Source organism: Atractosteus spatula, chromosome 3 (assembly GCF_055471065.1).
Source record: "Atractosteus spatula isolate fAtrSpa1 chromosome 3, fAtrSpa1.hap1, whole genome shotgun sequence".
Taxonomy (NCBI): Eukaryota; Metazoa; Chordata; class Actinopteri; order Semionotiformes; family Lepisosteidae; genus Atractosteus; species Atractosteus spatula.
In genome coordinates, this window is record NC_142708.1 from 76,087,130 (window position 1) to 76,143,123 (window position 55,994).

The following is a 55,994-nucleotide window of genomic DNA, read 5'->3' on the forward strand; positions in this document are numbered from 1 at the left end:
TGCTGAGGACATGTCAGGGTTTCTTAATTCCACAAAAGCAGTTTTTGTGCTGCCAGCCCCATTCTGTTGAACACAAAAATGGGTGTTGCTTTTACAGTTCAACAAAACTGGAAAAAAAATCTATATTTACAATGAGAGAAATATGAAGGAGTGGAAAAACCATCATTTTTGTTTGTTTTGTTTGTTTTTCTCTTTCCGAGAACTGTCTTGTCCCAATGGCGCGAGAAACAAAACAACAAAAAATAAATCCAATCCAAAACTCAACTAATAAAAAAAAACAAAATTGCACAGTCTCAAAGAAGCTTGGAGATGGAATGGAGATTTTTAAATCCAAACAGGGTTGATGAACACAGAAGGGAGGAAGAAGGTCAAAGTTCATGAGGGGGTGAAAAGTTCAAAGTTCAGAAGACAGTTGAAAAAGATGGCTGCCCAGCTGGCGTTCTAAACTCCTCACACCTTTTTAATTTTTTTTTAATGTCTGAATATGAGATTTCCCATCGAGATAAAATGGAGAGACTCTGAGTGGAGAGTGACAGGTGCCCCCAAAACACTCTAGCACACAATCAGTGATGTCCAGGAAGGTTGAAGAGATGAGAGAGAGAGCTAGGAAAAGCAGTCTGAGAGAGGTAGCCAGCCTTTACCGTGTTAATCCAAGTCTGCTTTTGTTTCTGATAATGTCAAGGCGTCATGATTAAACATCATGTTATGGAGGAACATGCTGGCCTCACGTGTGCATCCGATGAATGTCCAACAGACAAGAAAACTCAAAAAAGTCTGGAATGGTACTGCTGTTGCTTTTTTGTTTGGCACTCAGGAAAAACAGGAAGGAGGTGGCAGGAAGTGGTTGATAGTGGGGGCAGTGGAAGAGGAAGAGTAAACAGGGTACATATGAATGGCATTTTGTTACACTGGTCTAGGTTAGAAAGAGTCGTAACAAAAACAACAAAATAAATAGTGACATGACAGATGCAGTCTAACGTTGCTGGTGCTTTTAATGGACGCAAGCTGTTGCATGAGCCTCGACTCCGAGGGCGTGAGGCGGACGGTGGGGTGGGGGTGAACAGAGCGCTTGGATGGAGGACACAGCCGCCGCCCAGACGGTGACCTTACCGGCGCCGAGCTGCCCCCCCTTCCCTCTGGGCTACGGAGACGTCCCCCTCCCCAACCTCACCTCCTGCTGTCCGAAACTGACCACACAACCAATACAACACAAGCCCGTTTCCGAACCGGCCCGTGTGTGGGGGTCGCTGTGGGCTCGTGTCCACCCCCCAGCGAGCCCGCGGGCGCAGGTGCGAGACAGAGGCGGCGGCTGGCTCGCACTCGCCCCGTGTTTTGGCACTTGTTTCCCTTTATTGCTTGAAAAAGAAACTGGTCTATCACTGCGGTTGCACAGTTTCACAAAAGGAACACCCTACTCAGCAAATGAGCTCCTAGCTAACTACAAACTGCAGTTCTACCCTCCGCTCTGTGCTCTTTGCTGGGTAGCATGTCCGTGCAGGGGCAGCACAGCCCACTTCCTGTCATGCGATGAACTCCAAACCCTTCTCCCTGCTGACTGGCCATAGTCAGCTTCTTACAGGAAAACCCCTTTCTCGCTCGTCAGGGTCTGTTCAGGAATGTGTGCAAACCCCCACAACACAGGAGTATGGTTTGATTCCAGTCCTGGGTCGGGAGTGGGTGTTTTGAACCTTTGCAGTGATTGCAATCTAGCAAACAGTGGCTGATGGCGCGAGCTCCGGGTCAGCGCAGGCCAGGCGCACGTGCTGGGGCTGGGTCGCTGCTCCAGCTCCTTCAAGGGGCCCACGCGTGTCAATGCGTGTAAACCAGCGAACAGCCGAGGGATGAAAAGACGTCTAAGGAAAGCGGTTCAACGCAATTTGCACCCATCCGTTTGAGACATTCCTGAAAGACCCTGAGAGACAACCGTGGCGAAGAGCGAAGTGTAGAAACCACGTCAAACCGTGAAGACAAAGGCTTTCCGCCCCGGCCATCGCAGTTGACTCATCTGTAAAGCGCGTCTGTTCCTGAAGAAAGGGTGGAGTTTGTTTGCAATGCCCCTATGATGATAAAACAGACCTGTGTCTCAGTGTCACAAGACCCGACTAAACCTACGCGATGCGAGCTGTTGGAAGAGAACACTTAACACTCCACCTCTGAAATGATGTTAAACAGACAAAGACAGACGGCGGTTTTAAGATGTGGGGTTTAAAACGTTTCCCTGCAAGCGTGCGCTACAGCGAGTACATTTACGCGCCTTTGCTGGCCCCCACGCCCCGCTCGTTAAGGCCCTTCTCTAACCTGCTCGTGTTTGGCGTCGTTCAGTGATGGCGGACACCTCACATGGATTGCAACCGGAGTCTAACAAGCAGCTAACGTCCTTCTCAAAACGCCAACCCCAAGGGGTTCCGATAACTCGTTCAGAAATGATCTAGAACGACCTCCAACATCGCTTAAAAACCCCAGACCGCGTTAACTGGTCGCAGCTGATCCGAGAGAGAACGAAAGTGGACTTTTCTGGGGATTTTCTTTACGTGTTTGTTCGGTCAGGCTTAAAGGATGGGCAGCGGCCCCAGCAAGTTAGGTCTGAAAGAAAACAACATCACAGATATAGGAAACTTAAAAAAAAAGTCAAATTAAAAACATTTGTGAAAGGTGCTCTACTGAGTCATGCAAAGATATGTCTTCAAAAATAACGATACACCAAATTCCTCGTTTTTTGTTGTTTTTTGTTTTCTTTTGTCCACACTTTCACTTCGATATCATGCAACATTGACGTGCAAATAAGAGAAGTTCTAAGCTCCACAAAATACGTTTTCTCAACTATAAAAGGCTGCCTTAAGAATGCTAATGACTTGTTCAACTCTAAACATGCTACCCTACCTAACAAGAGGTTTGGAATAAGAGTGATCCGCTAACCCGGCACAGGACACGCTCTGGAGAGCCCCTCGGTTGTTAGTGATTTCTCCCAGCTGCGCTCCGATTCGTCAGTACAGGGCGGTAGACGACTGTTTGCAAAGCTTTGCGTTTTTTGTCATCGTTTTTTTTTTAACCAAAGGTGTCTCTAGGACAATCTACTTAAATAATAAATGTGTGTTTGGCACTTTTTCACATTTTTCCATTTGTCATTTTTTAAAAAATATTCGTTTCTTAATTCCTTCCGATGCATTTACCGTTTCTCTATTTTGGCACAGGTTTATTTAGTAATTTTATTATTACTGTCATTATTATCTTTTTCAGTATTTATAATATATCTTACACCTCATTTGCTTTCTTGAAACTAGAGCATCTTGCTAGTAAGCAAGTCCGATATGTTTCTTTATAGATCGCTTAGTACATAGCAGCATTTTTATAACTTAGAAAATAGTTAAGTATGTAAACCTATTCAATATCTGTCTAAATCTACACGTTCTTAAAACAGGTAGAATTAAAGGACGAGACAGTACTACATGCTTACTATATTGCTTCCTCAATGTTTCACATTTTCCCCCTAAATTCCAAAAGAAACTCAAAATTGAAATGGAGATCCTATTGCATTTTGTATTACAATATATATATATTCCAGTTGCAATGGAAGAATAATAATAAAAAGGTATTTTCTCTGGTTGGCGTTGTACGGCACCTTGTCATCTCTCCCTGTTCAGATTACTGCTCTCACAGCACTAACTTGGACTCCGTTGGCCTTCCTGCTGAAGAACAGCCTCGAATCCAGCTGTCTGTCCTCGCGCAGCTGAGACTCCTGCGGCATTGTGTCACGCGCTTCTTAGTTGAATTTGTATTACGAAGGGAGCTGTAGCAGAATTTTGAGGTAAATGTACAGGTGAATTTCTCATGAAGGGGCAATGCTACTGATGCCCTTTCCTAATCCCAGCTGGAATTCAGCAGGTTTTTTGGCCAGGTCAAAGGGTACAGAACATGGTGTCATTTTCCTATACTCACTCACAAGTGCTGCAGTCTGTTAGTTGTTCCATTTTTAGAGTCTTTTCTCCACCGTAAAGCCTTAATTCTCACAGTGCACTATTTTTATAAAATGTCGGGATATTCTTAAAGTGCAGCCTAAAACGTTCTTGCGCTGCTCAGCTCTTCTGCAAGCTGCGTGGATGGACACTGACGTGGTCAGGAAGCACTTTTCCAGGGAGAGGCAGGATTGTGGGAACCTGTGGGGACAGGAGGCGTTATGAAACAGATCTCCTCCCACCATCGGAAACACGCAGGTTTCTACAAAGTGGCTAAAATGCGATCGAGGACACCTGTATCTCGATACTCTGATGGCCTAGAATCTCCTGGAGCACTTGTGTGCCGGGCTGTGTGGGAGGATGGCCGAGTGTGTCTGGTACAGTAAGAGACATTGGCTAAGCCACAGTTTTATCTGGAGCTGCTGAATTAGCAAGCTGTAGCGCAACGCCAAGGTGGGGTTCAGACTTCTTTATATATATACAGTATGTGTCAGTGTCAGGGATGGCTAAATCCCTGGTTTCTCCACATTCCCCCCAGACTATCTTCCCTGTCAGCCCATGCGCACCGGTGACGGGGACAGGAAGGAGACACAGGCTGGGGTTTGACGTGTGTTAAGGATGAGGTGGCAGTGGGGTTGAGCGGGGGTGGGGGGGGTGGATGAGTTTGAATGCAGATAAAGAAGTCTCCTTACCATACTGTGAATACCAGCAATTCGCTGGCGCTGAGACAGTGCGGAGACTGTTTTGAACAGCTTAGTCCAGTCTTCACTACTAGGTTCCCTTAAATATTCTGCTGTTTCCCCCTTTTCAATTTCTAGTTTCAACTCTGCTGCTGGAGATGGTCTGTGGCCTAGCGGCTCATCTCTCTCTACAGCTCTACAGCAAACCACTCATGGGCAATCATTCTGAACTGAAGTGAATTGGGTCACTGTCCTTCTTCATGGGTAACGGCCAAGTGGAATTTCATCCTGAGGTTTTTAAAAAATGTATAAGCACGTTTCTGATACACTCTCCCACAATATCCAAAAAGCAGAGGGCAGAACTCCACGACTACCTACTCAAGACCTGCTTATTTCACAGGATAGAAGATATGTCTTGCATTCTATGTCCAATGGCAATTAGGCATTCTTGCCTGAGGGTTGTTACCTGTGTTACAGGTTCAACAACCGGAACCAGAGCTGCTGTAGGAAATAACAAGTGTCCATCTCAGTGTGCCCAAAAGAGTGATGTTGTGGCTCCCAGGGGCTGGGGCTGTCGGTAGAATAAGAGATCATCATTAGGTTTCTACAGCTGGAATTCTGCATAAAAGTGCAAAGAAAATGAGCACACTTTTCTCCCACTCTCGCCCCAGATGGAACATTTTCTGTGAGTGTGCTTTCTCCGATGCTAATCCCTCTTGTGTGGGAGCTGATTAGAAACGGATATGGGGTACACAGGAGGAGTCTCTAAAGACAACCTGCAGTTTGCAAGGGTGAAGTAATCACACAGCTGCTCTCGCACATGTTCGGAAACCTATCAGCATCGCTGGCGTCTTCACTTAAGTATTACAGCCTTTCAGCAAGACCCATCCTGGAGGGGCTCTCTGCCCAACCTGTCTGTTTAAATCAAGCGCCAGGAGGAGTAGCTGTAGCCTCTGGCTCCGTGTTCCTCACTGCGGCAGCTCTTAAGAGCCGCACTGCTCTTCTGGGACAGGCAAACGGCGGGGACGGGGGGGTTGGCCGATCCGCAGAAGTCCAGAAACACGGACACGCTTGGCGCGCACGAAGTGCGGAGAGAGCTTCCCGAAGAGGAGACCGCGGATTTTCGGCAGTGTGAGTTTGCTCAGTGTCTCCTCTGTCACGTGAAGTGGTGCTGGGCTCACGTGACTCTGCAATTTCATACCTTCTGTCCTCTTTCTCCATCTTTCCCCCTGGTTTTTGTCTAAACATCCAGCTTCCTGCTGCTTTGAGCACCGATGCGGCCGAGGGAGCGCTGAAGGCCAGAGGCAGCCCCACTGTGGGGAGACGCCAGTGTGGAATCCCACCCTGAGACAGAGCACCTTCTACTGCATCGATTACCCCCTCTCTTGCACCGGAAAATCCGACGGCCCGTGTTATAAAACCCTCAAGAAATCTTGAACCAGCTAGGTCTCTGACACTAGTGACACCTCCAAGCTTTCACGCGTGTGCAAAAACAATTCAGCTTCCATGAAGCAGCCCAGATCGCCAGTGGCTTCCATAGACTAAGGATTCAAAAGCGCCAAGCCGGGAGAACTCCAGGAAGGACAGGCTGCGTTTTCGGGTGGTGAGAGCGCTAGAAGAAAGGCAATGAGGAAGTGGAACTGGCTCAAATTTCCAGCACTGGCTTAAGAAACCATCTGGCCTAAGAGGTCAGTCTGAGACGTCTCCTTCAACCCCAAGAGGCAACGTCATTAATCTGCACCGTCGGATTCGGTGACAAACGCAGTCAAGAGAACTTGTCTGTTGCATCGCTCTCGATTCTAATTTGGATCGAGGTTTGTATTGTTGGGAGGGGTGGGGTACAGGGATAGAATGACACTCCCTAGAACGACAATCCCTAAAATGATGGAGTAACGGCAAGAATTCGTATGGATTGACTGGCATTCTGGGGGCAGAAAAGAAAATGGCAGTGTCAAGGAATTCTTGTCACCTGCACTCCTGGTCTCTAGCTGTTGTCTATTGCCTCCAGTCAAAAGCGACGTTTTTTTCTCCCCAAGTATTACAAGAGTCCCTTTTCGTAAAACTGCCGAATCGGAGTGACTTCAAACGCGCAGGAAAATCAATTGCCTAAACCCAGCCCCTCGCCCCCACCATGCTGGAGGAGCTCCTCCTCCACCTGAAATCCAAGAAACGTCTTGTCTTGTTTGCTGCTCAGTCTGGTATGAGTGGAGAGCTGGAGCTGGGAGGGAGGGACAGGGAGAGAGACCTTTGCTGTGCGCTATGCCTCTGTATCACAATGAGAAATGCCAGGTATATCTTTATAGCACCAAACATAAGACCTAGCAACATGTTCAACGCTTCCTGCGTGCCACAGACACACACACACACGCCTGTATGTCCGCGTCTCATCGTAAAGAATCTGACACTGCGATTTCCCCTCATGTCTGAACTCAAACCCGACACTTTAGTGACGCCTTCTAAACCGTACGCTCAGTGCCAGCAACTAAGTGCAGTTCTTATGGGGTTTAAATTACACATATATTACGCTGTGTGACTTATGATTTAATTCATTTGTATATATAGATATAAAAAGCAAAATTAAATTAAAAAATATAGTATTTTTACATTCATGTCAACCTGAATTCACAGATTTCGAAAAACCCTAAAATACTTCTTAGTCTTTTTATGAGTGAAAATCATATTAATAAATAATGATGATGGAAATGATAAGAATAATTATAATGGTAGTAATAACCATAACAATAATACCTTAGTGCGAACCCTGCAGAGAGAATGCCACAAACTCTGTGCTCGTCTTCCCAGTCCAGGAGTCTGAGCCAACAAGAAACTTCACTGTGTGACTTACTTTCCAGTACCGGACTCAAAAGGTCACCTTTGAGACCAAAACGCATTCGCGAGCATAATTTTGATAGATATACGTGCATCACTGACCCTGTTTGAGTCAGCTCCCAGAATTAGATACCAGAAGAACTGCATTACCCAGCCTCCACTGCTGGCCTCGTTACCCAGGGGGCAGAGCAAAGAGGGGGCGTGGCCTCTCCTCACGTCTCAAGGGCAAGCACTGGTTTGCTGTCTCGACGGACCCGCTAGAGGGCAGGGGGACGGGGGGAGAGGGGGGGTTGGGACATCGGGACCATGGGCACTATTTGACTACACCCCCCCCCCCAAAAAAATCCGCAAGCTACAGAGAAATGGAGGAGGGGATCGACGACCCCGGAGTCTCCGCCCCCGGCCGCCTGCCAGGATTTAAAATGCCGCTCACGACAGTCCGAAAAATGAAAAAAAAAACAATAAAAAAACGAAAAATCCCCAAAACATCAGGATTTTAAGTAATAAAACCCTATTTACATATTACACATTTTCCTGGTTTCTTTGTGATACTTTTCCTTCGTTAGTGACTTTTTTTTGTTGCCGTCGCTTTGCCTTCCTTTTCCCTTAAATACTGAAATGCAACCAAGCTTTTTGGATGATTTTGTTTTGCCTTTCTTCCTTTTCTTTTTTTTTTCGTTCCGCGTTCTTCCCCAGCCCCCCTTTTTTCCTATTCGTCTCCTCCCGCTCTCCTTCCTAGCCCACTTTCTGGGGGTTGGTGGCGCGCACCCCCTGCTCGTACGTGATCCTCTGGCTGATGAGATACTGCGCCGCCTGCGTGGCGGCTGGGGATCCTGTTATGGTTACTTTACGGTTCCTGGTGCCCGGGATGAACTCTCCCTTTTTGGAGATCTGAATGCGGGCTCCCGTCAGCTCCTGGTATTCCACTAGCGTCTTCCCGCCTTTTCCCAGGATGGCACCCACCAGATTCTCGGGCACGGCGATTTCCACCACGTCCTTCGCCCCTTCTGCCAGCTTCTCGGTGGCCAAGAGGGAGCTGGCGACCAGGGGGGAGGTGGCGCTCAGGTACCCATTGGTGGCACCCGTGGCGGCGGCCAGCGAGCCCAGCGTGAAGCTGCCCAGGGTGCCGGCAGGGTGCCCGGCGCTGGTCGAAGCGTCGCTGGCGTAGGATGCCAGCAGGTTGGCCGCGGCCGCGGCTGCCGGGTTGGCACTAGCGGCCACGGCTGCCAGAACGCCGGAGGCGGCCGCCGGGTTGAGCCCCAAGCCCAGAGAGTTGGTGTTGTATCCGTAGCTGGCCAGGGTGTTGAGGGCAGACGTGATGGCCAGGAGGTCGTTCCCTGAGAAGCTGGACATGGTGGTGGGGAAGGCGCCCACGCCAGCCAGGCTGGCCTGGCCCAGCAGGCTGGAGGCGGTGGCGGCGGCGGCGGCGGCGGCCGCCGGCAGGACCTCCGCAGAGTTGGCGTAGGGCGAGCCGGTGGGGTTGGAGTTGGCCACCGGGCCGGAGATGTTGGAGTAGCTGATGTTGAGGCAGCTGCTGCTCTGTGGGTCCTCCTGGATCTTCTGCACGATGATCTCCACGGCCTTGCGGTTCTGCTCCGGCTCCCCGCTGATGGTGACCACGCGCTCCTGCAGGTTGATGCCCTCGGGTTTCTGCGACAGCTGCACCCAGGCCCCCGACTGCTCCATGATGGCCTTGACCGTGGCTCCTCCCTTCCCGATGATCAGCCCCGCGGTGCTGTTGGGGACTATCAGCTTAGCCTGAGGAAAAAACAAGCGAAGGAGAGAAAACAGAAATGTGTTACAGCACTGACCTCTCCGAAGCTCACAGATATCTCAGGGGTCTGGAGATACCCGGTGAGCTGCTTTCAGACGGCCCGGGGAATGCTGGGAAAGGTTTCATTCCATTCCTGGGGCAGAAGGCTTTCTTGTAATCTCCACATCTGCATGAGTGCAGGAGGCCCTCAGTCAGATGGCCGAGAGAAAACCCCTCAGGCCCTATGAAGGTAATGGGTGTTGTTTGACAAAGTGGTCATTAAAACATGCCAACAGGGTGGACCAGTCATTCTTTGAGCGCACAAACCCTGCTCATCCACAGGCCCTGAGCCACGTCATGCTGGTGTTGTGTGACTAGATCTACGTGCTTCACTTCAGCCTGTTTGTCACTCATGTCCTCACCGGTCTTGTGTTGCAATTTACTTTTTAAAGCCCTATGGCAAAAAGACAACCTTTCTAATACTTTTAAGATAAAATTGCTCAGCTGCCTGCGGCTACACGCTCGAGTAACAGCCCAGGAAACCACCCTGCCATGAAATGCAGCTTTAATCCAAACCATTCAGACAAAAGGGAGGCCATTTTCCGAGAGGAAAGATGGCGAGATGGCAGGCCGGCGAGAGAGAGAGGCCAAGAGAAGAACACATTCACTGTGGCAAAGCAGGTGCAGTCGAACCTTTCAGAGAAGAGAAACAAAGAAAAAGAGGATTTTTCCCCTTCTTTTTTAAATCCAAGCTGTGAATCACTGGATACAAAAGGGCTCTCAGTGAAAAGCATCAATTCCCAGGGGTCAGCGTTGCCGTGGAAACGCCGCTCCTGCATTCATGAGGGACTGAAAGAGACTTGGGAGCGATGCGTAGCAACAACCCCCCCGAGCACCCCCACCACCAGCCCAGCTCTCACACACACCAGCCTTCTCCCTTCTGCCTCGGAGGCACGAGACAGAGCGCAGCAGAGAGAGGCTGGGGGAGGCAGAGATTGAGGAAGGTGGAAAAAAACACAACTCAGGACTGAACTGAGACGCACAGGGGCAGGTCTCTCCGTACCCGGGTTTTACTCAGTCGTGATTTTCAGGGATGCCATGAGGCCCAGGCTCCATTCAAGTGTTTGGAGTGCATTCGGCAGACCTGGGGTGGCTTTCTACTTCAAGAAAGAGGAAAGGAAGGAGCAGCCACCACAGTCAGAGGCGTGTGAGGCTGGGGGAGGAGTGCCACAGGAGAGGATGGACGTGAGAAGAAAGAGAGATGAAGGATAAGGAGCAGCTTGACTGAATAGCTGAGAGAATGAGGGAGGCATCTGCACCCTGGCCTCCATTTAACTGCGAGAACAAGCTCGCCTCCTGGTTTGTCAGGGTTCGCAGCAAGAAAGACCCAGGCATTCCTCTTGCCGCCCGGTCAGCAGGCGCTCTTGGGGTGCTGCTCTCGCTGTGCAGTTGACTATGCTGTGCAGTCCCCACTTCCAGCTTCCTGCACGGTGATTTAAAGTCAGCACGAGGAGGGACTCGGTGTTAAGAAAGTGGCAGGAGCTGTTTGCCTGAGAGGGCCTGTCCGAATCTTGATCTGAGAGTGTGTCCGGCCTACGGGCACTGAGGTTTGAAGCTGAATGCCAGCAGTGCTGTTGTCCTTCTCGTGGGCGCGCAGATAAGGGGGTACGCAGACCTTAATAATCCTTCGGTTTTCCCTCATGGCCCGGCTCCCTCTTTTCCTTTCTGCCGATCTACCCATCCTCTCTCCCTCTCCGGGTTTACCCGTCCCTTCTCTAAGCGAACGATGCCTGGTCTCCATGTTTCCCAGCCTGGGAGAGGGGCGAGGCAGTTGGGAATGCGAGCGAAGGGGGTGGCGAACGGGAGGAGGTGAGGAAGAGAGAGGAAGAGGGGTCCGTCTTTCTCAGCACAGCCTGGCTCCCCGACGCTGTGGCAGCTCGCTCCCCTGTATCCACCTCCCTGTTCCCGCGGAACCGCCCCCTGGGATAACAGCTCGGCAGGAGAACGGGGCACTGCTGTTTCCGGCTGTCTGGCTACAGGAAACACGCACCTGGCAGAACAGTCAGCTCATGTGGACTGAAGCAGCACCAAGCACCAGAGACCTTGTCATGCGTTTCTTTTACCAAGACTCCCCCGTGGCCCAAGCCTGCCTGTTACAGTCGTGTCTGCAGCACGTTCCTCCTGACGCACTAGCAATAGAACGGACAGATCTTCCTCCCTCTCCAGCGGAAACGTCTATCACAGGGAGGTAAGAGGATGCTTAGAAACGTTTCTGCAGCAGCTGCAGGTTCATTAAGTGATCACCCCCAGTCCCTCACTAACTGAAGGCGGTGGAATAGCGCATCCTCTCCGCAAAAGGTCTGTCTGATCAGCGGGCAAGGCCTTGGGAGCATGGGAAATATTTTGGTTTGAAATGCTGCAGACTGGAGGCCAGGAGGAAGTTCTTTGCATTAACAGGTGCACTCTGCACTGCAAAACCCAGCCTCACCTTAACTCAAAGCCTAACTCGAACCCGAACCCAAGCCAAAGCCCAAACCCTAGCTCCGGCCTTAACCTGTCCTGAGCCTTTTACCTGAACCTCAGCTCCATCTGTAAGCCTCACCTTAAGCACCTGTTGGCAGGTGACCATAAAGCCCTCCACATGGAAATACTTCTAGTGGTTCCCTTATCTTCAATTATTAAGTTATAAGGGCACAGACATTTGATTCTGTTTGCATAATTTCCAAAGGGAAGTACAATTTTAATGATTACGTTGATGATAGCTGTGGTAATAAATGCATGTATTCATTTTTTTTTTGTCTACAGGGTAAGATTTTCAATCTTCTACGTCTTTCCAATCAGCAGCTGAAAGGGAGACTAGAGCTGTGTCGACAGATAGGGCTGTATTTCTGCTGAATTCCTGCTGCTGACACCAGAGAAAGGGAGAGGGAAAATCCTGCAGTGTCATCAGCTCTGCGGGGCAGGACAGGCAGCCCTTGAGGGAGTGTGGGACAGAATGAGCTTGAACACTCGGCCAGCGTTCATTTTATCATCAACAGAGCTCGTCTATTTTATATGCTGAGAGACAGAAGGTGAGAAATGCAACAGAGGAGTCCTGGAACCATCAGTATTTCTTATGTTTAAATGCCTCTGTGAAGGCAAGGAGCAGTAGATTCACTGGACACTGGACATGGTGACATGGTACAGTACGTGTACATGTATTTTGCTCTGTTACAGAGCAGCAGCTCCTCGTGCACAGCACTTTAACTGGAGCTGTTGTCCACAGCGGTTTGTTTATGAGCGTGCCCTCAGCTGTCCACCGCGCGGAGGACTAGTGAGTGATTTCATCATTTGTAATTTTGATTAAAAATGTCTCGAGCAGTGGATGGTAACCCCTGGAAACCAGTCTGTGACTCCAAAAGTGGTTGTTTTCTGTCTGACGAAGACGATGGCTGGCAATGGGAATGTTTCATCCCTGGTGTGTTTGATGAGATGGGCGACGTGTCTTCACACAAGAGGCTGTGATTCAGGACAATAACGGTCACAGATGCGTTCCCTACTTGTGCAACTGCTGACCAGCTTAGACCTGAAATTGGACTTGGACTTAGAGCACAAACATTTGCGCTTTGATGTCTTAAGCACCAGACTTTAGTTTAATCACTGGCCTGCCAATCCCCTGGCTTAGCCCGCTATCTCACGGATCTCTGTGGGGGTTATTTCAGATGCTGGGAAACGGGGGTTAAAAATAACCTGATGTGCTCTGGCAGCACTGTCGTCTTTGAGGACAGTAAACGAGCAAGAGTTAGATTTGAGCTTATGTCCTCTGTTTCGTCAGTGGAGCGATGCAGGAGTAACTCACAGCTGCTGGAATACAGAAGGTTCTTAGAGACTCTGTACATTCTTACTTAACTTACTTTTACTTTACATAACTGATTCTGTTCTGTACCCCTCTGCCCCTACTGTATTCAGTATCCCCAGCTACTGTCTCCTCTCATTGTGTATGTATTGTGTTTTTTTATTATTGTTGTCGTTCTGTAAAGTGCCTTGAGGAGCCACCTTTAAAGCCACTATATAAAACAATCATCATAATAATAATAATAAAAAAAAATTATTATTATTATTATTATTATTAATATTACTCCATTCTGGCAGCTGTCTGCCTTCTTCCTGTGAGGAGAAGACCCGCTTGACATCCCACTCAGTGTAGAGCCATTTGTATTTCAGCAAACCGTTCTCTGTAAGAGCGTAGGCCCGAGGTTACTACTCTGACACCAGCACTCATGGAATCGCCTTGCTCCACTAAGAGAAAGACATCCTAAGTACTATTTTGTCTGCTGGATGTCTTTTTATCCTGCCCTGGAAAAATGAAACAAAAACAGGTCACTTAACATGAACACAAACAGTAATTTTTGTCTTTGAACTGTTCTGAACCAACAGATACTTGAGTTTTGTTGATGTTTCTTTAGTCTCTGGGACAGAAAAAAAAACGTCTGTGTGTTGTGGATGTTTTTCGTGGGATTGTCTCAGTTTTCAGTCATGCGTTTAATGCAGCCTGCCTTCTAACTCAAACTATTCATTTGTAACATCTTACTTTTACATCTTAAATTTGAATTTTGTTGTGTTTTGTCAGGCATGTCCATGTTTGTCCTCAAAAATAGTTTCACACAAGGATTCACGCCGAGATCCAGCACACACATTTTCTTTGTGTAACTGTGTGCGCACAGATAAACGCACGCTTTAAAAACACTGGCTGCTGGAATATTGGCAGTTTCCAGAGTGAAACCTTTGCTTGAGGCTTAACCAATGAGAGAAGCCCCATTTTGATGGCTGCTGTTTAATCTTTTAAAAACAAAATCACGAACTACTTAGCTGTAACAACATCTGTTGGCTCTCGTTCCAATCCCTTATCTCCTTTGAGAAAATGCTACATAAACAATGAATTTGTTCACCCTCTCCTCCTATAGGACAGAATTAATCTCTGTCACAGGCCGGCCTTATCACCTCACATACAGCACTGGTCCTGGCTATGTTTGGCACTGAGCTGGCTCTTTTCCCAAATCTAGGCCCTGGCTCCTAAGTGACCCCATGAGGTCTACAAGGCATCACTGGAGAAACTAAATATATCCTGTCCTTCAGCAGAGGCGGGGCTGTTTCTAAATGAAGTAGCTGTGTTTGTTCTTGTTGACAAACTGGACAACACGTTCTCCTGCCCAGTGATAAAGATGTGATTTGAAGATGTAAACTTAGGTATTTACAATTCTAAAAATGATATCTTTGCTACTTCCTGGCTCAGGCTACCTTAGTTTCCCAAGCAGTGACTGGTCCCGCTGGAAGACAGCGCAGGTGTGTAGTGAGGACAGTAACAGACAAGCCATCGACAGCCTCTGACCCCTATTCCAGCTCCACCAGTCACAGGAGAATACTCTAGGATTCCGTTCAGATATTGAATTCACAGTTTATTTAATATTAGAGCTCCACACACTTAAAGAGAACAGGTTTCTAATAACTTATTTGGAGGGCAGGGCATGCAGGTGTGTTAGACAGTACAGAGTTAACGTTAATGTCAATAAATGGCTCAGAGGTCTATATACCCTCACACTGCTGCAGAATTGTCTCGGATAACAGGAGCATCGGATTTTAAAGCCCACGAATGAGAAATTCTCAAGGACATTCAGAAAAATGACACCCTTGCACGAGAAACCTGGGGAAGTCCACACAGACACTTCCTAAACTAGGTATTGGTTACCTCTTTACTCTGACTACCCTGCAAAAACTAATGAATATTATAGCTTTCCTGTCTCCTTCACAGGTGTGGATATTAAGTCAGATGAATACCGATACACAGAAAGGATAATCGGATACTGCATGGATATTTTTAAGTCAGCATTCCAAGAGCTGTATAAAACATTGATTTTCTCGGTTTCACAGAGGAAACGCACATCCACTTGCTGTTTATCTGTATACTTTTTGGTCTTCCACTGAATGGGAGGGCTTACCTTTTCTAGCACACCTCTGTTTTGTTAAGATATCACAGAACAGCACAGAACAAACAAGCAAATATCGCCCTACTGGCTAGTGAGAATTCCGCAATCCGGGAGCTGTCCCGAGCAGTGCGTTCCCAAGATCCCTAGCGAGCCAGTTGGAGCACACACACCCCTGTCTCTCCCTCAGAGGCCCTCAGACTCTGTCGGAGGGGATGCATTAATGTCGGACCATAAATATTTCGTATTGCTTCTCTCCAGCTTTTCTTTGGATTGAATCAATACTTGGCAGAGAGGGCAAGGTGACCTTTTCAAGGCAAGTGATGGAAAAGGAATGTTAAAAAACAGCATAAAATATCCAGGCTGGCCATTAATCCCCATGGGATGGACGGCAGAGAGGGGAGGGGGGGGGGAGTTAGCTGAGTGCCTGTTTTCAATTTCAGACGTTAGAGCAATTCCCCTGATGTCACTTTTAATTTAAGATGCCCACGCTCCAGTTTTCTGCATGGCTGTATAGATTAGTTTGCGTTTCAAGCGCACCGTTTCAGTGGGACCTGTTATTAGATTCAGGACGCGAGATAATTAAATCTCGCGGCCTCGCCGGCGTCGCAGACAGAAAAAATAAGGGAAACCTGAAAGAAACGGGGTGTGAAATGGGCTTGAAAACAAAGCCCTTCCTGCGCCCAGCGCCACCAGTCACCCAGCCGGAGTCTGAAAGAGCTGTAACCCATACCCTTGTGGGCCTGGTGCTGAAGGGCTAACAGCCCCCAAACCCCTGTACATGCTGGGGCTCAGCTGCTCTGATTGTCTGCAATACAAAAGATGCTTCAGCACCAGCAGAGTTAAACGAGTTCAGGCTCTGGCGCGTTTCATAGGTTCTGCAGACAGCAGAGCAGCAAGACAGGCCCTGAAGTTGGTCTGAATCGCCGTGGCAGCACTTCTGTTAAATTATTCCTCATTTGACCTTTTCTCTGCAATCGGTTTCCGCCCTTTCTTTCTGTTTCTGAACCACGTGTCCACACGCGTTCTGCAGTCCTCCCCACCTCAGTCTGATTTCGAACTGCTGTGGTCAATTAACCTCTCAGTCCTGGAAAAATACCCTTCACGAGGAAGGACAACATCCCCAAATTGATGGCACTGGAGATGTTTATGGCGTGCTGAGTCACGGTGAGATCTGGCTTATTCTGTCTGGCTGAGGGCCAGCCCCCGGCCAGAGGACCCCTGTGGAGAGAGGGGTGAACCAGGGGCAGCAGGAGAGGCTTACTTGCGGTACTTCTGGACTGATTACGATTTAGGACAGCTCCACCTGCCTGAACGTCTGCTGCAAACTCCATTTAAAAACAGTTTTCTTCTTTTGCTTTTAACTAATGTCCTTGTGACAAAGCTAAAAACCATATTGGTAAACACAGAAAATACAGAGCTCAAGCATCTTTCAGGTGAAAAGACAGAGCTTTACTGAAATTGTACACCATACTTGTTTTATCACAAGCACACTGCTGTTCATACCTGAATACTACTTCCTGTGGTGTTACCTGGAAATAGCTCAATGCCCAAACTGCATTTTCCACAAAAGGACTATAGCAGGATATTTTTTACTCCAGGAATTATTACTAATATAAGAATCTAATATAGTCTACTTTATGTTGTTTGAGATTTTTAGCAGTAAAAGTGGCGATGAGTATTTTTACAAGAGATTTCCCAAGTACTTTAAAACACATCTCCTCGGGTCAGCAAGAAGAAGCTTTCTTTATAAAGAATACAGTCACAGAGGGAAGGGAGGGAATTAATCTGGCTGGGTTTTGCCCAGACTATGTTTTAAAGTTCCTTCATTGTCTCTGAATGTGAGTCACCATCAGCGAGGTGCAGTGACAAACAGTAGACTGCTGGACTCTCAGGCGAATAATGGAAGGATTTTATCAATAACGCAGCAGCGAGGTGGAGGAGAGGTTCGGACTCTGGGCTCAGAACTGGAAAGTTACGAGTCCAAAGCCAGTGGCGATGCAACTGTGGCTGTGTTCTTGGGCAGGTAAAATAGCCAGCGGTATTAATGCAAGTCGTTTCGGATAAAAGCCGAATAATATAATCAAGCACCAGTGCGATGGAAAGGATTGACTGGTAAGCAAGGGGAAAGCCTCCTGACACTTTCAGGTTCCCTTTATCGGCTCGGCTCCCCCTTCCAGCACTGCCTCACATCCCAGTTTGATCTGGCGCAGCTCAGACTCCCGATTTCCTTTGCCTGTATGGAGCACTTCCTGCAGGAGCAAGGGAAAAACAGGATGTGGGAAGCAGGTGTTCCGCAGCTGGGGTTAAAGGGCAAGGGAAACTTTCGAAAGGGGAAGCCGCTGAGAGAGGGGAGAGTAACACACACACGGACCGCGGCCGGCCGCAGACGGGCGCTGTGCTTTACAGTGGCACAGTCCGCCGGGACTTAGCCGATGCCAGCAGCTGCTGTTTGTCGCGGCTCCACTTCGGATGGCACATCTTTCGGGCCCCCGCTCCCCGGAAAGCAGGCTGATGAGCGACATGACACCAGAGGCGGGGGAACACAACCGCATAACATCAGAGGGAGAAAACATTCACCCCTGTGCGGCGCACAATCAGGGCGAATCTTTCAAAACATATCTTCCCGTGCGCCACAGCGCCGCAACAGCACACAACTCCGGCATCTTCCTGCCACACTCCAGCAGCTCAGAGACAGCCTCCCAGCAGGCATGCTCGTTAATGGGGCCCAATTAAACAATTAGTTAGGTGGTTATCCTTTGAGTTTAAATGGAAAAACAGCCATGTGGCAATCGAAGACCAGAGCTGAGCCTCTCCTACACCACAAGCGGTCATGTACCTCCGAGAGACTCCAGGCCCTATAAGTGCAGCAATTATTAGCTTTATTCGTTATAAATTAATAGTAATTATATTAATAGTCCTTTATCACTGCATGGCCTTGGTTTTTCTCACTTCTGCTTAAGCTCTCTTTCCCAGTTGATGCATTCCAGGATGTGTTCAGAACAAACTGTATTTCCACATAAAGCACTCTGGGGTTCAGAGAGAAGTGAGGAATTTACCCACTTCCTCAAACTCTTAGATACTCCACACTTCAATTATGATGTCCAGGTGACACTGCGCTCCTCTGGTAGTGGAGTCTGAACCCTTTACTAAAGGGTTAATTACTCTGGGCTAATAAGGATGAGGGCTGCAGCTGTTAGAGATTTCATTTTTCATTCGAAAAAAAAACAAAGAAGGGTCTCGAATTCGAAAGAGCAATGCTTTTCTGGGATGGAGGTTATACATTTAAAAATAAACGATCAAGTGTCAAGTTCCTACCACATTGCCAATACTGGAAAATAAACATCAATCACTGGTGCAGCCGCTCAGATCGGGACCGTGCCGATCAATGGAGATACAATGGAGTGTAACCACTCAGTGGCCAGCAGTGATAATCTCTTAAAGAGATTGGGAACAGAATCAATTCATTGTCTAATTGAGCTACACTGCTGCCCCCAGGAAATTAAATGGAACAACTGAACCCAGGGTGGCTTTTGAGATGGGAAACCTATTATCCCTGTGTCTCAGGTAGCCCTGCACTGTGCCACATGACACCCTATAGCTATTGGAACAGCCCCTCAACGAAAATCTTTCCCAGCATGCAGCAAGTCAGATGTTTTTAGAATCCGCTTTTCTTAAAGACATCGCAGTGACGATGACGATGGGAATAATCAAAAGAAGAACCTTGAACAGATTTCGATAGTTCAGGTCCTGCAACCACAGCCTGGCATTTCCCTCTGGGGGCTGACGTATTTACTAAGCTGGCGTTCTGGGGGCTGCTGTCCCTCTGGGGGCCGTGCTTGCACATGCGGCTGTGTGAGATAGCACATGACAGAGGATGTGCGGCGAGCCGTGCCTGATTGGGTGTGTGGGATCAGGGCTTTCCTCGATGCGGTGACATCGCCCTGGCTTCTTGCTTTGTCTAAATGAGTTAAATCAGCCCGAAAGGACGCGTCTCATTGTATTTAAAATGCAGCTCGGTAGGTTGCCCTTCTTAATCGATTTATCCTGCATTTCCGATTTTTGCTCTGTGTCGTTTCTGATGTGCTCCAGTGGTGATCCTGAAACACTCACCAGTGTCAGGATGTAGAGAACTGCTTTATATTTTTATAAAAGCATTTATAAAAGTGTTTATAAAAGCTTTATAATGAAGCACACTTTTCTTTGGATTCATTGTCTGATTGCCGTTTGGGTAGATAGCCAAATTTCAGTTTGGATGTGAAAGTTACGACCAGTTTTAACAACAAAGGCAGGCTCTGTTGGGTGTTTCTTTCCTCTTTGTCGTCTGATAGTCATTTACTGCTAAAACTATTAATAATCTTGGCAAGGCCATTAGGAGCACAGTCCGCAGTGCAGTCCTAGCAGACACGCTCCTCCAACAATCACCTGCGCTCATGATGAATTCAGGAAAGATGGGTCTGGCCCTGCAAGGATGTTACTGCAAGGGAAGCTAACATTAAGGGAAGGGTAAAATTAAATTCAAGCCTGAGAGCACTGGGAACAGGCTGGAGAGTCTTGCAAATACAAATACCAACTGCTCCTCTCAGTAGAAAGATTATCACAGCCTTCTGCTGTCAAGACAATCTTACCAGGTGCAAAGAGAAACTGAAAGACAGGGCGCGCTGTCGGACGAGCGCGGGTCGCTCCTGTGGGGTGTCGGGGCGGCGCTCACCTGCTTGACGCGGTCAGGGTTCACGGTGGTCTGGGGCTGCAGGATGCTGACTGGTTCGGTTTTCTGGGCGCTCTGCGGCATCTCGCGCACCTTGTCGGCGATGAAGTTGTGGACCCCGTTCAGGGCCTCCACGGTGCCCTGGATGAGACACACGCGCTCCGTCGTTCCTGGGGCAGGGAGAGGGACAGAGGGCGGTCAGCCTTTTCACTTCAACCTTCGGATTTTCACTGCTGCCTTTGTGGCGTGAGGGCTGTGCAGTGAGCCTCACTCCTGTAAATGATGGATGAGCTGCCCCCTATGTGCAGTATGTTCATATTCTATTTAGTAGAACACTAGAGGATTGAATATAATGGCAGAAAGTACAATTGTATCATTCTCACTTGGTGCAGAATTGCACTGTTCTCATTCAAATTAAGTGAGGATGCAGCTTTTCCATCAAGGAACCTGTAAGTGCCTGAAGATTGTGTGGCATCACAAAATATTAAGATACATGTTTTACAGGAATGCCTTTCATAACCCTCTCTCATGGATGGGAAACTACATTCCTGCAGGTCTGATAGGTCTCCTTAAGACGCCAACAGCTAAAGACATTGGAAAAGCATTAAACCGGTCCATTTAAACTAACAAGCAGTCAGTGGTGTAGTTGAGAGCTGAAATGAAACAACACTGTTGAGAGACTGCAGGCATTGGAGAGCTGGAGCTGTGTGACTGGAGCTGTCCTGTCAGGATATTCTCTTGCCCATCTGGGAAAAGAACCACAACAGCAACTAAAGAAAAACAAAGGCCAGACACTGTGTTTCTGAGATGGACATCGACACTTCCCCAACACGGAAGGGAGCTAAACGTGTGTGGGGTTTTCACTTTCTCAGGAATCTCACTTCCTGTGCCAGAGCCTCTTGCTCTGTCTCCCTGAGAGGGGCTGGAGGTACGAACAGCTCTCCACACTCGGGGCTTGCTGGCACACAGCTGTGGGCTGTGACTCGGACCTGCTGGTATGGGGTGACACTAGGGCTGTGGGGACGAAATTGTGGGACCCGCCCCCAGGGGACCCAGAAAGACTGTCAGAGATGTAGGGAAGCAGTGATTCTCTGGGCTGTGTGATGGGAAGGACAGGAATGCCCGTATTCCTCAATTTTGTTTTCCAAATGCACAGCAGTCCTTGTGAATTAAGAATTAACAGAGCAGATGGCGTCTTCAGTGTCTGAACTTGAACTTGAACTTGATCTTTATTGCCATATGTAACCGATCCATATACTGGTACAATGGAATTCTTACTTACAGAAAGCCTCTCGATTGTTAAAACAAGTGTAAAGACACAAAGTGCAGACAGTGCATCAGGACAATATACAAGCAAACAGTAGACAGTGTACAAGTAAACAATGCAGACATGTAAACAAATGAGATGCAGCATCACAAAGTGACTTGATAAGCAGTTTACTCTGCTGGATGGCAGAGTAGCTTTGCAGTTAGTTCTGTGGGCTAACGCGTCAAGGGGCTCAGGTTTGTTTCTCAGCAGGGAACCTTCTGTGTGGAGTCTGCAAGACTGCCATGTGTTTATGTCAGTTTTTCTTTTTCAGGTGCTCCTGATTGGTTTCCATCCACTTCGCAAAGTCATTCAGACTGAGTTACCTGGCGTCTCTGAATTGTCCCTGTGTGTGTGTGTGTGTGTGTGTGTGTGTGTGTGTGTGGTGCGCGTGCCCAGCAATGGACTCCCACCCTACCCAGGGGCACATGGCCCTTTCCTGGAATAAACTCCTTTCTCATAACGAGCAGCTGGCTGGGCATTCTCCCCTCTATTCTTTAAATATGCGAGTGCATGTAAACACAGTGCACATGTAACCATGATTTGCAACTCGACCTTGCTAATGGGAAATTCCACATTCATAAAATATTCATTGTCACACAAGGCTTATTGCTGTTTGGTCCTCGCGGTATCACAGGGATGTTGTAAAGAGTCACAGACACCATTCAGGATGCTATCTTCAACGGCCCCCAAAGACCAGACGCACAATTATTTTTTTTTGTTTTTAACGTAAGGATCTGGTTTCCCCCACACCTCCCCTGTTCAGGAAAGGGAGGCGAGGCGAAGCTTGGTGGAGAGGAAACACCCTGCTGGGAAAAGCAAAAACGCTCTTCAAGCCCACCTTTCTCTGAAGGACTGAAAGAGGCTCAGCTTTAGTCGTGATAATGGACAGAGATGCTCAAATCCTGTCGGATTTCAGAAAGAGGATCTGGATGAAGGAGTCCAGGTTCCTCCCCAGTACGCCTGACCAGACAGAGGCAGAGCTGCTCAGATTTAGGGACAACCGAATGGCCTCTTTTTCCTTTTCTTTTCCTGATTCATCAATATTTAATCTTAGAGCAGTAAGGTCCACGGCCACAGTGGCGAAGGCCTATTAATATTGTGAAATTGAGGAATCTCAGGCCTCTCGTTTGTTTAAAAGCTCACAGAGCCTGTGACAGCTGGCATCCCAAGGGGATTCTGGGAAAAACAAATCAGGCTGTGGATTAGCAGAGCATGGACAGCCATAGCTTGGCAGGGAAATGAAATTTGCAACAAAAAAAAAAGAAAATATACTGCACAAAACAAGCAAGGACGCCCCTGTTGGATAAACATTATTCTTTTGTCACTGTTTTCCTTGCGGTTCTTATGTTCCTCTCTCATGCTCAGGAAAGAATGTCTCGGTTATTCAGTCGAGCGGCAGGAGTGAGGGATGCTTTGAAAGAAGGAATAGATGGGTTTTCAAGAGAGAGCCTGGAAGGCACAGAAGAGGAGCTTCATTTTAGGCCGCCTTAAAGACCTCATGTGTCCTGTTACTGCTTCTGTCTCCTTTCTTTCTTTCTTTCTTTCTTTTCCTTCATATTCCAGGCAACCGACAGACACCACGGAAAACTGAAGCCCCCCTGTGTGTTGAAACTGCAGGAGCACAGGAGGCCACAGAGCCCAGAGTGACCCCTGCCCCCTCCTGCCTGCCAGCTCATGCCCAGGAGGAACCACACACTTACGGGTGCGAGCCAATTGAGGCTCCTGGTCTCTGTAGGATTCAGGCCCTCTTTATCATGGCCGTCTTTCGGGTGCTTTTTTTAATGTGCCCTACTTGTAACTTTCTTGTTACTTATACCATCATGCACAAGATTAAGGCACTTAAACAGGCACCAAAAACCCTCAAGGCAGCAGTAAGCTAGCAGATGACAATGCCTCAATCAGAGATCTTTAACCTTACAACTTCCAGATATTCAGGATTAATTGTAAGCTAATCACAATGAGCTCTTTAACTCGCGCCTTAGCTGGCTAAAATGGAAATCCTTGGACAAGCTGATTAGGAGGTTGCGATGAATCTTATACAAGGGGGGTGAAGAGTTTTTTAGTTTGTTTGCAGAAGCTAATGTCAAAAATAGTTTTCCAGCATTATCATTCTTGTGTTTGTGTCTTTCACGAGAGAAATAGGTTTTGAGGTTTTTAGAGCCTGCAGAGAAACAGGCAGTGAGAATCGCGCGGCGATTGTTTGAATGGTTCAGATGCTGTTTGCAAGTGAAGACGGTTTATTTCTCTCATAGTGGAAAACCTACTGCACTGTGAAATGAAAGATGTCTGGATTAACGTATCCTCACCAGATTTGTGTAATTTGGCATGGACCGCATGAGCTTTATTTAAAGTTACTTGAATCGAAGAGTCCTTAAACAGATTCTTGTATCCAAGGTTGATGAGTGGTCTATAATTAACTTCTAGAAAAGGTGTCTTCCCATTGGCTTAACTGGTATATAATTGTAATAATTCCTTACATTTACATAGCGCTTTTCTGGACACTCCACTCAAAGCGCTTTACAGGTAATGGGGATCCCCTCCACCACCACCAATGTGCAGCCCCACCTGGGTGATGCGCCAGTCCGCTCCCCACACACCAGCTCTCAGTGGGGAGGAGAGCAGAGTGATGAAGCCAGTTCAGAGATGGGGATTATTAGGAGTCCATGACTGGTCAAGACCAGGGGGGAATTTGGGCAGGACACCGCAGTAACACCCCTACTCTATTCAAGAAATGCCCTGGGATTTTTAATGACCATGGAGACTCTTCTTCCTGTACTTTTACTGAAACCCTTTCGTCATTACAAGAGCCATTGCAAAGCACATTATAAAATGGTGCTCGTTATGAAGAAGCTTGCTGGAGAGGTAACAATGAAGTGAGATTCCTTCATTTGATTGATCGGTTAATTGATGGATTGTATGCTGGGTCAATATCCATACTGGAAGAGATGAACACCTGGCCTGGCTGTCTGCAGGGAGGTCACAGGTGGGAGGGGACAGGTGTGAGAAGCCATCCTTCAGGTGTCACAGTGCAAGCAGGCTACGGACTCCTACCACACTGCCCAATTTTACACACAAGGCCTTTCAGGTCAGAAGGATGTCTTTCAAGCCTTGTTAAAGATTTGTGAAAAGATTCACAAGACAATGCGGGACGCTATCTTTTGGCTTCTGCTTTTCTATCACCATGTTTCCTCAAGTGAAGATAGAAAATTACACTGACGTTAAAAAATAAAGTATATTCCATTTTGCAATAACTTCATTTTTCATTACTGGGCTTTAACTACTGATTTAAGCCTGTTGAGGGAACAGAAATCTGTCACTGATGTCTTTGTAAACACTGTCTATTGTATAATTATCCTATGCAGCCCCAGCGTGTGCTGTGTATTTTTAGTAACTCTTAATAGGAAACTGGAAGGAAAGTCGATGTACTGGAAGGACGGCTATGAGTCCTTTTCTGAATGTTCAAACCCCAGCAGGCAGCATAACCACTGCATGCAAGTTAATTCATAACACTGTGCTAATAAAACCCAGGCAATTCAGGCCCAGTCCCTGTGACTGCTGTCTGTCAAAAGCCCCGTATAGAAGCAAAGCCACTAGGAACTTTTTTATTGTTTTTGCTTGTAAGAGGCTTTTCATCTCAGCCATGTCGTTTAGCCTGGCTGTCCTGACGAAAGCACCTGCCTGGAGCGGTCCTGACGTGCGCGCTTCGTGATTCAGTCCGCTGCTGCCTCCGGCAGCTGAGAATGCCTGATTCCATAAGGTCATTTTCTGACATGAATTACAGAAGGCTGCCACACTCAAACGCTATGCCCTGACTCCCCCAAAAAACAATGCAATTATCTGATTTCCCTGCTAGCCTGTATCAGTCTTCTGCATGGCTGTTTACGTCAGGCTCTGGGTGACACACAGGCCTGGAAGGTACTGGAGACTGCTCCCTGTGATGCTTGGTGTTTTGTGGAGACTTTATTATCTGTGTCAACTGAACTGGGCAGAGCTGGGCAGAACTCAGGAAGCTCCAGTTTACAGTCCTCACTGTGTTCTTTAGCGTTGGTCTTCCCTTCCACCATCTAATCAAATGACATCAATTGGCAAATGTTACTTAACTGAAAGCGAATCAAAAGAAATACTGCAAACTGGAATTAAGCGTTAAGGCCACAGTTGTTCTCTCTTTGCTCTTGTGCAGAAGAAGGCGTGCAGAATGAGTGCGCTGGTCTCGCCCTGCACTGCCGCCACGCTGTCTTACAGTAGCCCAGAGCCGAACAGCCCCTCCACCCGCCCTCCCAGCGCACACAGGACAGGACTGGTCATGGTAGGGGTTACAGCCGCTTCCTGCCTGCAATCTGCAGATCCGCACCCTTTTCCTTCGTGACTCCTATTTTCCAGCCCACCCCTGGCTGGCATTTAATTGCAATTTATAAATACAGGGGGGGCGCTAGGAGTCCCGGCCATTGTGTGGGGTGGAAAGCAAGACAATGCCGCGGAGCGCTGGGGAGGACGGAGAAGCGCGGTTTGAAAGGAGACTCAGGGGACTCGGCCAAATGTCAGCCAGGGACAGGAGGCCTGATTGATCACAGCCTTTGTACCTCTGAGCAGCCCCCACCCCCACCCCTCATACTGCCGACTGGCGCAGCTGTTAATGGGCTTGCAGGGCTTTTTACTAGTGTGGCGACAGCCCAGTGAAAGTAATTTTCCCAATATAAGCAACGAACAATAGGACCGGCACCAGTCCCTACTGTGATCTGAACATCACTGATTGAACTGTACTCTGTGGGCTGTGCTTCATCCCCAGCGGTCCTGAAAGGAGAAGGACCTCAGGGAGGGAGCTGGTCCCAGGTACAGGAGCGGTCGCCACACCAGGACAGCCGCAGGAGCACAGAGCTGTCCTGTCTGCTGCTCAGTCTAATTCAGCTCAGCCTGTGCCAGGACTGTTCTTCCGCAAACGATGCGATACAGGATTACTGCAAAAAAAGCCCTGCACAACACACAGCAAGGTGCACAGGCCTCCCTGATGAGTCAGGTAAGCAGGTGAACCGTTAAGGCCGTGTAACCTGGTTAACTGTCATCATGCCAGTGCCCTGCTCTCCAAGCCCTCCAAGGCGTGCCCAGATGAAGCAGCCGTTCATATTTGTGGTCTTTCACTCAAAGTGATCACTTTGTGGCTGCCATCTGTTTCTAACGCAAACAAATGGCACACACTCTATTCCTCTATTCCTGTCTTCAAGCTTTGTTTTCGCTTGATAGTACACACTACCATCAGAACACTGACAGTAATCGCTACTAAACACTTCCAGCTTCGGGCAAGGCCCAGCACAGCACAGCACTGGCCTGGCCCCCGCAGGAGCACCTGGGTGAATTCCAGAAGGAGCAAAACAAACCTTGATTTAAACCCTGAGCTCCCTCTCCCCCTTCTCCAGCAAATAAGCCAAGCAAGAACACAGACCGAAAGCAAGCGAAACAAAAAACAAAACGCTTCTCGAAAGAGGAATAACAAAAGGCTTGAGAGGAAGTGATGGATTCTTCCTCAGTGATATCACCTCCCCCCCCCCGCCCCCCCTCTCAGACGGGCTCGGCGGGAGACGTGAGTGCCATTCAGATCCCCATTCCAGACTCACTGGTAATGCCGTAACCATGGCGACCCCATTTTTCCAGTGTAAACAGCTGAGAAGATGCCATTTCGTCTCTCTGGCGATGCCTTTCTCAGTGTTTCTTTCCTCCTCTCCCGCGGAACGGCAGGCCTGTGGCCAGAGCTGGCTGAGCCCACTGAGCAGGTGACCAGCTCATCCAGGGCATCCCAACACGCGTGCGCGCCCCAGAGCGTCATGGGAACGTATCTCTCTCTTTTCTTCTCTTTAAAAAGACATTTTGGAATTATATATAATTCCTGAAGAAAAGGGCAACAATAAATCCTGTACCTGTTTAGCAGTTTTTTTTCTCTATTATCTGTAAAAGCGTAGAGAAGGGCCTGCACTAGTGCAATGGTACAATAACACAGTTGGTGAAACCAAGTTTGCTGCTGGACTTCGATAATCTATGATGAAGGGTCTCGGACGGATAAAACAGAATGAAAAACAAAGAGATTGGGCAGGGGTTGCACGACAGCGCTCGGCTAATTAAGGCCTTGAGGAAGAGAGCGGCCCTGTCACAGACACGAGCAGCGTGCCCCGCCGCCGGCTCGTCCGGCTCGTCCGCTCGGAAAGGCGTGCTTCCACCTCCTACGCCTGCCACATCACCAGCACTGTCCTCAATGAACTCCTTAATTGACAGCTCGTACGGGCACTGCAACGAGCTCTGCATGATATTATACACAGTGTTGTACATCTCTGCCATTCTGTGCCCCTTGTGTCTGATTAATCAATACATTCAGAATTTCATTCTTTGCCTTTACCCAAAGGACCTGCATTTTATTCACCTACAATTTTATTCACCTGTTTGCCCATGAGGCTGAAGTGTCTCTCTGCAGGAAGTGACAACAGGACCCCACTTCACCCTGAGATCTCAATCCGTGATGCTCCAGTCTGGAGTGCAGATCCCTGACCCCATTGCTTCCATCCGCATCCCATCATTGGACAGACGCTTTCATCTGAAGCAGCTTTTAATCGCACAAACAATCGTGCAACAGAAGCACCGGGGCCCGGAGTGACTGCAGGCTTGTGAGAGAGCTCGCTGGGTGGGAACGGGGAGGAACCTCACGGTGAGAGGGGCGTGCAGCACGGGGATGGCCTGCAAGGAGGCTACTTGACACCACAGCAGCTCACAAGCAACCCCCTGGTGCAGTCTGGCTGATCTGGTTTAGGGCTTTATTCAGATCTGTGTCTGAACTGCATTAAGGACATCCTGATGGTGGTAGTGGCCTTTCACAGGGCAGCCTGGTATGACACTCTTTGTGTGCAGACTCTGTGTGCAGGGCTCTGTGGGCAGGGCTCTGTGTGCGGGCTCTGTGTGCGGGCTCTGTGTGCAGGGCTCTGTGGGCAGGGCTCTGCGTGAGTGCTCTGTGTGCAGATCTCTGTGTGCAGATCTCTGTGGGCAGGGCTCTGTGTGCAGATCTCTGTGGGCAGGGCTCTGTGGGCAGGGCTCTGTGTGAGGGCTCTGTGTGCGGGCTCTGTGTGCAGATCTCTGTGTGCAGGGCTCTGTGGGCAGGGCTCTGCGTGAGGGCTCTGTGTGCAGATCTCTGTGTGCAGATCTCTGTGGGCAGGGCTCTGTGTGCGGGCTCTGTGTGCAGATCTCTGTGGGCAGGGCTCTGTGGGCAGGGCTCTGTGTGCGGGCTCTGTGTGCAGATCTCTGTGTGCAGGGCTCTGTGGGCAGGGCTCTGTGTGCGGACTCTGTTTGCGGGCTCTGTGGGCGGGGCTCTGTGTGCGGACTCTGTTTGCGGGCTCTGTGGGCAGGGCTCTGTGTGCGGGGCTCTGTGTGCGGGTTCTGTGTGCAGGGCTCTGTGTGAAGGGCTCTGTGTGCAGGGCTCTGAGTGATGCTGAATTTGCAGGTTGGTTGCATTTCTCCCATCTGCATACAAGGTGTTTGCTTTGCCAGCTGTGTCCACAACTCCGTGTGCTTTTTCATACTTCTGACCAGGTTCAGACGACACCTTGGTCTGCTTTGAAACCCAAAGAAGGGAAAATGTGTGAGAACAGTTACAGATGAGAACAGGTCACTCGGCCCATCTGGCCAAAGTTTAGCAACTTCCAGTGGACACTCAGGTGTTTGTCTTACAGCAGGTAAACTCAATTTGTCGTGCAGGCTGGCTTCTTCAAGGCATGTTCTTCCTTAACAGAAATGTGTTTAGATATTCAGAGCTCGAGGTTGAACCCTGCTTGTATTCCCGAATCAGCTGCTCCTTTTTAAAAATAAAACTTCAACTAAACAGATGCGACTGTCTGTTCAGAAGCACCTTGATTTTTATTTGCTGCATGATGATAGTTATGCATTGTTAAAATTTTAATCTTCTTTAGTAAAAAATTTTTTTTTATGTAAAGAGTTCTGTCTGTTTCAATTGCTTTATTCAGTACAAGGGATTCCAGCTCTGATCTTTCATCCCCTCTGAGTGATCAAAAACATTTCAATCTCTGCTGTGAACTCCATCAGTCTTCCATGAACATAATGTTGGGCAGTCTGATTCAGCAGCACACACGCAGGAATGAGCCCATCCCTGGGTATGGACTGAAGGGCAAGCAAACTACTAGTCAATGCAGGTGTGATTGTGAATCTTACTCCAGGTATTGAGCTGAATTTGCTGAAGTATCGATATATATCCCTTTATTTCATGAAGACTAGTCTACTGTAATGCCTTACTTACTGGAGTATCTTCTAAGGTACTAAACAGGCTTCAGTATGTCCAGACTTCTGCACCTCATGTGATGAATAAAATTACTCAGCATCAGATCACAGCTTCTTCCTTTGGGAAACTGGACTGGCTCTGCCAGCGAGTGGGGGTGAGTGGGGTTGAAGGTAGAAGGCACTGAATGGCCCTGACCCAGACTGATTTAAGGACTTACTGCACAACTGTGGTCCAGCTCTTGACCCGAGATTCCTCCCTTCTCTCTCCGTTGAGGACCTGGCTTTGCATGGCTGGCAGAGCCTTCTGGTGTGAAGCACCAGGTCTGTGAAGGTCACTGCCCAAACCCATCACATACTCTGAGACTGTCAGCATTTTCAAAATTGTTTAAAAAAACCTGTCTTTTCATTGTAGGCTTTTAATGCTCGATTAAGCTTTGCCCTCGATTCCGCTTAGTACAGTATATCTCCTTTTTTTTCTGTCTGTTTTTGCTTGGGTAGTGCATCATATACAGTATATATTGACTTGCACAGCACTTCATTGTTTCATCATCACCATCATCATCCTCATGGCATGCAGAGCAGAGCTCTTGAGCCGTGTGTCCGATTGAGACGATTGACACTGGCCCTTGTCTCCCCACTCCCCCAGTGAATAACTGATCTGCCTCTTAACTCCTTCATTAGTATCAGAGAAGAGGCAACAGACTAAGCACAGACAAAGACAGCTTGACTCTGCTCCTGCACTGCCTTCCTCTCACCTCCAGCCCTACAGAGTGCCAGGATGTGGCACCAGGGTGGTACTCAGATGATCTAGCCTTAACAAAACTTTGAAGTTAAGGAACTAACGCAGGATGAAGGACAAGCCCTTCTGCGCCGTCAAGAAGGAGAAATTATCTGAGATGGTCGCAAAATAAACGTGACCTTGACCTTTTGTTCTTTGGTGGCTTGGTTTGCAAAAATTCCTGTGGTTTTCTGCCTTCTGCCTGTTCTAAATAGTACTTTATTCTAATTGTGAGAACACCCTTTGAAGCTACACTTCAGTTTTTTTAAGTCATGTTATTTTTTAATGGTGTGAATTGTGGAGTCTACGAACTCTCAGAGAGAGTCTCTGAATTTCAGCACAGTGGTAATTATTGCATCACTTCGCTCAAGGGGAACATTGCTCTTTCAACAGCATGAGGCCAAATCAAGGCCTACCAATTGAGCTGTCTCGGGCCAGCTGTGGTCTGAGGGCGTTTCTGGTGGCTTTCCATTTGTCACCTGGGCAACAGAATTGCGTCTGAGTGTTCTGAACTCTGCCTGTGCCTCACACAAGCGGCATTGGATATCACAAGGCCGCCCCACTCGCACCTGTCGACATTGCTGAGACGCCTGTCAGAGCTGTCAAGTACCACAGCCTGGGAGAGCTCCAAGAGTATCAGTTTGTCCATGCTTGGCTCATGGGTCGCTGTCACCTTGTTCTGGTCTTGTGTCAAGAGCGCCCAGCTCTCTGCCGTTCTCCTGGCTCAAAGCACAACGTCCCAATGTCCTTCAGGCCCTCAGAACGGGCCCCAGGTTCTGCGTTTACTTGTAATGGCCCTGCTACAAACACACACTTCCATTAACCTGCTGTGGGAGCTCAGAGAAGCTGTGCTGCGCAGGACGCGCTGAGCTGGCCTGCTGCTCGCAAACACAAGCGGAAAACAACACTGTGCTTATTTCTGGAGCTCCAGGGCAGCTTAGAGGCACCTTGGCCCTGTGAGCGCGGCAGACTGGGCAGTGGTGTGTTTGTGTTTCGGTTTGTTGATGTGATGACCAAACAGTCTGACAGCCTCTCAGGTTTTTTAAAGGCTTTCCGCTCCTCTGGCACCCCTCCCTCCCAAACCCTGCGTTTGGGCAGGATCTTGCAGAGAAACGGAGAAACGCCATTTTCAGAGCTCAATGCTCTGGGCTGTTTCCAATTCCGAATGCACAACTGTGCATTTTCCCTGACTACCTTTAGATGAAAGAGAAACATATTAATTTATCCGTTCCATGCTTACGTGGTACCCTGGTAGAGTTAAATCTTTTTCTTTTCAGCAAATGGGGAGCAAACATTGCTCTTTGAAAATCCTGTAAATTCGCGCCCAGTGTTACAGCTTGTGATCATCCTGCTCAATGGGCGTGGGTTTCTATAATGCAACTTCTGGCAAGGTCCATTGCAGTTTGGTAACCAGCCAGATTCTACTGGGCACCTGAGAGAGAGGAGATCACGATACCGGCGCCCCCAGTACGGCGTTGGCCACGGATATTTTTATGGTTTTATGTCTGTTGTCCGATATGCCGGGGTAGTTCCAAGACAAGGCTCTGCTGAGTTCCTCGGTCTTGCGCAGAGACACTGCAGGGACGCTCAGAGGGTCGCTGGGCTCGAGACTGGCCTTAAAGCATGCCCCTCTGAACCTGGGCCGCTCTGCGCCTGTGAGGGGCGGGGGCGGTCAGACAGATGTTATTGTCAACGCCTGCATGTGCACCATCCACCCCTCCCCACTGGTCCCCTTCCTCAGAAGTTTCATTGTGGGAGCTGATGCAGGCAGGAAAGAGGCCGTAATTACCGGGGGGGGGTGCTGGACAAAGCTGTTTCCCGAGAGAACAAACAAACAGTGAAAAATTTGAAAAGTAACCCTGGGAGGTCTTTTCTGTGAAAGTCATTGCACCTTATTTCCAGCTTCATGACGGATAGTGTGGTTTGTTTGAGATGATTGCTTTTAGGGGAGCTATATAAAACGTCTTCTCCTTCTTCGCCTTTTTATTATGGCACACCAGTTGTATTCAAATGTATACAGATGCAAAGAGATAAGGATTACATGTGGCTTTTCAAGCTACATTGTGGATGACACTCCCCCCCACCACCACCTCTATTCAAGCCAGGGTCTGAATTCTCTGCCTTTCCAAATGCACCCTGTGTCATCTCCGCTGTCAGGAGCTGAGCTGGGAAGTGCCTTTCATTATGCACTAGTCTACCTGTAGGCTGTCTTAATGTGTGCACATACACATTAGAGTACGATTCGCCAAACTCTACAGCAGCTATGGAAGTTTACCGCAGTAGCATGTGCTGACATTTTGCAGCTTTCCTATGATTTTACCACGTTTTTACAGTTACCCTGCTTTGCCAGACTAGGGTTTGCTCATCACACTAGGGTTTTGCATACTTGACACCATGGTTTATGGTGCTAAAGGTTACCTCCTTATGCTTTATCACGCTTTGACCTTGATTAACAACACTACAGTTCTATAGGGGAGCCAGCACATAAATACTTTAAATCTGTATATCTCAGAGGTTATATAGCTCCTGAAAGAGAAAGTTCCTCTGCAAAACAGCATGGGGCCAAATCTAGGCCAACCAACTGAGCTGTCTCGGGCCAGCTGTGGTCTGAGGGCGTTTCAGGTGGCTTTCCATTTGTCACCTGGGCAACAGAATGGCGTCAGAGCGTTCTGAACTGTGCCTGCGCCTCACACAAGTCCCCGCCTCAACCTGGAAGGCCTAAAGGGGGAAACATGTTTCCAGAAATAATTTCTCCACTTAAAAACCTGTGAGCCACCAGCCCTCCCAGCCGCTCGCACTCCGGGTTCGACTGCCCTACGGTGACGGTGGCGTCAGGAAGTTCTCCGCCAGCCGGAGGCCAGTCGTCAGGCCTTCTTGAGGCGCCGCGCAGCTGGAGAAAGCTGCCCCGATTCCCGAGCCGATTCCCGAGCTCCGGCATGACCGCCAGCCTCCCCCTCCCCCCTCCAGACCTGCTTCTTTTTAATTAGCCGTCCCCGATCCAGCGCAATTAAAACGAGAAGGCAGATTGTGTGACGGAGAGGACCGTTCCAACAGCTGATGGCTTTGTCAGCCATCAGGGAAATTAATCATCAGAATGGGAAAACTTTCAGCGGGGATTAGAGATAATGGGGTGGAGGCTGAATCGCTGGGGGGGGTCTAGGCAGCTGCCAGCTCAGTCAGCGCTGGTTCAGGAAGTGTGGCTGGAGCTGTGGGCTGGCACCAGGGGGGAGGGGGTGCTTGGAGAGGTGGCTTGTCCAGGGAGAGAGGGGCTGTCAACGACAGAGCACCCCTGCCCGGGATCACACAGCTCCTTCACCCCCGTCCCTGCAGCCCCCCATCACCCATCTCCCTGTAGCCCCGTCAGCCCCTGTAGCCCCCCCATCACCCCCTGCAGCCCCACCGTCACCCCCGTCCCTGCAGCCCCCCATCACCCATCTCCCTGTAGCCCTGTCAGCCCCTGTAGCCCCCCCATCACCCCCTGCAGCCCCACCGTCACCCCCGTCCCTGCAGCCCTGCTCACAGCTGGCGGTCACACATTCACACATGTGACTCTGGGGCTCCTCCATTCGCACACGGGTCCAGCTTCTCCCACTTTTCAACCTCGTTCTGACGCATCACCCCGCGCTGTCAGCTAAGCTGGTCAGGAATGGACACGTAATCAGATTATGCACTTGGAGGCCTCAGATCTCACTCACGGCTGAAGACACCGGCACCCGTGCGGCTCTGGGCTCCGGCTGGGCAGTTGCAGGGGTTTGCTTTTTAGGACATGTGCTGCCAGTTTGTAGATACCAAACTGCATGTGAACCGCAAGACTATAAATGAGCTCTTAGTTAATAAAGGGATATTATTCAGAGCTCTAGCCACTCCGATAGCACAGATTGAGAGCGGTGCATTTCTGTAATATTATCAAACCCACACAGATGCTCTGTCTGCATCAAGGTTTATACACAGAAGGTGATCATCTGCTGTTTTAACCCGTCAAGTGGGTTACCCTAGTAGTACCCGAGAAACAGTCTTGTAACCTTGAGAGCGGTGTGGCAGTCACATTTACTATATCTCTTCTCCACAGATCCACTTTTTAATTCCCCTGCTTGTCAGCGCTTGGAGCACCTCTGCAGCTGTCTGTCTCCAAGTCCTCACTGCGGCGGCCGGCCCTCCTGTGTGGCTCAGACACCGGCCTGTGTGTCTACCCAGAGCTGCAGACCGCAGTGATCCCAGAACCTCACCCTTAGGTGCTCAATCTGTCTTGAACAGGCTGCAATATCAAAAGGCAGAAAGTGTTTGCTTGGGCCCTTCTTACATCTGTCCCCACGGGTCCCCGCCTTCCTTCCAGCCACAGACCCCTGTGCTCCTCGCTGACCAGACTGGGCGCCTTCTCGCTGCCCTCAGGAGCCCAGAGGGAGGAGGCCGCCCCCGCCTGGCACAGCCCCCGCCTGTTCCTGCCGCCTGGAGGAATGCAGCACTTCAGACGTTACAGACGAGAGAAGAGTCTGCAGCAGCTGGGGAGGCTGGGAATCGTCTTCTCTCGCCTGTTGTCTCTGATGGAAGAAAGTGCACCTCCGGAGCAGCTGTGGGCAGCGATCAGGAAGATCTCTGCTGCAGGTATCAAGCGGAGTGGGTGTGGAGTCGCCCGCGCTGGTGGCGGGGCGATTCTGTAGCTCTTGTTCCCTTGTTCTCTTCTGAAACGATCCGAAAAAACTGCAGCTGTCATAATGCAGCCCCTTCTCCTTGACTTAACTGGCACGCAGAAACACAAGCGCCCACGCCAGAAAAAAACGATGGGAAAAACATCAAACAAAGCCTTGTCCTCCCGAAAGGAATCCTGCGCAAAGGCTAAAAGAAATCTCTGCCACAGGATTGCGCTTGGCTGCTGATCAAAGACACACACAGCAGATTAACTGACGAGCGGAAGGAGAAAAAATACATTTTATTGTTCAGGGAGGGAAATATTGCAATACAGTGTTTCTGTTGCTCTTGAGGGTGAGTATAAAAGGCATTAGGCCATGACGTAAGTCAGAGCTGTGTTTCCCTGGCAGGGCCTTGTTTATAGACTTGTGTCCTCTTGGGCAGCAGCTACTGTGAGTTCAGAAGGTGGGATGTTCATAGATAAAAGGAGACACCCGTCCTCTTCCCTTACAGCCTGGGCGAAGGGTTTTGGGGTACCCAGGACTCCCACAACGTCTCTGCCTGAGCGGACGAATATCAGGCTCCTGCATGAGCTTCTGGCATTGCTGCAGAAAGCTGCTGCGCGTGCTCCGCTGGTGTGCTCCGAGTGAAGCTGCACACATACCGGCAGTGAAGCTCGTTCCACCTCAACACTGCTGTTATGAGCAGACATGACTACATTGACAGATCGAGCGATCCACTGCTCGATTGATTTGCATTCTCAACCCAAAGCACGCTGCACGTCTACAGTATGGGCACCCACATGGGTGACACATGACAGCCATTCTGCACCCGCAGGCCCGTGACACAGCAGGTCAGACGAGTGAGGAATTGTTTCCAGCAGTAAGGAAGACTCTTAGGAAGCCCAGACTGTACAAGCCGAGAGAGGATTTCCATCTCAAAGGACCCCAGAGCACCTTACACTCCCCAGTGCAGCGCAGCCCCTATCTGGGCGCTGTGCCGCAGCTGTCCCGAGTGGGCTTCAGCCAGGACCGCTGTTTACACCTCAGGGGTGCCGGGGGATCTTCAACGCCACACAGTCAGGAGCCGCGATTGATCTCTGCCTGGATTGTAAATGATGAAACCTTGCATTAACCGAGAAACTAAACCTCGTTTTACTTTGACAGTCCTATTGCGCTGCTTGTTGTTATTTTTGAATGCGCAGTGCAGCACAAAGTGACCCTTGAAATATTAGTCTGCCGGTTTCCGTGGCAACGCTGAAGCCCAGCTACGATGTATTCCAAGCGCGTGGTTGTGGGCCCCGCCTCCAAACCGCCCACGCGCGCTCCTGCACGCCCCCGGCAGAGGGCAGCGGAAAAGCCCGGCAGCACCCCCCCCCCCCCCCCTCGGGGTGATGCGCTGACAATGTCAAAGACTCTATTGTCATTCAGAGTGATCCACTACACGCCATTGTCTTCAGAGATTTGTTTTCGCCCCATCATTGACCCCTCTGTCCTCGGCAAACCGCAGCTCCTTCAGCTTCACGTGTCCCGGGTGCAGTCCAGCGCCCCGCGCCGTGGGCAGCTGCGTGGGGCGTGATCCCCAGGACAACGGGAGAGACTCAAGCCCGTTTCCCCTGCTTCTGTATTTTTTTTTTCTGTGCGTATGTACACTGGCTTACGAAATACCAAAACAAAACAGGGACTGGAAATGGGTTCTTGTCTTCCAGCGGATGTGCAAAGAGAAACATCGAGACCTGCGAAGGGCGCGAACTCCAGGTCAAAGTGAATAAGCACGGTAATGCAAAACAGGTCTCTTACACCTCGCCCTGCGTTCTCGGAGCCGTCTCCGCCGGAAAAGCCATTTTAATTGCGACGAGACGCCCGCCACGGGGACAGAACTGTGATCTTAACAGGTCTTCACGTTGGACAGCGTGACTTGCAACAGGCGTTTCTCGATGAGCGCCGCGCACGACGTGAAAAACGTCTAGTCGCTGCTTGATGCGCGGCTGCAGCCGTCTGGGCGGCCCTGGAACCGTGTACGTGTAGGAACAGCCGGACTGCGATGAACTGCGCTGTCCGAGTAAGACTGCGAGCCGAAACCACGGCCGAGAGACGAGGCACAGCTATTTCTGGAAGCCGCCAGTTATCCGTTATTATTTTTAATTCGAGAAACAAACGGCTCTCCCCGCGCTCCGGTCTTGTCAAACTGCCCCCTTGGGCGGCGACAGGCTCTCGGTAACCAGGCCCGCTGGGCGGTCGGTTCCCCGCCGGTACGAGAGCCCGTTGTCCCCCCTTCCCGCATCACAGGCCCTTCCCGTACCCCCGCTGTCCCCCCTTCCCGCATCACAGGCCCTTCCCGTACCCCCGCTGTCCCCCCTCTCCCGCATCACAGGCCCTTCCCGTACCCCCGCTGTCCCCCCTCTCCCGCATCACAGGCCCTTCCCGTACCCCCCTCCGCGCCTCGCTCAGACCCGACACCCCAGAACCTGCTGGCGCCCCGATCACAGGCCCGACACGGGTGGACCTGGACCTCACTGGGTTCTGGTACAGCTTGGTCCAAGAGAAGCGAACTGGTTAAAAGCTAGATTGCGTCAGTGAAATGCAGACACTCTATCCAAGGCGTTCCTTAGTCGGGAGCTGCTATCTGTGTACCTGCTGCCTGCGAAGCGATAGCGATGTACAAGTCAAGGGTGAGAAAAACAAGACTGTTTCAGCTAGGATCATTAAGGTTTAAGAATTCTGATGTGGGAATAATTGTCCTTTAACGTTTTCAACTTAAAGCTGTGCATGTGAGTATCGACATGTATCTGTTCGGAGTCGTCCTTGCCGGTGTGTGTGTGTAAGTGCAGAGCTCTGCTGTTCGCTCCCTTGCTTTCGCAGGCTGGACGCGAGCTGCGTCACTGTGCACTAAACGTACATTAGCCATGTTTCGGAACGGTGCTGTTCTAAATCTTTTTTACAAAGAACCGTCAATCTTAGTTACGGTATTTTGCTGTCTGATATATGCTGCTAATGACAGCCATACTGTCGTTTCCCTTAAAAACACACTTTAGGGTCCCTTGCATTCATTTAAGCGCCTTGGGGCATCCTCGTTGTGGAGGGCGCTATATAAAAATCAATCGAATTGAATTGTGATGAACCAGCTGCGATCTGGAGCTGGCGACCGGCGCGCGGAGCAGCGGCGCAGCGTCCCGAGCTCCTCGGTCCGCAGCCGCGCGCCGCCGGTCGCCCGACATCAGCCTGCACGCGCCATCGGAGTGTTGCAGAACGAAGCAGGATTTTCATTTTAGTCCAGCTCTGACCGGTGCGTGTTTTACGGAATGACTGAAGCGCCTCGCTCAACTTGCCCCAGTAAAATGTCTTGCCGTATAAATCGCTAGAAACTCTGTATAAGTCACTTTGTATAAAAAGCATCAGCCAAATACATTAATAATAAACTACGGTCCAGACAGGGTCTGTCATCTCACAATGCTCGCGCTGGAAGAAACTTGTGTACTGTAGTAAGACATAACCGGAGACATGCTACGTTAAAAATAAGCAGCAATGAGCACACACGAAAGGACATAAGACTGTTCTAGTGCAGTATGACACAACACCGAGCACAGAAGTGAGCAGACGCCCGCACTGCAGTAACTTGGAACTTTTTATGCAAACGTAGATTTCCTGAACAGATTGCATTTGCCTCTAATCGATTGGGGTTGATAGATATATATATATATTTGCCAGACTAATAAATACAATAAATGTACAAATAGGTCATTTGAATAAGACCTGACGGGTCAAGTGAAGACGAAATATTTGCTCGCACTTCAGAGGCGGGTCCGACGTGTCGCTGCTCCCTGGCGGATTCGGACTGGATTGAAAAGGAGGACACGCGCGAGGAGAGGGCTCTGTCAGCCGAGGCGCCATCAGAACCAGGAACCGCCGGCCCGGAGCAGGGGGGGGGGTTCGTGGCGCAGCCTGGAGCGCGTTCCCCTGGGAACCGCTGCTCAATTCCGCGTCACGGCTCACGAGCTGCCGGGGCCACAGGACTCCGGAACTGGACCGGACCGACAGGTCGTACACATCACCGGGCCTCCAGTGTGCAGCCAGTGACAGTTCAGACCTGCTTACAGATCCTCAATGTCGGAATGCGAGACCAGTTGCACTCGAGAGGAGCCCTTCCGCCCACCCAGCAGTCGGTAGGATCTCACCCCGCTGGAGCCTCAGCTTCAACCACACGACGGCACAGCTTGTTCCACACTCCCACCACCCTCTGGGCAAACTCGTGCCTCCTGCTCTGGGGTCTGAATGCACTTCCCTGTACTCAGATATAACTACGGAAACAATCCATTACAAAAATCATAATCTGAGGCATTTACATGTAGTTTACGCTGCATAACCCACATTACAGTCAAAAAAGAAGCAGGACTTACTGTCGATACGTTGGTTAGATGCATTATTTTTATGCACAGACCAGTGCTAAAACTGTGCTTTTTAGAGTTATCGTTGGAAACATAGCTGTAAGTGTTTTACATATTTGTGTGGCTGCAGTGACAAAACATACGTTTTGCAGTAAATACCTTATTCATCTTCCACGAAATTACTGTGGTAAACGATGAATGAACTAGGGTACCTTTTCAAGATGCAAGTGGCTCCTCCTCCACGACACTCGCAGAAGTTCTTGTTTGCATTCATATCGTTACGCAGTTTTGCTTTAATACACACAATCTCAGGCACCAAAGCAAACCTTAGCACATGAGCCAGTGATAAAATATTTATGATTTCAGTGGTCATAAATGGAAAAAAAAAATAAGCGCAGGCTTAGGATATTGCAGTTCTTGCAGTGTTTAAAATCAGTGCTGGACCTGACCTCTTCGCCTGCATAGGGGGTTCTGGGTAAAGGCCCTGTACTCATGAGCATGGTGGCTTTTGATTGGCTGCTGAGAAATCGTCAGCTGGTGTATTCACCCCATTGGTACTACTACCCTCATTCACCCTGTTGCTGAACTCCCGGGCACTCTGAGCAGGAGGATTCCGGGAGAGCTCTTTCTTTGCCTTTTTGAAGCCACTTAGGCAGTACAGTGTGATAATATGGGAAGGCCTGGGTGTGCTATAGTGTTCAATGAGGGAAAAGGATACGCTGTACTCATGACACAGCTGTCCATCACAGCCCTAGCCCCTTAGCTGTAGTTGTGTGTCTCTCTCTTCTTAAACTGGACTCTATTGACTGCTGGGGAAGAATTCAAGCACCAGATAGAGGAGACAGAGCTGCGTTTTTGAAGATGATGTAAATTCAAGCCATTTTTCTTGGGAGCATAAATTTAGGAGTAAAAAAAATCATTTCAGTCCACAAGTTATATGCAACATTACACATTTTAATCCTTGGGTCTGAAAAAAAAAAGCTTAAGCACTAATCTTCTTAAAACACAGAAACCGGTGATGTCTCTAAATGCGAGGGAGCTAGGCTGGGAATTAAATACTGAAAAACGCAATCACAGCGCAGGATTAAGATAAAGCTTTAATATTCCTCTGCACTCAGATGGACAGGGTGATGACCAGAGGGGCCTTAGGTTACTGTCATGCGACGTGCCAAGTCAACCTCTTCCGAATGTGAAAATGAAGAACGCCAGGAGAATAAAACAATGGTCTTCCACCACATTTCTGTCTGCTGGAAAGTCACACAGGACAAAGATATCCCTGCACTTCAGGACGAGTGTTGTCCACTTCGCCCACCCTCTAATTACAGCCATCAGACACATGCTTTTGATTAGTATAGAAGTCAGATGATGTTAGAAAACTGTTAATAAATAACTGTGAAGGACATGGTGCTATTTCGTTTTTTGTACCAATAATAATTATTGCAAATGTCACATCTGGGTAAAACACTCTGCCAGTTTGACCCCGCTTGATTTTCTAAGGACTTTCCATCCTTTTGTTGCTTGTGACATTGAGACAAGGGCACGGCCAGTACTGGATAAGCACACAGTCCTCAGCCCTCTCCCTTTCAGTGGAAGGAGACGTTGCTGAAATCTGGTTGCTTTAAAAAAAGATGAGAAACCTGGAGTGATGGATGACATTGAGGTGAAGAGAGATCTGCAACCAGCTACAGAGAGGAAAGCGCTCACCACAAAATCTCGAACATGAAATACCCTGCATTTTGGTACATCTTTGGTACCTGAGCAATCGATTTAAAAATGTGGCCCAACCACAGTGGCTAGAAGCTCATAATGTGATTAAATATTGCGGCCAACCCCTCAATCAGAAGGAATCCTGTTTACTACTGCGGCCCTCTTCCTACATCAGCAAAGGTGCCCTTGACAGTCAAGACCAGGACCAGGGAGAGCTGGTGAGCTGACTCCCTGTGCTGCACACTGCAGCTCTGCTGCACAACACACACACACACACACGTGTGCACACACATGTACACAAACTTGCTCACACACTCATGCACACATGCACACACATGCGCGCACACACGTATACTCACGCACGCATGCACACATGCGTGTTCTGTACACACACACGCACACGCACGCACACGCAGCCCTCAGCTTTGCTGGAGTCATCACCACATGCCAGCCGCAGTCCAGGAAGAGCATCTTCTCATTTACATACAGATGCCCCCCCCTCCCCCGCCTTTTTCGGAAGGAAGATCCTCCGCCCTCCATTTGTTCTGGATAGTTCTCAGGCGCACAGAACACATCCACAGCCAAATTCACCAGCGATCAAATAGCTCGTTCTTCAGCACCGGCAAGTCAGGACTGCCAGCTTCAAAGAATATCACAAAGGCCCCCATCTGACATCTGCCATGCTGGCCTGCGCCTGCAGAACCAGGGCAGGAATCGGATTCAGAAAGATGGTTCGCCGGGCCGCTTGGCTGACTAGCGAAGGGAGGAAACTCAGTCACACAGGGATCTGTATTCAAATTCAGGCAGGAATTCTGTGCTGGAGCCTCTCCCAGGTCTCCTTCATTGTGTTTCCTGTAAACACGTGCTCTGTGCTGCCTGTGGACGAGAGCACAAGGGAGCTCTAACGAGCTTGTTCAAAGGTGCTGCTCATTCTGCGAGCTCAGCCGCTGGGCAGAGACGTCACAGAGGTCTCGGGACACAGCAGCTGTAACAGGCGGAGTAGCAAGGAAAGGGGAGATGTGTGTCCCAGGATGAGCCGGGGGCGAGGCCGGGACATAGTTCACACATTCCTACTCAACACTCTCTGAGCCGTTCAGATGGTGGGGGGGGGGCAAAATGGACAGACGCAAACACAGAAGCACAGAATCCAGCTGATCTGATTGTGCTTGAGCACGGTGCGGACCCGTCAGGAAAACACCCTCTGCTCCCTCGTTTGTGCCAAGGAGCCAGAATCAGCTGCCTTTCGTTCACAATGGAGGTAAAATGAGTGTGTCGCGTGCAGGGGGCACGGTAACCGTCTGTGGTAACCAGTTCATTAGTGCAGTTTTCCCATGCTGATGCTTTGCAGGTGCTGGTTTCTATCAAACCTCAGCTCTTCATTCACAACCATGGATTCCCTGTGCTTGATGTTTCACTCTGCCTTCACCACAGCGCACACCGCTGTCTGCTGCTAGAACTGGACAACACAAATGCTTGTACAGTAACTGACCCCAGGTTTCATTACCGCTGACCCGGCTGCTAGCATTATTCAGGGGAGCTGCTGTGCTTCATCACTGGAACTGAATTCTAATCGCGCAGACAGCTTCCCTGTTGGGCACAGCTGTTAATACTCTCATGCACCCAAAGGGTACAGTTGTATTTCAGGAGATTAATCCCCTTCTCCGTATCGCTCTCTTACCTGGGTAGAAGTCTTTGGATTTGGACAGCTTGATGGTGGCTCCGGTCTCCTTCTGCAGCTGGACAATAGTCTGGCCCCCCTTGCCGATGATGGAACCGGCCGCATAGCTGGGGATGAGTACCTTCAGGAAATACTCGCCCTCCTCTGGAGATGGGAGAAACCAGGAGAGCACATATTACAGGTGAGCATGAAAAACAGAACTGGGACAACTGAGCAGTTCAAATTATGCAGAGATTTAGCAAAAGGCTGATTTTGCAGCATAATAATCTTGTTCTCATTTTTGGAGAAGGAGGACTCGGTCTTTCTGCCTAAACAGGAGGTAATAGCTGTTAAACCTCGGGTGGTGAGAATGTCCGAATGTAAGGTGCTGCCGGTTTACTTGTTTACGAGAGTGGACTGAATATTTGTGATTTGCCTTATTTGCAAAGCCAAGCAAAGCACCTTGCAAGGGACTGTGAGATTAAGAAGCAAGAGAACCAGATGAGCACAAAGAGTCCACTGGCCTAGTCTCAACCGTGGCCTTTCTGATGTTCTGCAAGAGGAAGTATAAACCCTGAGATTTCTCCACAAACTGTATCTTTTTGGCATGTTGTAGTTTTCAAACAAAATAATCTGATTTGTTCTATACTAGAACAAGCTATTTCATAGTTCCCAAGATATTTTCTGTCTCCTGTTTTACATGCTGGTTTATAGTGCCTCCCGATCACTGACTACGCAGAATATCGGAGTCAGAATTGATTTCCAGCGAGCTCTTGGGGAGGCAGAGGGAGAAGGCAGCACAGTTTCCCCACAGATTGGAATTTCAGACCAGACAGAGATGTTGAAGGTGGGGTTGTTGCCACGTGAAAACTTGCAGTCCAGCAATATGATAGCAAGTTCTAATTGTACAACCATCGCAACACCAAAGGGATTTTGGTCCTAAATTTGGTGATTTTGTTTGAACTAGTCACCTCACATATATTGTAGCTTCAGGGAAAATTTGAACCGAAGAAAGCTGCCAGCTGACACCCAGGTTTCCACCTTTACTTACAGTCACAGTGTGTCTTTGAGAAACAAGTAGGGTTGGGCATTATCTGGTACCAGAGAACCACAGAACAGACAAACAAGCCACTTCTCTTGTATTTCAGGGAAATACTAATGATTTCACATGCCTTTTATAAAAAAGACATTAGTTCTAAAAATAGCTCTATAATGCCTCTGTCTTACCACCTTTACCAACTGTTTTAATCCATTTCAATTCTTCCCTGGCTCTGAAAAGCATCAGAAATGTCACACAAAGACTACTGTTTGAACAGGATAAAGTACAAGGCCTTCAGAACTTCCTTTTACATTTAAAGAGGTCTCTAACCTAGATAGTGATGGTTTCAGCTGGTTAATTACCAATGCTGACTGGGGTCTATAACTCATCTGCTGGTTTGCTGTTTTAGATTTCTCCTGCTCTCAGTCCTCAGTGTCCCCTAAGGAAGTACCCTAATGAAGGGCATTCCTTTCAGCAGTTTCAGCATGCAGACTTTTATATGCTCATTAAGAATTAGCGCCCTGATTTGTGACTGAACAGCATCCATGGGGCTGAACCGATGATGAACAGGCACAGGAAGGACACCTGAGGGAGGGCAGCCCTGCGGCTCACTAACCAGCACAGCACTCATGGCAGTTCCAGACCTCGTTCGGCTTTTCGAGAGCTGAAAGCGAATTTGGAAAAAGGCAGAAAATGGACATAAAAGAACCTTCAGTGCTGAAGAACTGGGCAGAAGGGAAAACCAGTGGGCACGGGGGATACCCAGGACGTGAGCCCTGCCCTTGACGGAGGTGACGAGGCCGAGTCAGCCTGCGTGCTGCATGTTAAAACTGACATCGTTCTTGGAGTAGAAGGCCGATACTTGAATTATTAATTACTTTAGTACGATTAATCAAGGTCACTCCCCTAAAGGCTGTGGACTTAAATAGGATTTTAAATCTGCCTTTTAGGTGAAACTTTAAATGTTTTGCCGGGATAGATAAATCTCAGTATCCCACACAGGTCTCTTTCGGACAGCACTCTGAACACAGAATGTGAGAACAGTAGGAACAGCCGGAAAAAGAAATGGGTTTCAAGTCTGTATCCAGCAGCTATTTCACCCTGCATTATTATTATTATTATTATTATTATTATTATTATTATTATTATTATTATTATTATTATTATTATTATTACAGAATGTCGATGACATTGTCAATTATGTTCTACTTTAACATGGTAAAAAAATTGACAAACTTTGTAAACCAAATACATGCATTGGAAGGACTGCTGCAAAAAAAAACAAGGGAGAAAAAGAACAAGGGAACAGAGTCTAGTGCTTTGAACCAAGGGTCTCCCCAACACTGGCTCTAGGAACTGGGAAGCCCTTCTCTCAGAGAGGAGTGCGCGATGTCTGCTTATCGACCCAGCGCGACGCCACAGGTCAGCGCTGAGGCAGAAGGAATACAGGCTGCGGTGGGCTGGAGGAACTGGGGGGGGCGTTTCAAAAAGTGCTTTTATTAAAAATCCGATTTGCTGTCATCTGCTTAAACACTGTGCAGCAGGCTCTGTCAGTGCCGAGACTAGAGTCTGATTTGTGACACCAAAGATGCAAAGAAAACCCCAGGAAAACAAGAAGGAGAGACGAAGCTCGCAGGCCTCGACTCTTCCAGAGCAAGCATTGCTTAGGAAGACTTTTAATGGCTTTTATAAAATCTCGTCTTTAAAGGGGACACAGGATTAATTCCTGAGCTGTGTTCCGAACCCGGCTTAGGCTAGGAAGTGCTTGAACACCAGTGTACATCTGCAGCGACCCAGATTCGTGGAGCTCAGAGGAGTGACCTATTTTTATCTTGGATGAGTCTAATTTTATCGTCTAATTAGGTACGAAATGAATAAATAATATGACACAGACATACTTTTCTCTTCTCGGCAGTCTCACTTCTTTTTCTGGGCTTCTTCTCGTTTGGGGTTGGGGGAGGAGTGAGTCGTACTTTCTTGGCATTTTGAAAACCTCAGATTGCCCCAGCACCTTATTTGTAAAACACAAATGACGTCTCGGTGGGCTAGGCCTCTTGGGTTTTATAATTCAGGAAACAATTCCTCCAAGAGGCCTTGTCTGAGCCAGTGTTTCTCATTTACACTCTCTCTGTCTTGCCCTGCTGTAGCGTGGGTACAGGGATCGCGGGTGTGGAGACAGAAGCAGATTCGGCCTCTGAACGAGCTCAGCCGAGTGAGATGGAAGCAGCAGGAAAAGAGAGCCGGCCATTCCAAGGGCTGCTGACAGCTCCAGGAAATTCGACACAAAACATCCTACTTTTCTATTGCCTGCGCAGTCGAGCTCATCCAGATGTGCAGAATCTGCATCACGGCCTTTTTAAAGAGCTGCCTCCTGTGGTAGGAGCTGCCCTAAGGAACGGCTCTTTACAAGGTGAGGCCACGCTCTGTCGTCGCCGCGTGAGAGACATGTTTATTTCAGGCTCTGCAGGGAAATAAACACAAAGGTCCCCATTTTCCTGAACTGGTAAAAGCTGCCCAACCGATTTTATGTCACTTCCAAGTTTTTGTGTTGAAGCAGTGTTCTACGTTCGGGTGGCCTGAATGTTTCACAGTTTTAGCCCTGACATACACTGGCATGTAGAGTAGTGGTTAAGCTACTCCCAGCTGCGTAAATGGACACCAAAAACGCCAGGACTAATGATGCAGTGGGCTATCATTATCACGGAGGCTGGGGGAGTAACGCACTGTGCTTCAGCCCATGTAACTGATGATCTTCTAGGCTTGACTTTGCCTTTTTGCTGGCTGTCTTTTACGAAGAGTGTGTTTTGAAGAGGCACCTTGCATAGTGCTCTATTTTGCCTGCAATGATTTTCAGTTGCTTAAATCCTTATACATATTGCTCCCGCTCCTACTCTCGTTGGCAGAACAGGGCCCTGGGTATAGCCAGGCTCAAAAGACTGACGTTTTGCCTTCATGGTAGCTTTCGGTAAGAGATTTATAATCCTGAACTAGGTCTGACTAAGGCACTTCAGGATTAGAGCAGTACCAACAGCAATGAGCCCAGGATGGGTTAAAGATCAAAAAAGAGAAAAAGAGGTCAACGTTTGTGCCAAATGATGCCTTCTTGCTGAAAAACTTCTCATCATTTTCTGGGTTGGAAGAGAAACGTCAGGCAGTGATTTCTCAACGCTAAACTCTCCTGCTTCTGACATTGTTGCTGTTGCTACCTGAAAACTGAAGCAGACTGTCTGTGATTTGGAGATGAATTAGCCTCTCACAAATAGAGTGTTTAAAAGCTGTAGACAGTCTTTCTCCACACACATTCAGACAGGTCTCCACTGAGGGTCTGATAGCCCGGCCTGTATGGGTGTTTCAGCTCCTTTCCCCCCTCTCTGCTCACTGCTTCTAAACTCAAACGTAATGCTTCATGATTAGAGCATCCTACATCGATACCACGAAAAGGCATTTAAGACAAATATTTTTAAATGTTCATTTCAACAGCATCTCAGATACTCAAAATGGACTATTACGCACACATCATATTTAAATAATCACAACAAAATGAAATATATAATGAAAAAAGACAAGCAGAATCACTGGGCATTTCATCTGAGTCATTCTTTTCACCTTTCGGTATAATTTGTGACGGTTGGCACACGGGACATTTGTGATGAGTGAAACTGCAGTTGTGTTGCTTTCTAGCATTTTCCATATTTTTAGAGCTCAGGCTGTTCTCATGACAACCTAACCCAGCCCCCCTGCTTCTGCCAGGTTTTCACTGATTGCATTTTATTAGTTAATTGTTTGTTCCAGATTAACGAGGACATAAAGCCCTTTATCTGCTCAGGGAACATTGAGCACAATCATTGGCTCGGCATTTCCTGACTGTGATAGTAATCGAAATGCCCCTGGAGAGTACAGCCAACTTTCAGGACAGAAGCACCTTCTACTGTAAGGTCCTATCCTGCACCTTGATGTCCTGCCATGTGACAGGAAGCACATGAAGTGGTGTCCTGTCATGTGACAGGAAGTACACAAAGAAACTTGCTTGCTTCCTAGACAGTGCCTTCGAACACTGTTTCACAGGCAGCGGAGCGCAGGTGTTTCCTTTTGCTCACCTGTTTGAAGAAAGCAGCTCTAGAGCAGCAATTCAAAACGAGACAGGTGAGAGGAAACAAATTATGCAGATTAATACATATCAGTTTTCTTCTTGAGTGGAGCTGAAGCCCAGTCTGTTTTTTATAAATAATAAAAAGGACGGCTGATATTTAGTCTAGAGTAATTGGGGAGAGACGTTTTATAGAGGACCTTGAGGACAACAGTTACTGGCCCAGTTATCTGTGAATGCGGGATAGATCCCAGGGCAGTACGGATGTCTGCTACAATCTGGGTTCTCTCTTGGTCCCATGAGCCACAAGTTTCACAGGGTGCTTAATTTTACTCAGTGAAGAAGTTGCATTTCAGCGCGGTAGTGGCAGTAATTGAGACTCTGAAGTCATTAGGAGCTCAGGTAGAAAGAACCACAGAAGAACTCCGTGACTCTCCAGGAGATAAGAGTGTTGCTCTAGAAGGTCATGCTGTGTTGTTGGGGCGGAAGGGGCTGGGATCTGCAGGGCACCTGCAATTCTGAGTGGGACTAGTAAGATAAATGATCCATTCTTGAATGAACACTGAAGCCCTGCACAGGTCTAAAGTCTAAATATAAAAGAAGAAAATACAATTACCATTGATTGATCCGCTTGCTTCTTTAGACTTTCGGCTTACTTGTTTTTGAACATAGAGATTTAAAAAAATACCCCAGAAGTTTAAGAAGTTTCTCCTCAGTTTGCTTACCGTGAAAAGGGTGCTGTCATAACAGCTCCCCGTGTACACTAATCTGAGCTCTTTTCTCGGATCCTCGGTAGATGCACGAGACCAGGCTTCGGATTCGGGATGTGTTTGTGTCTGCTTCTCAAGGTGTTCCGTCTCAGCCTGCCAGAGCTACATCGAGTCTGCTTCTCTCAGTGTCAGGGCTTCTGCATTTGCAAACTCAGCTGTTAGGCAACTCAAGGACAGAAAGTGGTGTTTCTCTGAAAGCCTGGTTTTGTGCTACAGTTTTTGAGAAGCACTGGCCTGGAGCACAGCGCTCCCACTCCCTCGCTGCGTCATCCATACTGATCGAGCGCCCTGTCCGTCTGTCCATCTCCGGTTCCCCAGCAACACCACCCCTTCCGAGCTCGACCGCCCAACTGGCGATCTGTTTCTGCCCCTTGAGACAGGGCCCTGAATACGTGCTGCGCCCGGATCAGCGTTAGGACCTCAGAACATCGTTGCAGATCGGAGTGAGCTGCCGGCTGCAGTTACCACACCTGTCAGTGTGCAAACGGCCAGTCTGCTCCCAGCCAAGGAAGTGTATGATCTTGTGCGGAGAGAAATGAGACCTCCAGCAGGCACGGCCCTGTGAATGTACTGTGTTGCATTACTGTGGAGGGGCAGCTCTGCAGCCTGCATTCACGCCTCTCAGACATACAGCAGGGCTGCTGGAGAGGCCACACATGCAGGCTGCACTGGCTCTGCCTCGCTCGTCAGGTTCGATTCGTATTAAACGCTTTGTTTCTCCCTCGCAACTTTCTTCCCTTTTCTTCATGCAAGTGAAATGATCCAGGTTGACAGTAGTGTTTGCAGCCCAGCATCATAAAGGGCTCTGAGTGCAACAGCATCTGTCACCTCCCCCCTACACACACACACCCATCTCCCCTGGCTCTCAGTCCCCTGCGAGTCATTCCTGCAGCAAAATGGCCAAACTGTGGACCGGTGCGCTCCGCTGAGTTCGGGGCTGCTCTGTAGGACCCCCAGCTCTCTTTCAGAGAGGGACGTTTGACCTGCGATACGGGTCTCTCCGTGACCTTGATTCGTTTTATTTTTGTATAAACTTTTATGCGATACGGGGATGCGTCATTATGTATACAATCATTACCCCTTCTCACGCCATTAAGAAATAAATATATATGCTCTATAGAAACTGTCGTGTCACGGGTAAGGTGCAGTCCGTTGGTGATGATGTACAGTATTTCTGAATAGTGTTGAGCTTCAAAATACAAGCGCGTTTTGCGAGGAGGACAGCAAAAGCCCACCCTTTCATTCATGTACATTGATTGTAACGGTCCGTAAATGTTATCGCTCCTTGCTAATCTATTGCACTTGACCAACATTTGGCGTTGCCTTTCTGGTTTGGAGGGAGACTCTTTAGACAGCCGATGAGTAACACCCTCCTTTATGTAACAGCAAACGCGCCCCTTCGTGTTCAGCCTGGGCTGCAGACCGCGCAGGTGCGGCTGAGGCCTGCCCGCCCGCGGGCCGGGAGCGGGAGCCGGGTTCGTGTCCGCCGCCGCGCGAGTGAGACGAGGCGGCGAGGCGGCGAACAGCGGCGAGAGTCTCGGTACCGGTCCAGCAGCTCGTTTTGATTCAAATCCACAATTTCAATTCGATCATCACGCGGCATGCGGCGCTTGGATGCGTGCTGAAATCGTCCGAGCTGGAAAAGGGTCATCTATCCCCCTGCCCGTCTCAAAAAGGTCTAAACAATCTGTTTTGTAACGTTGGAGGACAGAGTCGGGCTCTCGTTTGGAGAACATTCTTTGTCTTTAAAATTCGTTTTGTATGTATTTTGTATGTATTGTATTTCTCCGGTTCTTCATTTCCCCGTAGGGGAATAGATAAAAAATCAAATAAACAACTGTTTATTATTATTATTGTTATTATTATATTATTAATAATAATAATAATATTCGGCTTTATGTATTCTTTTCTAAACCCAATGTGTCTGCACTAGAATTCTTCCCAGCAACGTTAAAACTGATTATAGTGTTTACAATTTTACGTGGGCTTCGACTTTGTTATTAGAGGGCTCCGCGTCACTCGCTCGTTAAATAAAGGTTTATTAGGCTGCGCGAAGCGTCGCGTATCCGAGGCGCAAACAGCATTTATAACGTCGGCTGGGCTGCTGGTGTTGAGCCTGGCGACCCAACAGCTGGTCCTCTTGATGAGTCTGCACCTGAGTCCCGAGATGTGAAAGTGTGTGGTTTGTAAAACCAGAAAGCTAATTAATGATTTACAATCACAAGCCAGAATGCTTTTTTTTTTCCAAGGCCTGGTACAGGGATGTAGCTCTTACCAAACTTGAACAGTTTTAATTTTATCTAGCGCAACATATTATACGTGGATTAGACGTGGTATTATAATGGAGTATACTAAGAAATCAACACCAGCAATCACATTTCAAGTAAGAAATACCGTTAGTTCTGACTATGTAGATGTTTCATGTACCTGTATAGAGCTCCCGAATTTTAGATAATCTAAAATGACAAAAAAAAATAGGCAAAATGCATCATGTTAATATTTTACAATTCGACAGAACAATAATAATCCATGTCTATTATTTTCTCCGACACCGAGCTAATGTTAGATCTGTTATTTTAAATATATTCTCCACTCTAAACTCATTAATGTTTTGTATAAAATATGGTGATTTCCGCTGTAACTAATATGTATTTGATGCTTGGTAGTGTAATATTTTCCTAGAAATATGTACTGAGTTGTAAAGTTTTTAATTTAATTACATACATATACCCCGCACGATGCTGCGCTAAATCGCCGCTGTTCCCTTCCCCGCCGGGAGAAGCGGTATGACTGCTGAAAGCCGCGTATTCGATGTGAAAACGGGGAAAATTCTAGCCTGGAAATGAAATGATCATTTAATTAACCCATTAGATTCTATTCATTACAGTCTAGCGCCTGCGTGTGCACTGTTTCATTTCCTGGACGTTTCAACCAGTCTGTACATTACACGACGAATTATTTTCGCAGTTTTTACTCAGTTGCGAGCGTGATTCGTTTTCTGCCTTTTTCCAGATTGCTCTGTAATTGTGCGTTCGAATTTGTATTTATTTTCTAGATTCTCTTGCTGGTCTGATACAGTGTGAAGCCTGAAAGTAGGATACATTCCGTGCGCTAACGGTGCGCTGTGAAGTGTAGGAGGCAACACGGATGAATAACCGCCACAGGGCTGTAGGTACGAATGCGCACACACGCCAGAGACTCTGTCAGCATCTGTCAACACACTGTCTCGGGCTTGGCGGGCGTGCTGGCGCTCCTGTCCGGGCTGTCGGCTGCGGCCCCATGTGAAACACTCTTAACCCCGATTTCGTGTCGCAGGAGCCCAGTCACCTGCGACACAGCCCCGCCGGGGGGAGATGAGTCTCTCGGGCTCCCTGGACAGCGGACTCCCGGCGCCGAGCGCGGCTCTCGGGGTTCGGGGCCGGTTCGGCGTGCTGCGTGGTGCGGATAACACCCGTTTAAACCCGATTAAACCGCGAACACGATCTGCATTCTCTTCAGTCGCACCAGTAAACCAACTCCCTACCCTCCCAGGATGCGTATGTTGGTTTTACACGACCACGACTTAATCTTATCTTTTTTTTTGTTCAAACAATAGCCGGCACAGTCAACTCCCCCACCCCCCCACCTTCAGTAGCCCGGGGTTAACCGTGTTTTCCCCCCGGGTGTGCACGGGCACGCCGAGCCCTTACCTCCCGTGTTGGTGCGCTTGGTGCTGCTGGCCTCTGTCGGGGTCTCCAGCGGCCTCTTGCGCGAATCGGGGGGGTCCGACTCCATGTGGGGCTGCTGGCTGTGGTGGTGAGAATTCGAGAAAATCCCGTTCTGCTGGACTGCCCCTCCGGCCATCATTTTCATAGTCGCTTCACTCAGGGACCCCCGAAAGAAACGCGAGAACCCCCAGTTATCCCCACGGCGACAAAGCAAAGGAAGAGTCCGGCGCGGGCGAAGTGTTCTTGGAAGCTGTGCAGCTGGACCCGCGCTTCTCCCCGCACAGGGCTCGGCTACCCTCCGCTTCAAGACGCAATGCTAGAACAACAGTGAGAGTGTCGTGCTTATTTGTTAAACGGCGCTGCTTCTGGCTGCCTTGAAGAGACGTCAGGTCTGAGTGCAATCCGATGAATGAAATGCGTTTGTCTTCCTCTGACACGGCTCAGCCTCAGCGCGCCTAGCAATCGCTGCCTCTCCTCTTCGGACTGGAGCGCGGAGCTGGATCGCCGATTTCCCGACCTCTGCCGCGGCTCCCCGGTCAGCGGTCGTTTTCTCCTCGGGAGTGACGCTCTTCCTCTGCTGCCTGCGGCTCGGGAGCCAGACGGAACGACGGGAAGCGAAGGCGCAAATCGTTGCGGGTAGCGCGGCGAAGAGCCCCTCACAAAGAGGCAAGGGAGGCGCGTACGAGCGAGCGGAGAGCGACGGGGCGCAAAAGCTGGGGCGGCTGTGTCCTTAGCTCTCGCATGGGGCTGCGCTGAGAGACGGGCCGGGTGGGTTTGGAGGAGAAAAGGACGGGATGCAGAGAAACGCCGGAAACGAAAACGCGCAGGAAAGATGCGATCTGGTGGGAGCCGCTCCGCGAGAGGAAGATGCTGCAGTCTTGCCTTCAGAGCATCCCTGGTCTGAGTGCCGGAGCGCCAGGACCGGGTGACGTCATGGGCGCCCGAGCGCATCCCTGTCAGATGTTAGCGGCGGAGCCGCCCCTGGCCCAACGCAATTGGCCGCGATTGATTTGTCTCCGGCGAGCGAGCTATAATTTTCTGGTGTCACATGACAAGAGAGGGGAGGGGGGGGGGCTGTTTGAAAACATCCTTGAACAGAAAGGGCTTGAAGTATGTAAAAATAGGCAGCGTCTCCGGGTTATAATTTACAGCGTCGGCCAACACAACACACAACGTCTCACCGAGGAAGAGCCAAGGGCCCCGTCTCGGGCGCATCATGCAACAGCTAATAATCACAAAATTAGCAATAATACAGGGCCTCCCAACAGTCTGCTTCTGCTGTAGCTCGTCATGATATTTGGGCCACGCTAATTTGGCAGTTGGGTGAGGCTAACAGCAGCAGCTGGAGTGAACGATTTAGGGAACTGTAGCTGCAAGTTAATGAGTATATCACAGCAATAAGCTTGACAAGAAATGGAAGCGTTGATCTGGCTCAGTGACACCCTCGCACGCCGGAGCACCTCCCCTTCGTGTCCCGTCGCCCCGTCACACTGCTGTCACAGTGTCGTTACGCTGACCGAGGCCTCCAGGCGAGCAGGACAGGACGGCCTCGCCGCTGAGCTCGTTGCAACAGTCCTCCAGCACAAGGAACTCACACAGCTCCTGCCTAATGCACACAGCTCCTGCCTAACGCACACAGCTCCTGCCTAACGCACACAGGTCCTGCCTAACGCACACAGCTCCTGCTTCTTGCCTGGGCAGCTCCGCTTCGTCCACAGCAACATTCACGAGTCCCCCGGCCTCCGGGGAGCAGATTGAGGGGTGTGCAGACGCACCGCCGGGAGAGAGGAGGGTGTCTTACAGACAGGTGGAAGGCACCAACCAGAGGAGCTCGCTTGGCTCATCTTGCTTGTTTGATAGTTTGAAGAATCTGGAATTTTAGCCACCTGGTTCTTGGAGGAGCCCAGCTGAACGGCCAGGAAAGCTGTTCCAACATCCACAACTCTCAGTGTAAAGAGACGCTTTGTATTCCACTGAAGTGATTTAGCTTGCTTAACCCTTCTGCATTGAATAATCCCATGAAATTAAAAAAACCTATGGCTCTTCTTTGAACTTTTTAAAGTGTATAATATCCCCTTTGATTGTGTTGTGACCAGAACCAAGCACAAGATTGTGATAATTTATTAATGAATAGCCAGGAGAAAAGTATGTTTTTCAATGATTACAGTCCATTTATTACAGTTCTCTGCCTTTTTAAGAGCCCCAAGATGAAACATGCTGCCTGATTAATTTTGTAAGGTGTAGGGTTATTGAGAAAATATTGTCCATATGGCTGACAGTATAATACAAACAATGAAAAGCTCCGCATGCTTTTCTCATTAATGAGGAAATGCATGGAGATGGGTTGTTAATGGGCGACACGGTGCCATGGCAGCTAGCGCAGCTGTCTCACAGATCCTGGCCTGGGCTGGTTCGCAGCTTGGGGTGCCTTCTGCATGGAGTCTGCGTGTTCCCCTGTGTGGGCCTGTGTTCTTTCCTTGCTCCTCTCGCAATGCGAAGACGTGCTGTCCAGGATAATCGGCATCTCTGAAGTGCCCTCCATCTGTGTGCCCTGAAATGGACTGATGCCCCAGTCAGGTCCTGCCTCAGCTTGCGCCCTGTGTCTGTGAGGTGCACACTCGTGTGTCAGGTTCTGTGCTTCTGCAATGGGACACCAGAGCGCCTTACTGCAGCCTCTTTGTAAAAAGGAAAGACAATAATGTTGTTTCTGCTCGGACAGGAGAACAGTCAAGACAAAGGTCATACATTTGTGCAAAGGGCACATCGGTGGTACTAAGACGGGGGTGATTTAAAACAGAATCTGAGGCTGCTCCCTCTTCAAGGAGGACAAGACCTGGTCCTCCAGCTGCCCTGGGGTTCACGGCGTCCTGGTGTTTCCATGGTCACGCAGCTCGCGGGCTGATCCAGGGGGCCCTGGGGCAGAGAGAGGAGGGGACCTGCTGTCCTGTTGTTAATGTGTGCTCAACGACAGTTGACCGGGGTCGCGAGAGGACAGCGAGAGCAGAAATCAGTCTATTTGCACCTTCACAGCTGAGGCTTTTCGAAGGAGTGGGGGGGGGGGACACTGTGTGTGTGTGTGTGTGTGTGTGTGTTGGCAAGGGGGTTGGTAGATCACTGCTACAGATTCTGAGGGAGGCTGTGCTGCAGATGCAGGCCTCTCAGTGTGTGTGCCTCAGCAAGGCAAGAGTCTTTGTGCCTGAACAAAGGCCTGGGTGAGTGTGTGTGCTGGTTGCCGTGGTTCAGGAGCGGAGAGTAGGGAATCACGCTGCACAGGGGCTGGGGGTCAGCGCTGTGCCAGAGAGAGAGCCTGCAGGGAGCAGAGTCCGGCTTCTTCAGGAAGGAGGTCTCTTGTGCTGTTTCATTCACCTAGTGAGCCACACGGTGCCGCTCAGAGGGCCGGAGGAGGAGGCACCCCGCATCTCTGCACCCCGCGCCAGGGGGAGGCCTGGGGATCACTGAGCAGTGTGTTGAGGAGGGGGGTGAATGATGAGGTAGCGCAGTGTGTGTGTGTGTGTGTGTGTGTGTGTGTGTGTGCGGGCGCACGCGCGTGTATATTTTCAGACGGTACATACATAGACGCAGCTATACCTCCTAGAAGCCTGATCTCATCAGATCGCTGACGTTTGGCAAGAAGGGTCTGGTCAGTACCAGGACAAAAGACCTCAGGGGAGAAAGCAGTTTGCTGCTGCTGTACGACCAGCAGTGGTGCTCTTCCCCAGACCAGCGACCCCTTATGGTGACAGAGGAACAGTGCTATGGAAGGTACCGACCTTCACATAAGA

At 49.2% G+C, this 55,994-nt stretch overlaps 1 protein-coding gene across 1 annotated transcript; it reads right to left on the bottom strand.

Moving 5' to 3' along the window:
* Positions 1 to 8,123: 8,123 nt before the first annotated feature.
* On the bottom strand, positions 8,124 to 53,230 carry LOC148838786 (RNA-binding protein Nova-1-like). The gene is made up of 4 exons (XM_088911036.1): positions 52,195 to 53,230; positions 42,631 to 42,774; positions 19,887 to 20,053; positions 8,124 to 9,220 (listed from the first exon to the last, which is right to left on the bottom strand). Exons 1-4 carry the CDS (start codon positions 52,355 to 52,357, stop codon positions 8,198 to 8,200), a joined length of 1,497 nt encoding a protein of 498 aa, XP_088767162.1. The 5' UTR covers positions 52,358 to 53,230; the 3' UTR covers positions 8,124 to 8,197.
* Positions 53,231 to 55,994: the final 2,764 nt, after the last annotated feature.

Bases quoted from the DNA above. Each gene is read 5' to 3' on its own strand.
- LOC148838786 (XM_088911036.1), bottom strand. From the start codon at position 52,357: ATGAAAATGATGGCCGGAGGGGCAGTCCAGCAGAACGGGATTTTCTCG. The intron at 20,054-42,630 runs GTAAGAGAGCGA...TCCCTGCCCCAG, and splicing joins ATCCAAAGACTTCTACCCAG to GAACGACGGAGCGCGTGTGT. The intron at 9,221-19,886 runs GTGAGCGCCGCC...TTTTTTCCTCAG, and splicing joins ACCCTGACCGCGTCAAGCAG to GCTAAGCTGATAGTCCCCAA.